This window comes from Carcharhinus amblyrhynchos, chromosome 17, assembly GCF_965287045.1.
Source record: "Carcharhinus amblyrhynchos chromosome 17, sCarAmb.v2.hapA, whole genome shotgun sequence".
Lineage (NCBI taxonomy): Eukaryota > Metazoa > Chordata > Chondrichthyes > Carcharhiniformes > Carcharhinidae > Carcharhinus > Carcharhinus amblyrhynchos.
In genome coordinates, this window is record NC_137340.1 from 36,446,119 (window position 1) to 36,518,207 (window position 72,089).

Here is a 72,089-nt window from a genome sequence, read left to right on the forward strand (position 1 = left end):
GACTTAAAAACTGGAATAAGTCTGGTCACAAATAGACTATCGTTATGGAGGGAGGAATGCAACTTTGGCTAACTGGTACCAGTGACTCGGTGATGATGATAAGGTGGTGAAGAGGAGGATCCAGTAGTTTCTCTGGAGGGGAGCAGGTGGGAGAAGAGTTTGTGGTAACTGGATAGTGTCGTCCAGACCTTACCTCCAGCAAGTTTCATCAGAGGCAGCAAATCAGGAAAAATGCCCCATGTGTATTTTTTCTGATATTCTCGACCATCCAAGCTTCCTCCACGTAGCTGATTTGATTGCGTGCTAAGTGCAGGTATTTTACATCTGGAAATTTGAGGTACTGAGTGGGATATGGATGATCTTTCCCTCAAAAATAATTTTTTCCAGCCGTGTTATAATTATTTGTGCCACTTGCGGTGAGGCCTTGCAGCGAGATTTTAAGATTAATAACAATGTGAGCCAGAGACCTGTGAGCAATCGAGATGGAATCAAGTGGTCTAAATGAAAACAGTAAAAGCAGGAAGCTGCTGATATTTGAAAATAATAAAGTTCAAATCAGGAGCAGATAACTTCTAACAGAGAAAAAATTTAATCTTCATTTATCTGTTTTGCAGATGCTGAGAGTTCTACCTGTATGTTTTTAATTGACAACAGGACACTAGGAAGTTCTGTGGAACAAAGGAACTTTGGCGTGTTTGTCCACAGATCTCTGAAAGTGAAAGGGCATGTTAGTAGGGTGGTGAGAAAGGCATATGGGATGTTTGCCTCTATCAATCAAGGCATATATTACAAAAGCAAGGAAGTCATGTTGGAATTGTATAGGACTTTGGTGAGGCCACACTTAGCATACTGTGTGCAGTTCTGATCACCACATAGTCGGAAGGATGTAATTGCACTGGAGGAGATGCAGAGGATTTTCACCAGAATGCTACCTGGAATGGGACACTTAAGTTATGAAGAGAGATTGGGTAGGTTTGGATTTTATCATTGGAGCAGAGAAGGTTGAGGGGGCGACCAGATTGAGGTGTACAAGATTGTGAGGGGTATGGAGAGGGTGGATAGGGAGCGGCTGTTCCCTTTATTTGATGGGTCAGTCACGAGGAGGCATAGGCTCAAAGTGAGGGGTAGGAGGTTTGGGGGGATTTGAGGAAAAATGATTTTAACCAGATGGTGGTGATGGTCTGGAAAGCAGTGCCTAATAGGGTGGTGGAGGCGGGTTGTCTCACATCCTTTAAAAAGTACCTGGGTGAGCACTCTACACATTATAACATTCAAGACTTTGGGGCAAGTGCTGGTAAATGGGATTAGGTATGTATGTCAGGTATTTCTCACATATTGGTGCAGACTTCGTGGGCCAAAGGGCCTCTTCTGCACTGTGAGATTCTATGATGTTATGATTCTAAGTGTAAGGTAGGCATTTTTCTTCATACTGAAACAAAAGTACCTTAATCATATCTTTCAGATTTTAGCATTGTTGTATATAACATTGATGTGGGCAGTGTGCAGGGCAGCACGGTAGCACAGTGGTTAGCAGTGCTGCTTCAGACAGCCAGGGACCCAGTTTTGATTCCTGGCTCGGGTCACTGTCTGTATGGAGTTTGCACATTCTCCCTATGTCTGTGTGGGTTTTCTCCAGGTGCTCCAGTTCCCTCCCACTCTACAAAAGACATGCTGGTTAGGTGGATTGGCCATGCTAAATTCTCCCTCAGTGTACCCGAACAGATGCTGGAGTGTGGCGACTAGGGGATTTTCACAGCAGCTTCATTGCAGTGTTGAATTTGATTTGATTTGTTATTATCACAGGTATTAACATACAGTGAAAAGTATTGTTTCTTGTGCGCAATACAGACAAAACATACCATTCATAGAGAAGGAAGAATGCAGAATGTAGTGTTAAAGTCATAGCTAGGGTGAAGAGAAAGATCAACTTAATGCAAGGTAAGTTCATTCAAAAGTCTGACAGCAACAGGAAGGAAGCTGTTCTTGAGTTGGTTGGTACGTGAAGTCAGACTTTTGTATCTTTTTCCTGAAGAAAGAAGGTGGAAGAGAGAATGCTCGAGGGACTAGATGGCCTACTCCTGCTCCTAATTCTTATGTTCTTATGGTGTGTGGGGTCCTTAATCATGCTGTCTGCTTTGCCAAGGCACTGGGAAGTGTAGACAGAGTCAATGGATGGGAGACTGGTTTGTGAGATGGATTGGGCTACATTCACCTTTTGTAGTTCCTTGTGGTTTTAGGCAGAACAGGAGCCATACTAAGCTGTGATACAATCAGAAAGAATGCTTTCTATGGTGCATCTGTAAAAAGTTGATGTCATAGCTGACATGCTAAGTTTCCTTAGAATCCTGTGAAAGTAGAGGCATTGGTGGGCTTTCTTAACTATAGCGTTGGCATGGGGAGACCAGGACAGTTTGTTGGTGATCTGGACATCTAAAAACTTGAAGCTCTTGACCCTTTCTACTTCGTCCCTGTTGATGTAGACGGGGTATGTTCTCCTTTACACTTCCTGAAGTCCATACCCCTCATAATCTTGTACACCTCGATCAGGTCACTCCTCAACCTTCTCTGCTCCAATGAAAAAATTCAAACCTACCCAATCTCTCTTCATAACTTAAGTGTTCCATCCCAGGTAGCCTCCTGGTGAAACTCCTCTGCACCCTCTCCAGTGCAATTACATCGTTCTGATAATGTGGTGATCAGAACTGCATACCGTATGCTAACTGTGGCCTCACCAAAATCATTTGTTTAGTTGACATTGAGGGAGAGGTTATTGTTGCTGCATCTGTTCAATAAATTCTCTATCTCATTCCTGATGTAAGACTATCTGCTGATGTAAGACTACTTGTGACACTAATAAATTCTGAAATTCTTAAATTCAAATTCTGAATTTTCCAATCGGGGGCATGGTTTTGGCTTGATGGCTGATTCTCAAATCAGGGCGTGATGCTGTCTCTGTGACTGAATTCTCCAATCAGGAGGCATGGCACTGCCTCTGTGACTGAATTCTCCAATCAGGAGGCGCGGTGCTGTCTCTATGACTGAATTCTCCAATCAGAGGGTGCAATGCTGCCTCTGTGACTGAATTCTCCAATCAGGGGGCATGGTGCTGTCTCTATGACTGAATTCTCCAATCAGGGGGCATGGTGCTGTCCCTGGGACTGAATTTACCCCAGTCCAACTCCGGCATCTCCACATCATGACTGAATTCTCCAATCAGGGAGCATGGTGCTGTCTCTAGACAGAATTCTCCAATCGGGGGCGTGGTGCTGTCCCTGTGACTGAATTCTCCAATCGGGGGCGTGGTACTGCTTCTGTGACTGATTTCTCCAATCAGGGGACATGGTGCTGTCTCTATGACTGAATTCTCCAATCAGAGGGCGTGGTGCTCTCACTGTGACTGAATTCTCCAATCAGCGGGCGCGGTGCTGTCTCCGGAAGGCGAACTACAAGTCCCAGGATGCAGGAGCGGAGCTGGTCACGTGGTGAGTTCTGAAGCGACATGGCGGCGAGTTCTTGCGCTCTGTCTTTGGCTGAGAAGCTGCAGAGTCTCAATGGGCTCTTTGCCATTCACAAAAAGAAGGGCCCCACTTCAGCAGATGTGCTGAACGTCCTGAAAACTAAGCTTTTGAAAGGTACGCGCGTCTTATAATGTTTGTCTGCACCATTGCGTTCAGCAGCATATTTCAGAGTTTTGAATGATTTTTGTCTCTTAAAGTGTGTTTAAAATCAAAGAACATTTCCTGGAAACCTAATCTATATTGCAGAACAAATGCTCAATCCTTCATTTTGTGAGTTGTTTCTCATCTCCTAATTAAAGTATTACCTGCTTCGATTTTTAAAAGTCTTAATTGTTTTACAAGGTTTTTTAATTCATTCGATTTTTGCATAAAGTCATAGACATATGGATAGAATGGAAACTGGCCCTATGGCCCAACTTGTCTCTGCAGATCAGGTTTTCTAAACTGGACATTTGCCTGCATTTGGCCCATATCCCTTTAACCTTTGCCATCTGCGTATCTGTCCAAATGTTGTAATTGTACCTGCCTCTACCACCACCTCTGGCAACTCATTCCATATATGCATCACCCTCTGAGTGGAAAAATTGGCCCTTGGGCCCATTTTAAATCCCATCCCATCCCCCCACCCCCCCCAAAGATCAAAGCTCAAAGATCCTGTTGTCTTGGTAATCTTCACTGTCCACTACACCACCAATTTTTGGTGTCATCTGCACACTTACTAACCATGCCTCCTATATTCTGATCCAATCTTTTATAGAAATGACAAACAACAGTGGATCTAGCACTGATCCTTGCAGCACGTCTGCCGGTCACAGGCCTACAGTCTGAAAAACAACCCTTTGTCTCCTACCGGCAAGCTAATTTTGCATCCAATTAGCTAGTTCTCCCTAAATCCCATGTGATCTGACCTTACTGACCAGTCTACCATGCAGTATCTTGTTCAAGTCCATGTAGACAACATCTTTCGCACTGGCCACACCTGTTCTTTTTGGTCACCCCTTCAAAAAACACTATCAAATTGGTAAGACATGATTTTCCATGCACAAAGTTGTGCTGACTACCCCTAATTAGTCATAGAGGTTTACAACATAGAAGCAGGCCCTTCAGCCCAACTTGTCCATGCTGCCCTTTTTTGTTTTAAAACCCCTAACCTAATCCCAGTTGCCCACATTTGGCCCAAATCTGTCTATCCCCATGTAACTATTCAAATGCTTTTTGAAAGATAAAATTGTACCTGCCTCTACTACTACCTCTGACAGTTTATTCCAGACACTCACCACCCTATGTGTGAAAAAATTGCCCCTCTGAACACTTCTGTATCTCTCCCCTCTCATTAAAACCTATGCCCTCTAGTTTTTGACTCCCCTATCTCATAGATTGTGATTAGTTGAGGCCAAGTGATCCCTGTAGCAACCCGCTAGTTATAGTTTGCCGAGTCGAAAATTACACTATTTTCCTGACATGAAAACAGAAAATGCTAGAAAATCTCAGCAGGTCTGACAGCATCTGTGGAGAGAGAATGGAGCCAAAGATTTGAGTCTGGATGACCCTTCATCAAGAGCTTTTATCCTGACTCTGATTTCTGTTAGTCGGTCAATCCTTAGAGCTCTTATTTTGCACCTTTTCGGTGGCATCTTATGGAATGGGGTTTTAAAACAAAAAAGGGCAGCATGGACAAGTTGGGCTGAAGGGCCTGCTTCTATGTTGTAAACCTCTATGACTAATTAGGGGTAGTCAGCACAACTTTGTGCATGGAAAATCATGTCTTACCAATTTGATAGTGTTTTTTGAAGGGGTGACCAAAAAGAACAGGTGTGGCCAGTGCGAAAGATGTTGTCTACATGGACTTGAACAAGATACTGCATGGTAGACTGGTCAGTAAGGTCAGATCACATGGGATTTAGGGAGAACTAGCTAATTGGATGCAAAATTAGCTTGCCGGTAGGAGACAAAGGGTTGTTTTTCAGACTGTAGGCCTGTGACCGGCAGACGTGCTGCAAGGATCAGTGCTAGATCCACTGTTGTTTGTCATTTCTATAAAAGATTGGATCAGAATATAGGAGGCATGGTTAGCAAGTGTGCAGATGACAATTCTGCTTGTCACATCATCAAAGAATTCTGACCAAATTTATAAAACATGATTTCCCTTCTATCACACAAGTGCCAGGCAATGACCATGCATAAGATGCACTGCAGCAACTTGCCATGACTCCTTTGACAACATGTTAACTCTGCCTGAGAGTATTATGATTTTCTAAATATCCTGCTCCTACCTCAATACCAGATTCCAGCATTTTCCCAAGTTTAGGGATAAGAAGGGATGAGGCCATGGGGACACTTGAACACAAAAATGGGAATTTTAAATTTCAGGGGGTTTATGCATTTTTTTGGTTAAGAGCTGACATTCTCCTTTCTTCAGAAAACAAAGAACTTGCATTTATAACTCTCTTCCTGACTGTGGGACAGCAAATGTTTCACAGTCACTTTTGCTTTACTTTTGCAGTGTAGTAATTGTAATATAGGAAAACATGGCAGCTAGTTTGCATGCAACACAATCTTGCAAACAGCAATGAAGATGCAGATTGAACACAATTGAGAGAAGAGATGGCGATTTCTTTTATTCTGGCTAGTTTTATCTTTCAACCATAATAACTCAAAGACAAATTATCTTTGCTCACTTCGAGACCTTGCTATACTACTTTATGCTGCTCAGTTTGTTGGCTGTAAAATGCTTTAGGACATTGTAAAAGGTGCTGCATAAATGTGTGTTTACAGCTTTAATGTACATGTAACATATATGCTGGAGGTTAGAAATACAAGAAAGCACAAATAAAATTGCTGCTTGCACTGGTTTTGGCATTTCAAGATGAGATAAACTGAGATTCAATGAATAATTTGTTTTGGGGATGGTGGGAACGTGGAAATTGAAGCCTCTTGTTGCTTGAAAGGATGTGATGAAGCGGGGACTGTAAGGAGTTTAAAATATTGTTTGGCATATGAAAATTCAATCTGGAGTAGTAGGAGTAAGTTAAATCACTAGAACAAGGGAGGTTTAACTGGTGAAAGAACCGTTTAGCAGAGATGCCAAGCAGGGCTCATTGACAGCTGAAATGTTAAGCCAGTGAAGATGAAACCCTTATTTTCATTCAATTTCCAGTTTGATGATGTGATAGGAGAGCTATTTGTTTCCTGTATTGATTGAACTATAAAGGATTGAAAGGCCTCCTATGTCTGTATTTTCTGGAAGTGCATTATGTGGATGTCAGCAAGACGAGATCAAACTTGGCTCTGATACACTCTCAATTGGCTTCTTTATACGAACATTGTTGCTGTTGTATCTAAAGGATTGAAATCCATAGTGAATGTGAAGCTATTGCTTGATCATAATTGCAAGAGCCTGCTCTGATTTCACAGCAAAATGGTCACATCTTGGTCTGGAAATGGAATGACTCTTCCCATTAAACACAGGCTATCCTTAACCGTTCAATATTGCAAAGTGTCATTCTACCTTATTCCGTATCTGACCTTCACTGGCACATCTAGTATGGATTTAAGTGATCGTGTGATTTCTTCAGACAATACAAATAGTATTAGGGCATGATTGAATTTTTTAAAAAGTTGTTTGTCTGTTAAAGGTCTCCAGTTTATGTTTGACCTTACTGTTTCTCGGGTAGATGTCATCAAAAGCATTTGCTAAGGACCTTGTAAACTATACAGCAGTAGCTGCATCTGAAGAAAAAGCAAATAGTGGTTAAGCACTGATAATCAGGATTAGCAGAATTGACAATCAACGTTCAGTCCTGGCAATCTCACATACAGCCTGAGGTATTTTCACCTTATAGTATTGGCCAGCCAACTTTGCTTTACAATGCTTATAAACACTTCGGCTACAGATGTTCAGTTCCCTGGCTGGATAATTGCAACTGACTTAACTTCACCGAAAGCAAATAAGCATGGCTGGAACGTTTGTAAAATGGGATTTTTTGAAGCCCATATTTAATTGTCAGTATTGCCCATATTCAATTAAGTTTATCTTCATTCAGTAATGGAATATGATAGTCTGATTCTGATTTTATTATTGTCACATGTATTATATAAGTGAAAAGTATTGTTTCTTGCGTGCTATATAGACAAAGCATAGAGAAGGAAATGAGTGTGCAGTATGTAGTGTTATAGTCACTGCTAGGGTGTAAGAAAGATCAACTTCATGCAAGGTAGGTTCATTCAAAAGTCTGGCAACAGGAACTGCTCTTGAGTCGATTGGTACATGACCGTTGTTTTTTCCGGTGGAAGAGAGTGCAGAGAGTCTGGGATACGTGAGGTCCTTAATTATGCTGGCTGCTTTGCCGAGGCAGCGGAAAGTGTAGACAGAGTCAATGGATAGGGGGTTAGTTTGCATGAGTAGGCTTTGTTCACGACCTTTTGTAGTTTCTTGTGGACTTGGGCAAAGCAGGGTCCATACTAAACTGTGATATAACCAGAAAGAATGCTTCTATGGTGCATCTGTAAAAGTTGATGAAAGTCATAGCTGACATGCCAAATTTCTTTAGTGTTCTGAGAAAGTAGAGGTGTTGGTGGGTTTTCTTAACTATAGTGTCGGCATGGGGAACCAGGACAGGTTGTTGATGATTTGGACACTTAAAATTTTGAAGCTTCCGACCATTTCTACTTCGTCCCCATTGATGTAGGCAGGGACATGTTATCCACTACGCTTAATCAAACCGATGACGATCTCCTTTGTTTCGTTGACATTGAGGGAGAGATTATTGTCATCGCACCAGTTCACCAAATTCTCTCTCTCGTTGGGAACAAATGGCATCTTTTAAAGTAGAAGACACTCCAAGAAACTTTACAGAGATGTAATCAGACTCAACTGGATGCAGCAGGTCAAAAAGAGAGATTTTGTTACTGAAATGTTTGTTCTGAATCGGTTTTAAGGAAGGTGGTAAGAAAGCTGATATTATCTGTGTACAAATAGACTCTAATCCTCTATCTTCAGATTGTGTCACCTAAGGAGTAGCTATTAACCAAGGACAAATTTTTGGGAGATTTTGGAGATCATGATATAGGAGCAGGAAGAGAAACCATTACTGGTGATGTTCTGACTATGATTGAATAGGTTGAAAGGAACCAAGTGCTGGAAGTTTGACTGAGTTAGACAACAGACACAGAATTGGAGGGAGATGGTGATGGATCGTTGACAGTCTAAGGATTCAGAGAGGATAAAAAGGTATTCCATACCTTCATACCTCCACACCTGTGAAGCCATACCTAGCACAAAGGTGTAGTGGTTGTTTGAGATCATCTCAGTCCCCCAACATTGCTGTAGGTGTTCCTCAGACTAGGGTCCTAGGCCCAACCATCTTCAGTTGTTTCATCAATGACCTTCCTTCCAACATCAGGTCCAAAGTGGGGGTGTTTACTGATGATTGTATAGCATGTAGTCCTCAAATAATGGAATAGTCCAAGCCTGCAAGCAACACAACATGGACAACATTCAGGCTTTTGCTGATAAATGGCAAGTAACATTCCACCACGCAAGTGCCAAGCAATGATTATGCACAAGATGACTGCAGCAACTTGCCATGGCTCCTTCGACAGCACTTTTCATAAGAACATAAGAAATAGGAGCAGGAGTAGGCCAACTAGCCCTTTGAGCCTGCCCCACCATTCAATAAGATCATGGCTGATCTGTCGTGGCTCAGTTCTACATTCCCGCCCTCTCCCCATAACCCTTAATCCCCTCTTATCGAAAACCCATCAACCCGCATCTTAAATATTTAGCGAGGTAGCCTCCACCACTCAACAGGCAGAGAATTCCAGAGATTCACCACCCTTTGAGTGAAGAAGTTCCTCCTCAACTCCATTCTAAAGGGGGGGCGGTTTATCTTGAGGCTGTGCCCCCTAGTCCTACTATCCTTTGAGCAGGAAGAGTCTCTCCACTTCTATCCTATCCATCCCATTCATCATCTTGTATGTCTCAATGAGATCTCCCCTCATTCTTCTAAACTCTAACGAGTACAAGCCTAATTTATTCAGCCTCTCCTCATTGCTCAACCCCTCAACTCCGGCATCATCCTAGTAAGCCTCCTCTGCACTCCCTCCAAGGCCAAAATATCCTTGTGTAAGTACGGCACCCAAAACTGCACACTACTCCAGCTGCAGCCTCACCAATGCCCTATACAGCCGCAGCAAGACCTCCCTACTTTTATATTCAATCCCCCTCGTTATGAAGGCCAGCATCCCATTTGCCTTCCTGACCACCTGCTGCACCTGCAAGCTGGGTTTTTGCGACTCATGCACAAGGACCCCAACACCCTACACTCGGTTCCCTCCTCCAGATCATCAATCCTGTGATCTCTGCCACCAAGAAGAACAAGGGCAGCAGCACAGCACGGGGACACCACCACCTACATTTCTTCTCAAGTCATATAACATCCTGACCTTGGAAATGTATCATTGTTCTTGCACTATCATAAGGTCAAAATTTTGGAATAGATTCCCTTCCTAAAATTCCTAAAATTGGTGGACCTAGACTATGTGGATCTCAACGGTTCGAGAAGGCAGCCATCAATTTCTGAATCAGGGATGGGCAATCTCAGGTGATGTCATTTGTAACTTTAGTCAAGCTCATTTCAACACCGTCTGGAAAACTGATTGGAGTGATTAAGTCATAATGTCGCAGGGAAGACAGGCACATAATTGAAAATTAAGAATATGTCCACTTTATTTGGGGAGGAAAAGGAGGTTGAAGATAGGGCATCTAGTGATGGTTTTGAAAGTGAAAGGGATGTTGTTATCTGTAGAGAGGAATCCATTTATAAAAAGTCAGCTCAGAAGAGCAGAGTGATCAGTATCATGCAAATGCAATTTTGCAGTGTTCTACAAATTAAGGGATAGATGGATTTTGAGGACATGAGGGGAGATAGCAGAGAAATCAGGAAAAAATCATTGATTTAGTGTCAGGTTAGGAGATCCTTGGAGGAGGCTTGGCTTGTGGTGAATAATCTGCTGAATAGGTTTACTCGCTCTTAGTGATAAAGAAACCTGTGAACTCCTTACATTTGGTGAGGATGAATGGGGACATGGGAAAGGGATTAATGAGATGCTTAGTCATGAAGAAAAGAAGCTGGATGTTACCTTTGCTGTGTGGTGGGCAAAAGAGGATGAGGCCCAATTGTTCTTGTTATGATCTAGACAGGTCTGGTGATGGATGGCTAACCAAATAAGTAGTTTGAGGAAACCTATATCCTATGCATGACCACAACCATTTTTTTCAATGCTCATTCTTGGAATGGTGGGTTGATGATGCAGTCAAGCATTTGTAGCACTATATAAGCTCAAACAAAACACTATTGTGGCACTTGAAAATTACAATAAATCTTAAAACACCACTGTATCATGTGTAGTCTGACTTTCTAATTGTACTGCTCAAACAGAAGCTGGCATCAAACAACATCCAATGAAGAGAAAGAGACAAGTTCTGAAGCTGGGACATGGAGGAACCCTTGATAGTGCAGCATCAGGAGTTCTAGGTAAGAGACAGGGAGAAAAGACACTTTATAGTAATGGATAAACGTCAGCTATTTATATTTGATTTCTCGGTGCTGTTTGTTGCCCGTCTCCACTTTTTTTTACCATGTCAGGAAGTAGCCATGCCCATTCCAGAAGATGCACGTTGCAAATTAAGGAATACCATCAATATGCTTGCTTTGCTTCTCAGCATTTTAATTTGGGTTTCAGTTATAAACAATGCTGGTGAGGACAGCAATGAGGCCAGCTCATTATACAGCCAGCTGATGACTCCTGTCACAAATAGATATTGGAAAAAGGAAAGCAGTTGAAGTTTAAAATATTTTGTTACTTCAACATTAGGATGGAAAAGTGACCGAGAGCACCTTTAGGAACATTAGGTTTAAATGAATGAAAGCATTGGGTTTAAGGGGACAGGCAGTTATTCATGTGCCATGAGGTATAACTGATTGAATCCACTGAATAGATAATAGGCTGGACCACTTCAGTAGATGGCAATGAATTAAAAGAAAATATTTATCCAGTCTCCATGTTGCTTGAAGGTAGTCATATTTGTACTCATTGTTTTCTATTTCTGTAAATCCAAATATTGGCCTACATTTATGTGAAGACCTGGTAAATGTCCCCTTTTTTGCCTTCATTTAAAAAAAAACAAGTTCAATTCGGAAATATTTTCATGTTGACAAGCCAATGATCCCCTCAGTTTGGTGCAGCCAACTTGTTGCATTGTGTAGGTCCTTTTAAGGTTAATGCACGCATGCACATTAAAGAGAATGTTGCTTGAACGTGGCCTGTTTGTTTCCTGTGTGGTGCATTCCCAATTATTACATAGCTTAAAGAGAATGGTGCTTTGAACCTTAAATTCTAGCGTTATCCTGGTCAAACTTAACTCAGTTCTGAAACGGCAACATTTTTTTTGAAGGTAAGTCCCAAAGTATAATGCTTACTTTACCTCAGAATTTAAATTTCAGATATCTGAATTTTCTGTTTCCTTTCAGTCTTGTTATGAGACTAGAGCAATTTTTTTGATTGTTCCCAGAGCTGCGCAGAGTAGCCCAGCTGAGGTGTGACAATGAGTTATGCAGCAACAACACAACCTCTTTTGATTGTGCTTTATCATTCTGTTAACAGCAGCTGAGCCCTGTGCTGATGGCCTCATGGTGCAGAGATAAATCTATCACCCTGAGACCTGTCTCTTGATCAGCGTGCTGCACGGCACTTCCGAAATTTTTTGTTTTTATTGCCGATTTGTTGCAATTCCTTTTTATCTCCACATTTAAAAATAATTACAGTTTTCCTTTGTTTGGTTTTCAGTGGTTGGTATTGGCAAAGGGACCAAAATGCTCAGCAGAATGTTGTCCTGCTCCAAGGTAAGCACAATTGTTTTATAAAGAAATGATTGCTAACGGCACATAATTACACTTCATGGACTGCAGCAGTTCACTAAGGTGGCTCACTACCATCTTTTCGAGGGCAATTAGAGATGGGCAACAAATTCTGGTCTTGCCAGTGATGCCCACATTCTATGAGAGAATAAAAAACATTACATTTTTGATATTTTGATTAAAACACTACTTGAAGATGGTAGAAATTAGAGTCACAGAAAAAACTGGATTTTTTTTCAAAGTATATTTTGAGGGATTTAATTCTTATCATTTTTATTCTTTCATTGGTATTCCTCAGTTCATTAAGATAGATTTGAATTGATTAATTCCTTGCTAGTTTCTTAGCAGTTTTCATTTATACCCACCTGAGACCGATTTGCTGCTGTTTGATTTCAATAAATCAGCCAAATAGGATTGCAAACCGTTATAACCTGACAGCAAGTGTGGGATAAATGAAGCATGTTTGCTGTATGAGATGTTCTATCTTTGGGAAGTATTCACTAGGATGATGAGTTGTGGGTGGGGGATGGATTGGAGATGGCTAGAATGCAACTCTTGGAATGGTTTTGGGGTGAGGGATTGCAAGATGATCTTTAAACCAAATCAGGCATGTGGCCAGATTGTCTTAGGCTGTTGCACTTTGACAGTTTCCCTCCCTGGAACTTTGAGTTCATTGTGTTTGGTGCCCCTCAACTCTTTCAATAATTCTGTTCCTTGTGTTCATCCATTCTCTCACCTGCTGCCCCCAACGTCCTTGAGTCTTTTGCCTTTGTCTGACAATTTGCCCTAGGTAACAGCCCATTGCTGTCAATTTTTCCTCATTCTTTCCCCCATTCTCTCCTTTGTTTATTTCTTCAATGTTTGTAATTCTAGACATCATGTGCACTTGAATAAAGCTTGATTGTCCCATCGCCCTCAGCCCCATCAAACCCTACCCTGGTCTGTGGTGTCCTTGCCTTCCTTTCCAGTCTCCGGCCTTTCCTACACACTTCTGACCACCACACACACACACACGCGCTCCTCCCATTACCCTACTATACCAAACAAAGTAGGTACAGGAGACGCAAAATCCAGCAGTGGCAAAGATATGGTAGCATAGTGGCTAAATTACTCGACTAGTAATCGAGACCCAAGTTAAAACCCCACCACAGCACTGGAGAAGTTGGATTTGGTTACTAATTAAATCTGGATTTATAATATCGATGTTAGTAATGATGACCGTGAAGCTACCAGAAGACATCCCCAACTCTTTCATCGTTCCTTACTGTGTCCAGCTGACAGAACAGATCCATAGGTGACATTATAATTCTTGGAGTCCTGGGCATTGACTTCAAATCCCATAAAATCCTGTGGCATCCTGAGCAAGAAAATCTCCTGATTACTGCCTCTTTCAGCTGATGAATCAGTGTTGTTCCATGTTGAATAGCACTTGGAAGAAGCACTGAGAATCCTAAGGTGATAAAATGTGTTCTGGGTAGGACCTTCATTGCATGTGGCTCAGTCGCACCACTACTCACCAAGCTGGCCTAATCCCAAAGGACACAGCTGTCAGGCTAGGCCTGCCAACATGTGTCAGGAATTGCCATGAGGGACAAACCACCCTGACTTCATCCTTGCCTATTTATCTATCGCAGAAACGTTTGTAGTAATGGTATTGGTAGGAATGACTATAGCACAGTCCTTGGGAATTCATCTTGTGTCATTACACCACAAATATCTGCCATTATGTTGTTTGGCGCTATTAGTTTGATTAATGGATATATTTGGAACAGATCTAAATGGTCAAAACTGGGCATCCATAAGGCTTTGTGGACTATCAACAGAAGTATTGTATTCCAGCGCAATCTGTAACCTCGTGCCCAGCAGGTTTGGCACTCGACCATTATCATCAAGCCAGGGGATCAAACTTGGTTCAGTAAGAGGTGTAGAAACAGCAGAGGATGGAGCAGTAGCTGCATGGGAACACCACAGAATTTAAAAAGAGAAAAGGATTGGGCTGGCAACTGGGAGGTATAAACGTGGGTAGACATGCTCAGGTCAGTAAACAGTAAGCTCTGGTAACAAAGTGTAAATAAACTGAGTGCCAAGTGGGGGTATATTTGAATTGTGCAACATTGCAGTGCTACAGGGGCACAGCACAACATTTTAGAATGCCAAGGGCTGTTGACCAGTTTCTGAATATCTCTTTAATGCAGTCATCACAACAAGTCAGAACTCTTAGCATTTTGATGTTGACAAAGTAGTGTCTGCTGTTGTATTTTATACAAAGCAGAACACGGCTTGCGTGCTGGTTAGCTGCCAAGGCCATTAGAATGGATACACTGTTAGCTAAGCATTAGTGCCAGTGCACCATGATAATCCCTGGAGTGCTGCCAGCAAAACAAATCGATTATGACAGTACCTGTTGTCTTGGGCCATCAGTGAATTGTCTCAAACCAGTAAAGTGCTTGACATCCGATGAAACGCAAATCATTTTAATAACATAAGTCAGTCCTTTTTTAATGGTGCATGAGGTCTCTGGTTTAGAGACAGGCTTTGCAACCAATCAAGTTAGAGAATTTATTGTCTTTCCACTATGGAATGAGGACATGATGGAACGATGGACAAGTTTAATGTTTAAGGGAGACAGTACATATGTTAAAATTGTGAAAATGGAAAAAGAACATAGTGACCAAGAGTTTAAATGTTGATTTTAGCACCAGATGTTTTAATAACCTTAGGATATTTTTGAGTGTCACAATGCATGAGCCAAATTATCCACAAGTCATTGAATTCTGTGGAGCTATTAATAGCTTTTTCCTTTTTCATGTCCTGCCAACCCTTACTGGTTAGGCAGCAGGCTGAAACTTCAAAACTCATTCATGCCCCTTATGTCCAATACGATTACTTGAAAGTGGAGATTTTCATCTCTTCAGCCTTGAATTAATTTAAATCCAACCTCCAGAGTATAACCTAGCCCACTACACTATCTCGTTCTGTGTTCTGTGCGTTCTTTTGTAAGTGGGCAGAATTGCCTTCAGTCTTTGTTGCCCTAAAATTATCTGTCAGAAAGCACTTCAATATTAATGGTGAGGCTGCACTGACATACTCTTCCCAAAGCATTGGATAGAATTCCATTGGGGTGCTGACCCAATCAAGTTGGTATCAATGTAAGTGGTGCTGCCACTCAGAGATCAACTTTAAATAATTTTGATTTTTATCAGCTACAGTTTGACCATAACCACTGAAAAGCTTATCCTTTTTCTATTTTAATTTTGAAACTGCATACTGTAAAAGTATACTTTTTCTCTGAACCACTTTAGAAACATTCTGCCTTTGACCAGTTCAACAGTCCTTGCTAGTACAGGCAGTTCATAAATTGAATGACTTGTTTTAGCATTGGGGGTTCTACCTTGCTACTCATCACCTCACCACCCCACACCCGAGCCTTAGCAGTTCAATAGGATTATTGTTAGTAAAATACAGGTAATTTTAAGGGATTTATAATTGTATTGGTAAACATTAGAAATGAGGTCTAGTTTTAGGTGGGTTTCATTTAATGTTTCTGCGCCTGGAAGAGTAAAGCCTATAGTTAAATTCGTGCTGGACATATGTATGTATGGGGGTTGGCTTTGACTCCAACCGTGATTTTCGTGGGCTTGGAAAGGTCTGTCCGTGAAGAGTAAATAAACCAGTAGTTGCCTAGCGCTGGGGTCTGGTAAGGTAGAGAAGCCTTTCAGTTTTAATTTGGCTAATTTGATTGCTTTGATGGTCAGAGAAAGTAGCTCTTTCAATTGCTGGAAGCAGTGGTTTTAAAAGGTTAAAGTGGGAACATCTCTCTCTTCCTTGCTGGAAGAAAAGCCACACTATGGAGAAATGGATAAGAAAGTAATGGAGGGAGGTGGGGTGGAGTTTGAGGTGAAATCCTCAGGCATTCATTTGGGTTCAGAAAGCCGTGTGTCTTACAGTTATCATGTGTGTTTAAAAGGTACTTTGTGTTAACGAGACCATTGTAACTTAAGATTAACATGAATTACAAAGTGCATTTTAAAATCTGTGTAAATATTAAGTCAAGGAGGAGTAAAGGAGTATTGTATAATAATCTACCTTTTCGTGTTTAATAAATATTTTCTTGTTAAAACTAATCAGTCGTCCTATGATTCTGTTCCTCCATGTTTTATTAAAAACAGTAAAACTTATGGTCATTTGAGTCAGATTTCCATTCTGTGATCTTCCCATCCAGTTATAACATCAGCTGGGATCATGACACCATACCTCCTGTGTGGACTTGGATACATGGCGCGGATAGTTCTGTTAATAAACAAAGCATGGAATTCCTGTATATGAGATAGAAAATTTCTGTCATGGATCATCGTTAGGGGTGATTGTCTTGTCTGTAGTTTCAAGTAGTAGATACTTTCCGTAGAAAATATTCTTCTAATAATCTTCCCCTTTTCAGCTGTACTTGCTTTGAGAGGGGAAAAAAGGGAGAAACGTCCCTGACGAATCATCTTTTCATCCTTGAGCCAGGGTGGTTATGATTCGTATATGCAATGATTGTCTCTTATTCACAATGCACTGAGTTAGTCAGCAAATGCAGCCTTTAAAACATTGCCTAATCTAATGCATTTCTTTTTGTTGTAATGCAAGCATAGTTGACAGAGAAGGAAAGACTACCTGGAGCATTCCTCCTTGTACAGAGTACTCATCCACTGGATTAATATATTTCATTTCGCCGCCTGCAGCAGTGGTCTCCCATTCCACTACCACTGCCTCCTGCCGCATGCCGCAGCATGGGAAATTCAATTTGCAATGCTGGAAGGAGTGTAGTGATTGATAGAGCAACTCCCTGAATGGGGGAAGGGGGAAAAGCTTTGAATCTCTGGTTAGGAGAAGCCCCTACCTTCAAACTTTTCAATGGTGAAAATAGTGGGAAAAAATAAATTGACATCACTATTCCAAAAGTGAAAGTGGGGTGGTGGTATGCAGGCAGTGTCTCTTGTATGGAAATATATACAGTACCTGTATCTGAAAATTTCAGCAAAATAAATCATTCTGATTATAGCATGCGTCAAGGTGGCATAATGTTAAGAAATGTGTGCATCTCCTAGGAATTGATCTTCAAAATATACAGTATAGCTGTTGGGGTTTTTTTGATCCATGACAGAAATTCTATACTTAGAGTTAATGTGTTTTGTAATTTTTGGATGTTTTTGAAAAAACTGCTACAGAGCTTTGCTGAAAGGTCAAAACTTGAGACATAAAGGCCAACATTTATTCCGCGGCCCTCAGGCTACTGTATCTTGGTTTTGTGCTGATATAATCAATGTCTTTCCATACTCCATTTCAAATTGAACCCTTGTCTGTAGAGGGGGTTAGAGGACAAATGTATCAAGCCATTATTAATCTTTGTTGTTGGCATTGCCTGTCCATAAATCTAACTGATAGTTGTCTCAGCATTAACCGCTGAACCATGATAAAAGACTGCAATTGAGGGAGTGTCCTGTTAAGGGAATGCAACATAAATGGGCTTCTCTGCCCTGAAGTAAATGCATTTAGTACAAATGGGATTTAATGCATCGTGTGTGCTGAGTTAGAAATAATGAAGCAGTATCAGATTGAGCCACTACAATGTGCCACAGTAACTTCAGAGTTTGGAGACATACAGAGGAAGATTTGCCTTTTAGGTGGCTTTTGAAAGCAAAATATAGCACTGACCACATCACCATCACCACTGTTAGAATTTTGATTTCTCTATACATTTTCTTTTCCAAAGTGCTAGGAGGTGGTACTGCAGCATATTGGGGGAGAAGAGAGACTTTAAATGTAGCTCCCTTTATGATGTAAGTTGACCAAAAGAAAATAGAAATATTGTCATTGGATCAGGCACAAAATCCATAACTATGACCCAGAAAATTTTCTTCTTACAAATTTAGTATTTTAGTGCTAGACTAGCCATAAATACTGTGGTTACCAGATCAGGTCAGAAGATGGCATTTTCTCTGACAAGTTACTCAGCACCTCCTCATCCTCCAAAGCCTATCCACTGTCTACATGATACAGGGCAAGAGTGTCATGGAATACTTTGCACTTGCTTGGATGAGTGCAACTCCATAATCATGAAACTTGAATGGCCTTTTCGTAAGTCCTATGTCCCTTTCTGCATATATTTTATATAGATTAAATATTTTTTCTATTAAATGGTTGTGAATATACTGCGAGATTCTACATTGGTCTTTCAAAATTGTTTGATGCCAGCCTTTTTGTTAGGCTGCTTTACATCAAATAAAAGATGAATGATTTTTTTAAATTAATGACTTGTCTGGAAACTATTCATAGTTACCTGATGGTTGAAATTCCAGCTTCTGTTAAATACAGTTCAAAATAGAAATCAAGAGAAGCTGAAATGGGGAAAAAATACAATATCAAAGCAGTATCCTTGGGTAGCTGCCATTTTTAATACATTTGAATCTGTTTATGTTCACCATCAGTAATTTTCAAATAGATTTAGTAATTAACCTATGAAAGTTAGCATTTGAGTTTTATTCAGGTCATTGAGCCTTGCACTTGAATCTTATGATGTAGTCTCACCATTTTCCTAGTTGGTACATCTCAGTGCTTCATGTTTAAATTTGCATTCCTTCAGAGTCTATTTCCTTGGATGGATGTAGCTGTTACCTGGGGACATAACTATAAGATTCATGGTGAGAGATAAAGGAGGGATGACCGAGGTAGATTGTGTACGCAGCGTGTGATTGGGATGTGGAATGCACTGCCTGCTGTGATAGTGGAGTCGGACACTTTAGGAACTTTCAAGCAGTTATTGGATAGGCACATGGAGAACACCAGAATGATAGGGAGTGGGATAGCTTGTTCATGGGTTTGGACATAGCTCAGCACAACATTGAGGGCCGAAGGGCCTGTACTGTTCTATGTTCTATTTGTATATTTTGGAATTTTTTTCACTGAAAAATTTTATCATTAGTGCTCAGTCTGGATACTCAACGGTACCAGATTTGCTGCAGTTAAATGGAGCAAAGTTATTTCAAGCCTAGTAAATTCATATTAGCACCAGTCTTAGAAGATGATCCCACATCATCTTCAGTTGTATACAGTTTTCGTACAGAGTTTCTTTCGAATCTTTCTGGGAAAATTAATAGCAAATTGTTCCTGGTATCTCTAAATAATTGCTTTATACAACTGGAGTCAGTTCAGCTGGCTGGTTTATTATTGCGCAATTCTTAAATGATGGGAACCTGCAGTACTGTAAAACACATGCTGACGATAAACAATGTGATGCTAGTCAAGACATCAATGATATGCTGCTGTGTTATTAAATGGTATGTGACCAAGCAATGATAGTTTAAAAATTGATGGATATTGAAATCAGATTTTTAAAATCCAATTATTTTAACTCATGCCAACAGTCCCTGCATGGTATGTCTCATAGCTTGCACATGGGTGGGCTTGTCCCTGAGCTCCCTGCCGCCTTTGAATCAAGCACAAATGTTCAAACAGGACTTATAATTCGCTGATTCCCAAATCTTGTGTTGCAAATCGGCTGTTATGTTTCCTTGCATGGTAAATGCCGACAACTTCAAAAACAATTAATTGGCTGAAGTACGTATGTACTTGAGATTCATGGGGTTTATCATGTAAAAACATATATTTGGATGCAGTTGTTCTCAAGATGGCCTGCACTTTGTGGATTGCAGATGGACTGCTTTTGTTGTATTGCACAATGGCCATTGTATTCCATTGTGAAAATCAACGGAGGAGTTGCTACTGTGTGCTGAGAAGGTGGCACGTGAGGGGTGAAAGTGGCATCATCTGACTTTGATTTCTCCATTTTGACTTTTCATAATTTGAGTTCTAATATTTTAGATTTCTGATCGGTACGTTTTAGGGAATAATTTTAGATGAAGGCGATCTACTTAGTTAAAAACCCTCTGGGTCCTATACAGCAACCAATTCAATTATTATTCGTTAGTTCATCTTGGCCACTAAGTTGAATTCCAAAACCAAAGTTCAGTTGTTCGGCTTGCTGCTGACTGATTCCCCGGTTGCACTTGCTCTGTGCAATTCTGGTCCGTGCATTGTTCGGTCCTTTAAGAGATGAATCCTCATTTTAGTCAATTGTAACTTAGAGTATATTTTGAGTTTTAATCCATTTCACAACTTGACTAGTTACTGTTAATATAACGCAAAATATCGTGGATGTTGGTAATCTGAAATAACACAATGCTGGAAAAATTCAGGTCTGGCAACACATATGCGGAGAGAAATAAAAGTTAACATTTTGAGTCTGTGTGACTCTTCTCGGAAACTTTCATTCACTGATGCCATTGTGTGGATCATGTGCTCTGCAGCGGTTCCCAGCAGGTGTGCTTTTCCATGGAATGAAATTTCAGTGGCATTACTGCTGGGCCCTTGCTCAACATTCCCTATTCCCAAATGACTTGATGGATTTTCTGGAGAATTGCAAATTGGAAGTGCTTCACGGATGATTGACTTGTTATTAAAACTAGGCTTAGCTTAGATCAATGATCGTTAGGTGTTTTCTCTGTTTGAAGTACTGGGTTTTGTTACGAGTGTAATTTGGCCATCCATTCAGGCAATACACTTTTATTTGGATGCATCATCGACCTTTGTGTTTTGTAACCTCTTCTGTAGCTGGTAAGTATTTAGTAGGGAGCAAAGAATATTTACCACTTCCTCAGTAAAATTTTAAACCTTCTAGTTTGACTCCCTTCACTGATGTTCTTGATAATGATTCCGGTATTTCCCTTGAATGTACTTGTTAACTGAACATATCCCACAACTCTGTCTAAATCGTTGAATGCTAGGTGGCATTTTTGTAATTTCCTTTAGATTAAGAAGAGTAATCAAAGATTTATAGATGATTTCAATTTTAATCCCATGACAAATCAGAAAACTTCTCTCAGGCCTATGTGGCTGCTGATGCATCTTCTCAATGCTTGCATACCTTTTCTCTGTATCCATGAGAATCCTTGAGGTAGAATAAATGGGTCAACTGATTATCTTTGCCTATCTTTTTGAACTTGAAACAACACTGCGCCCAAACCTGTAGATGATGTGTCCACTGATATAGTTGTTGGTAATTCTGAATCACAATGCAGTGCTATTTCTGGTGCAATTGCAAGATTTTTGATCTTGTCAAAAACATTTGGCTGGTCCAAATTCTGACACCACGATTGCCTCAGCAGCTGTTATAACAGCTTACTCATTTCCATCAGCTTTGATAGAAACCTATTTGATTGATCAATCCTGAGAAACCTTTGTAATTCTGTGATGTTTTTAGATTATGGGAGCTCTCTGATAATCTTGTTGTCACGCCGCTTGGCCACAGTTCCTGAAGTTTGCACAATGTGGCCCAAGAATTTTATTATCAGCTTTGCAAATGTACTTTTGTCGTTTTAATGTCAAGCGTGCTTCCTTAGAAATTTGAAAATTGCTCCCACTTGACAGTCATGGTCTTCCCTCGATGAGCTGTGCGTGAGAATGTGGTCCGTATGTCCCTTCCAGGATCAGAAACATTGTTGTTTGGAATATATGTGGTGCAGAAATAATTCTGATTGGTAACCTGTTAAAACAATGAAAACCAAATAGTATGATAAAAGTAGTTAGTGTGGATTCTTTGTCCAAAAGCAGCTCTTTAACATCTAATTTTGTGAAAGAAGGTGCTTTTTGCTAATTTAGGGATACCTTTCATCCATTGATGCCAATGGATGGATCCTGTGCTCTATTGCAGTGATTCCCTATTGGTATGCCACAGCATGCTGGTGTGCCATGAAGGTCACCTAAGTGTGTTGGGAAATATGTGATAATTATTTAGAAACTTGTATATTTTCATAAGACCTAACTAATCTTTGTCTTCAATTCCAAGTCGCAGTGAATCCTCACCTCCTGCATATGCGCTGGCTAAAAACAGATTCTTCGATGCTCATAGAATCAGAATCCCTACAGTGCAGAAGGAGGCCATTCGGCCCATCATGTCTGCCACCACCCATTTAGCCCACTGTCCCACCCAGGCCCTATTCCCTCAACCCCTCATATTTAACCTACTAATCCCTGACACTAGAGTTAGTTTTAGCATGGCCAATCAAACTAAACCGCAGATCTTTGGACTGTGGGAGGAAACCAGAGCACCCAGAGGAAACCCACACAGACGTGGGGAGAACATGCAAACTCCTCACAGACAATGACCTGAGGCTGGAATCAAACCCGGGTCCCTGGCGTAGAGGCTTCATTGTTAACCACTGTGCCACCGTGCTGCCCCAGAAGAAGTCTGCATAGATACTGCCTGACCTGCTGAGCTTTTGTTTTTATTTTAGTTACTGCTATTTTTGGACTGCCTGAAATGCAGAATCCATTAATAACACTTAAATCTTAATGGTCTGCATCCTAGCAGGGGTTGAGCATAAAATACACCTTTGATTTTGTAACTGTTGGGTTACTAGAATATTGCTGCTGCAGGTTTTATTTTGTCTAGACGGCTACATATGTATCTATAAATGGAAAATTGCATTCATTAACTACTAAGGACTACCTTTGCTCCAATTCTCCCACTGCATCCAACATAGTTGATTTGTTTTGGCCAAGAGCGAATATTGTCGCAATCATGTGTTCCTGTATTAATTCTTCCAAGGAAATTGCACCATGATTTCTGCCCTGGGTGAGGAAAGAATCAGTGACCTGTGGAAATGAGATATGCTGATCTGACTGAGCAGTAAAAGCTCTTTTCAGCTTTGACATACCAACTGTTATCTTTTTATGTTAAGTAAATAAAAATTACATCATTTCCACTTTTTTGTTCATTAACTTCTTCCTTCAAGCCACCTCTAAGTAATAAAAAGTGAATTTTTGTTCAGATTTTCCCATCAAAATCTAATATTTGCTGGCTATACTTGCTGAGAATGGGCTTGCTGACTTCAAGGCTCGTAACGGGTAATTTCTGTGGAGCAGCATTGAGGCGAGGTGTTCAAACAGTCGCATTCTGTTTTGAGAGAGCTCAGTTAGAAAATTTCCGATGAGGTAGACGGCTTGGCGTTGTCTTTTCCTCTGTGGGACTGTAATGACAGTAAAAAGTCTGACAACACCAGGTTTTAGTCCAACCGATTTATTTGATAATACTCACAAGCTTTCGAGGGGACTGCCTCTTCGTCAGGTGAATGGAGAGTTCTGGCCTCAGACAGAGCATATAAAGCACAGACAGTTTAGAGATTACTGATTAAAATGCGAATCCTTACACCTAACCTGCTGTTCAAGACCTGAAGTGGCTGACAATGTGAGTGGAAGGAGCACTGATCACAGGTTACAGAGATGTGTATTGTCTCCAGACAGTACAGTAAGTGAGGTTTTGCAAACCCAGGCAAGTCACGGGGGTTACAGATAGTGCGACATGAACCCAAGATCCCTGTTGAGACTGTCCTCGTGTGCGGAACTTGGCTATCAGTCTCTGTTCAGCGACTCTGCGCTGTCGTGTGTCGTGAAGGCCGCCTTGGAGAATGCTTACCCGAAGGTCAGAGGCTGAATGCCCGTGACCACTGAAGTGTTCACCAACAGGAAGGGAACAGTCTTGCCTGGTGATTGTCGAGCGATGTTCATTCATCCGTTGTCGTAGCGTCTGCATGGTCTCCCCAATGTACCATGCTTCGGGACATCCTTTCTTGCAACGTATCAGGTAGACAATGTTGGCCGAGTTGCAAGAGTATTTACCATGTACCTGGTGGATGGTATTCTCACGTGTGATGATGGTATCCATGTTGATGATCCGGCATGTCTTGCAGAGGTTGCTGTGGCAGGGTTGTGTGGAATTGTGGTCACTGTTCTCCTGAAGACTGGGTAGTTTGCTGCAAACAATGGTCTGTTTGAGGTTGTGTGGTTGTCTGAAGGCAAGAAGTGGGGGTGTGGGGATAGCCCTGGCGAGATGTTCGTCTTCGTCAATGATATGTTGAAGACTCCGGAGAAGATGTCGTAAAAACCGCACCCATCTCCTTAGAAGGCAAACACGGGACACAGTGGACAGAGTACCCTTTGTCGTCCAGTACTTCCCCGGAGCAGAGAAGCTACGACATCTTCTCCGGAGTCTTCAACATATCATTGATGAAGACGAACATCTCGCCAGGGCTATCCCCACACCCCCACTTCTTGCCTTCAGACAACCACACAACCTCAAACAGACCATTGTTTGCAGCAAACTACCCAGTCTTCAGGAGAACAGTGACCACAATTCCACACAACCCTGCCACAGCAACCTCTGCAAGACATGCCGGATCATCGACATGGATACCATCATCACACGTGAGAATACCATCCACCAGGTACATGGTAAATACTCTTGCAACTCGGCCAACATTGTCTACCTGATACGTTGCAAGAAAGGATGTCCCGAAGCATGGTACATTGGGGAGACCATGCAGACGCTATGACAACGGATGAATGAACATCGCTCGACAATCACCAGGCAAGACTGTTCCCTTCCTGTTGGCGAACACTTCAGTGGTCACGGGCATTCAGCCTCTGACCTTCGGGTAAGCATTCTCCAAGGCAGCCTTCACATAAGAACATAAGAAATAGGAGCAGGAGTAGGCCATCTAGCCCTTCGAGCCTGCCCCGCCATTCAATAAGATCATGGCTGATCTGTCGTGGCTCAGTTCCACTTTCCCGCCCTCTCCCCATAACCCTTAATCCCCTCTCATCAAAAACCCATCAACCCGCATCTTAAAAATATTTAGCGAGGCAGCCTCCACCACTTCAACGGGCAGAGAATTCCAGAGATTCACCACCCTTTGAGTGAAGAAGTTCCTCCTCAACTCTGTTCTAAACCACCCCCCCTTTATCTTGAGGCTGTGCCCCCTAGTCCTACTGTCTTTTTTGAGCGGGAAGAGTCTCTCCACCTCTATCCTATCCATCCCATTCATCATCTTATACGTCTCAATGAGATCTCCCCTCATTCTTCTAAACTCTAACGAGTACAAGCCTAATTTAGTCAGCCTCTCCTCATAGCTCAACCCCCTCAACTCTGGTATCAGCCTAGTAAACCTCCTCTGCACTCCCTCCAAGGCCAAAATATCTTTGCGCAGGTGCGGCGCCCAAAACTGCACACAGTAGTCCAGCTGCGGCCTCACCAATGCCCTATACAGCTGCAGCAAGACCTCCCTACTTTTATATTCAATCCCCCTCGCTATGAAGGCCAGCATCCCATTCGCCTTCCTGACCACCTGCTGCACCTGCAAGCTGGGTTTTTGCGCCTCATGCACAAGGACCCCTAGGTCCCTCCGCACCGTCGCCTGCTGCAGTTTTTCGCCACGTAAGTAATAATCCTTCCTACCATTCTTCCTACCAAAGTGGACCACCTCACACTTGCCAACATTAAATTCCATTTGCCATTTCCTGGCCCATTCGCCCAGCCTATCTAGATCCTTCTGCAGACTCTCCACACCCTCCGCACAATTTGCCGTTCCCCCAATCTTGGTGTCATCACGACACACGACAGCGCAGAGTCGCTGAACAGAGACTGATAGCCAAGTTCCGCACACATGAGGACGGTCTCAACAGGGATCTTGGGTTCATGTCGCACTATCTGTAACCCCCGTGACTTGCCTGGGTTTGCAAAACCTCACTTACTGTACTGTCTGGAGACAATACACATCTCTGTAACCTGTGATCAGTGCTCCTTCCACTCACATTGTCAGCCACTTCAGGTCTTGAACAGCAGGTTAGGTGTGAGGATTCGCATTTTAATCAGTAATCTCTAAACTGTCTGTGCTTTATATGCTCTGTCTGAGGCCAGAACTCTCCATTCACCTGACGAAGAGGCAGTCCCCTCGAAAGCTTGTGAGTATTATCAAATAAATCGGTTGGACTAAAACCTGGTGTTGTCAGACTTTTTACTGTGTTTACGCCAGTCCAACGCTGGCATTCCCACATCAGGACTGTAATGACTCAGGAAGCCCGACTGGAAAGGAGCATTGTTTATTCTAGAATGCAAAGTAAAACGCACTGGTCGCAGTTTGGGACTACAGTTCAAGAGGCCCAATCTTGAGGAAAAACTTTTTATCTAGAGGGTGGTGATGGTCTGGAATGCACTGCCTGGGAGAGCAATGGAACCTTTAGAAAGTATCTGGATGAGCACTTGACACATCACAACACTCAGGACTATGAGGCAAGTGCGGGCAGATGGGATTCAGGTGTTTGTAATGTGTTGGTGCAAACTCGATGGGCTGAAGGGCCTCTTCTGCCTTGAATGATTCTGCAGTATGGGGGTTGTCATCTATTTTCTCCGGAAACTCCTGGGCCTCTTTTTCTGAGTTTTTGCAGGAGAGGACTAATTCTATGGTTTTCTTGAAGTCTGGAGTTGGTTTGGTCAGTAGCTTCTTTTGGGTTCCAATATTATTTATTAATAGTAAACGATCCCTTAACATTTGCAGAAGTGCTGACCTATAGCCAGCGTTCCACCAATTTCTGCATTCTCATCAAGAATTCAGTTCCCCAGGAAGTAAGTCTCTTTGCCATGTTAAATCTGTAGCGTGGCAATACGGTGTCGATAGTAGTCATGATGTGGATGTGCCGGCGTTGGACTGGGGTAAACACAGTAAAAAGTCTGACAACACCAGGTTTTAGTCCAACTGATTTATTTGATAGTAAACTCACAAGCTTTCGAGGGGACTGCCTCTTCGTCAGGTGAATGGAGAGTTCTGGCCTCGAACAGAGCATATAAAGCACAGACAGTAATCTCTAAACTGTCTGTGCTTTATATGTTCTGTCCGAGGCCAGAACTCTCCATTCACCTGACGAAGAGGCAGTCCTCTCGAAAGCTTGTGAGTTTATGATCAAATAAATCGGTTGGACTAAAACCTGGTGTTGTCAGACTTTTTACTGTGCGTAGCAATACAACAGATGGTTTAGGGTCCAGTTGGTCTGCAAGCATATTTACCAATTTGTCAAAATATTTTGAATCCAGGGCTGCCAGGTCGGTTAAACATTTTATGATGCTGAAAATCAGGGCCCCACAAGCATTCAGGAGGATGATGTTTTGACAGTTGACCTCCTCTATGCCGTTTGCTCGGAAAAAAAATCTCATTCTTTTGTCATACTGGGGCCAATCCTCCACACCCGAATCATAAGTTTCCAGTTTCTCAAGCAGCAGCATTTTAAATATCTTCCCATCACTGTCTTACCAGCTTCATTGAAAGGCAAGACTGTCCAGGAAGCCTGACTGGAAAGAAACATAGTTTATTACAGAATACAAAGTAAAACCACTATGTAGTGTACACACACATTAGTCTCTGTCTGGGACTAAAGTTCAGTCGACCCAGTCCTGGGCCTGTATATGAAAGTAATGGTTTCCAGCTGGGCGGATTGCTGTCTATTAACAGGAAACTTATACTGAACGAGTCCCACAGGGAGATCAGTCAGTTCCCCATAGGCCTTGTGGGGGTTAACACAGAGACCTAGGTTCAAATCTAGCATCATATTTGTGTTGCCCGTATGATGTTAAACCTCGGCCATTGCACTTTATTTCTCTTTGAAGTCAGACCCTGTAGTTTTTTAATGTTGGAAATATTGTAATTGAGGTTAATTAATAAGTCAAGAGATGACCAAAATGTTTGTCAAAAGATTTTGACTGGTTTTATGCCAGGAACTTCAAATAGGGAGGAAACATAATTTTGAAACTTATGAAATGTGTACGGTTGGACAGCATTTCAGTTCCTGTGTTTATAAGTAAAGCGATCTGTTCTTTCTCTTACCCCTGTTGTCTGCATACGACTGAACATCAATTAAGAAAATTAGGATATTGCACAATATATCTATTAAACTGGGAAATATAGTTCATAAATATTCAAAGGTAGTGCAACATTTATGTGCCTTCTAATTAAATTTGCAAGTTTGTGCTTTGTGCCTATTCTCTCTTCCTTAACCGTTCTCCTCCCAATACACTCACCCACCATCTGTTCTCGGCTTGGATTATGACCCATGACTAGGAGGACTGCACATTCTGTTGACTTTTATTTTCCCACCTTGGGGGATTATTGCAATAATGTAGATTAAAACCTTTTGTGGTATTTTATATCTTTTTTGGCAACATGGTCAGATTTCTTATTAGTGCTGAGGTGGATTTTCTGTCTGCCAGTCTCACGTCCCGACCCTTCCCAAATCTTTCCTCACTATATCTTGGCACCCATTGTTGTAGTGAAAAGGGCTACAGAACATGTTTCAAATAGCAATTTTTTAAGAATTGCAACTTTCCTAGTGACAATCAGTTACTGTTAGGAAAGTGGCATTCTCTGCATGCGGGGTTCCATTTCTGTCGTGATTGTTCCCTAATGCACAAAACTGACATAATTAGTGCAAGGGCCGTTGGAGGCCGGATTGGTGAGATCCCTACCTGTGACAGTATATGAGCAGAGATTAAACGGTTTGAGTTGGCTAAGATCAAGTATCGACGTTCTGTGCTTAGTTGAAGTCAGGTTACATTTTAGTTTCGTTTGAAGCAATTTTTAAAAGTGGCATCTTGGCCTTTTGGCTAAGATGCAAATCAGATCAAGCCTTGGAGGAGGAGTTATGCCTATCTCAATTGGCTTGGATCATGTAGATCAAGCCCAAGACAGGAGGTGTGTTGCCTCGTATGATGTTAAACCTCGGTCTTGTCAGCTTGGATCGGGAATGTCTCAACTTGTTGAGACTCTGAATTGGACTTGGTTGGATTGAATTGGAATAAACACAAAACAAAACTCTATACTCCCTAGAGTTTAGAAGGACAAGAGGGAATCTGAGCAAGGTATATAAAATTTTAAAAGGGATTGATAAAGTAAATGTAGACCAAATGTTTCCACATACGGAACAACCTAAGAGAAGAAGCCACAGATATAGGTTGAGAGGTTGATTTAAAACTGAAATGAGAAGGAACTATTTGTAGATGGTGGTGAATTTATGGAACTTGCTGCCCCACAGCGCAGTGGAGTCTGAATCATTGGTCTCAAGGAGGAGATAGATATATTTCTAATAAAGAGATATGGGAACAGAGTGGGGAGATGGATTTGAGATTAGGGAGAGATCAGCCATGACCTAGTTGAACAGCGGAGCAGGTTTGAAGGGCTCAATTTGCCTCCTCCTGCTCCAAATTCCTATGTTGTGGAGTGCAGTTGTTGCAGAAAACACCCATGCACATGTTAGGTAGGGTTTGCCAATTTGCTATTTAATAAAGGAGAACAAACACCCTGCATATCCAGTCCCAAATAATTTGCTTGTGTTTCCTGGGTGATGACTCAAAATCCCTGTAAATATTGCTGTTTGTCTTGCTTTTCCAGAATGAATCAGATTGGCAAAATCTGCCGCAGCATTGCAAATACATTAATTCATAAATTGGATCGCTGACATGACAGGTGACAGCTTTGCACTTTTTTTAGCCTTTTGGGGATTCCAGCAACCACTAAGATTTTGTGAGATCCCTGTTCTTCTTATCTTTTTTACTAGCTCAGATTTCCTGTGCATCTAATATTCAAAAGTGAATTGTAATGGTTATTTAATGCAGAACAACTTGGGAATTGATACAAAATTTACTTACTGTATTAGCCCAATAATGTATCCAAAAATCATCCATCTAAGTGAAACACATTAAGGCTCTGTTATTCATGCATATAAGCTTTGAAAGCTGATCAGTATGCAGCTAAATTGAATAGGAAATGTAAAACTGCCTAATGAGCTTCATTTTATATTGATGATACCGTACATGCAATTAGATTTACAGATTGCCTGGGAGAAGCTTAGAAAGACTCAAATCCAGCATCTTGCATTTAATAATTTGTGTAATTTAAATTTATTAAACTGAGAGAATTTCTGAGCTACTGACTTGGGTTTGAACAGATTTGATCGATATATTCTATCTGACCTTATTGTTGGATGAAAGAAACTATGCTTGACTGGTCCATTGCAGTAGTCTACACTGGATTACATGTGTTCCTAGATGTCCATTATTGTTAGCAGATTTGTCCTGTTTGTGAAAGTGCTTGTTTGGTAAGTACATTTAGCCACCTCTCCAGAAAATTCACTCAGTTTCTGATCATAGCTTTTAAAAGATCTTTTGTACATATTTTATTCAAATTTAATGATTAATCAGTATGAATATTCAGTATATATTTTTGCAATTAGAAGTATGGATAATATAAATGTAAGCAAATTATTTAACCTGGATTTTGATTTAGAACTAAAAAGCACCAGTTGAAGAAGTACATTTAACTTTGGCTTTAACATTATAAGAATTGGCTAAATTAACAGGTAATTAGAGTTGCATAGTAAATATTTACCTTGCCAGTGACGCCCAAATCCCATGAATTTACTAAACAAAAACTGCAACTATAATTAGGAAGGTTTATAATGAAAGTGTATGCTCCGCAAAATACAATTGTCTGGATTTTCAGATTTCCACCTGGGCATAAAACTGGCATTGTGGGTCAGTCAGCCTTTATAGGTACCAGCTGACTTTCTGTCCCAAGAGCACTCGTGCAGTTGACAAGATGGGTGAATCTTGATTGAGATGTGACAAGTCAGAGCGGAATAGTGTGGTTTGTTAAATGGATTTTATAAAAGAGAGGAAGTTACGCTTCACTTGAAATGAGCTTTGGCCAGATCCCATCTGGAGCATGGCATTCACTTCTGGCACTGTATGTCAAGGAGAATATACTGGCCGTGTAGGGGATGCTGTGCAGATTTTCCGGGTTTAAAGAACTAAATTACGAGGGTGGATTGCATAAATGTACATTCTGTTGTGTGTTGAAGATTGAGGGATAATCTGATCAAAGGTCTAAAATATTAAAAGGTTACAATAGGATAAATGCAAAGAAGCTTTTTCCTTGGTGGGCCGGGAAGAGGGAAGAGAAATCGACATAAAGCAGACACAATCTTAAAGTTAGAAGGAAAAATGAGAGAAAAATCATTTAGAAGAAAAATCCAGGACCACTTTTTCACAATATAAGTCATCTAGAATTCTGTGCACAAAAAAGCTGCGGATGTTAGAGTCGGATTGGCAAATTCTGTTGGGCAAGGATATCAAGGCAAATGGAGAAAGGGAGGGCAAATAGATTTGAGATCTGAAGCCTTGATCTAATTGAATGGTAGAGCAGGCTCGAGGAACTAAACAGCCTACTCCTGTTTCCAGGTTAACTTTTTCTGCACTCCAAATAGTCTAGCTCTCCCTCTTCCTCCCTTGACATGAGAATATATCAACTAAATAGTTTATCTTGTGTGGTGTAAAGTTTTGCGAATGTTATTATGATACTTCTCTTGCAGGTGAATGATGAGCTTTACACCATGTCCTTGTCTTGAACGAAGATGGTAGAGAGGCATTGGTGAGTCTGGAAGTGAGTCACTCATCACAGAACACCTAGCCTCTTCCTTTATACTAGAACCAAATGAATTTTGCTGAATGTTCCTGATGAACAGGTTATTGATAAGTAGATATCACTTGGTGGTTTGATTGAAGACTCATCATTTTCTCATGATTGGGCAGTAATTGCTGGTTCAAGTTTTCCTCACTTTTACACGATAGACAAAACCCTGGTCAATTTTCTACATTTTTGGGTCGGTATCAGTATTGTAGCTATATTGGCGCAACTAGATTAGTGGAGCAGGAGTAGACCTAATTCTTTCAAGCCTGCTTTGCCATTCAGTAAAGATCTAGCTGATGTGGCCAAAAATTGTCTGATACAGTCATGGGAACACATTCAATGACAAAGCCTCCTCTGCTCTCTCGGGTAGAGACTCCGAAAAATTAACAACCGTGTGAGTGAAGAAATTCCGTTCATCTCCATCTTAAATGGGAGACTCCTTATTGAAACTGTGTCCCTGGCTCTAGATTTTCACATGAGGGAAAATGTCCCCTCAACATCTACCTTGTCAAGTCCCCTCAGAATCTTATGTTTCAGTAAAATCACTTATTCTTCTAAAGTCCGCTTAGGCACAATCTGCAGAAACTGTAGTTCTGATGCATTGATCTTCAACATATCTTGGATGTTGTTAGAGCCCTGTAGCCTTCACTGAATCAAATGCGCTCCACAGCCTAATGTCGTGAAAAGTGATCAAATTGGTTTTAATTGGTACCTGTGACCGTGGATAAGTTGGAGGCTAAGTCAGCTCATCCACTTGACAATTCTGGCTGAAGAAACTTGCAGTCATATACTGGGTTGTATACAGGGTTCCACCATTGGTTGAAGTTGTTCATGGACTCTATTGGTTTTTTAGTTGCTCCCCATCAACCTTAACTGCATGTGAAAGGGCAACATTTGTTTGGTAGCCAGGGAGAGTCTTCATTCTGTAGCCTGTTGTTTTTGGTATTTATTGTGTTGATAGCCCTACGTTGTAGATTCTATAATTTCAACACATACCTGGTGTACGTCCTTCTGTGTTCTCTATTAAACTAGTGTTGGCCTCCTATCTTGATGAAGTAGAGAGAGATATGTTGGTCCATGTGATTATATGTTATGGTATTTACTTCTACTGATGCCAGTAGTTCCTCATGGACGCCCAGATTTTGACTCTGATCAGTCTTTACTATGTCCTAAATAGCACTGATTGATTGTGCCAGAGTACACAATAGATATTGTCCCCACTCTGGAGATGAATCTTTGTCTTCATAATAACTTGTGGTGGTACCGCCTACCAACATTATTGTTGGGAGGCATGTTTGTGTTGGGTAGTTTGATCAGGGAAAGGTTAAGTAGGCTATTTTCTTGCTTTGTTTGCCCAATAGTTAAAAGTTTGTCACATGTTTTTGGTGACCAGCTAATGTACTATATGAACAATGTGACATGATTAAGAACATAAATAGAAACAGGAGTAGGTCATACAATGCCTCAAGCTTGCTTAATTATAGAATCATAATATGACTGCAGCACAGAAGGAAACCTTTCTGCCCTTTGTGGCTATGCTGATTGTTAGGAAATAGAGTTTCAAGTAATCTGTACTTGTATCTATGAATGTTAGATCTAAGATAGAGCTTTAAGTTTAATTTATATTTTTTATTCCTGGGTTTAGTTTAATTTTAGTGGAGACAGCATATTTGAAGCGGTTTATGATTTTTTAATAAGATTTTGCCACTCTTGAAGGGAAGGTAAAGCAAACACGGGCCAAAAAAGAACTAGGCTTTTGCCTAATAACAGGGAGGCCACTGGAGAACAGAAAGCAATCCAAGGTTCATTCAGTGGTTATGCACTAAAGTGAAGGAAGCAGCCTAAATCTAACTGAACATACCAGCAGATTGCCATAGAACCACATAACCCCTACAGTGCAGAAGGCGGCTATTTGACCCACCGACTCTGCTCACCAGAAGAGCATCTGAGAAATTGCTCTAACGTTAAAGTAACAGTGAATGTTGAGTGAGTCCTGGATCTCCCAAGTTGGGGGGAATGTGGTTCCAAGGCAGTCTGCTGGTATGTGCACTTAAAGATTTAAGCTGCTCCCTTCAGTTTAATGCATAATCACCAACTGAATCTTGAATTGCTTTCTATTCTTCAGTGGCCTCCCTGTTACTAGGCAACAGCCTAGTTCTTTTTCGGCCCGTGTTTGCTTTAACTTCCCTTCAAGAGTGGTAAAATCTCATTAAAAATGCAAGTATGTAAACAGCTTCAAATATGCTGTCTCCACTAAAATTAAACTAGACTAGGTTTCACCATTTTTAAATCCACAAATAAAAAATATAAATTAAACTTGCAGCTGTATCTTAATCTAACATTCAGGGATACAAATTCAGCTTACTTGAAACTCAATTTTCTAACAACCAGCATAGTTACAAAGGGCAGAAAGTCTTCCTTCTGTGCTGCAGTCACATTATGATGGAGCAAGGATTGGGGAAAGGTTTGAAGAAGATTTAGTCAAACGAAAAAAACCAGAATCTGGAAAAGGTCCTGTTAAGTGAAATAGAGAGTGAGGGAGAGTGGAAGGCTTCCAAGTTTAAAGAGAGAGGCTGCAAGAAGCAGATTTAAAAGCATTAGACTTATGAGAAGCCTGAAGATCAAAGGGGACAGCTGAAGGTCCGTAACACTTTACTATGGCCCAGAGAGACAGTGGCATTCTTGGTACAGTTGAGTAGCTGAGTGTGGAAGGCGAAGCTAGGATGCACATAGCGATCTCAGAGAAACATCAGAAGAAGATATTAAAAACCTGAACGTGGCTCTTTGTTGAAGATGTCCAAGTAAAAGCATAGTTTGGAAGGAAATTGCAAGGTGACTGGAAATTGGAAATCCACATTAAAACACAGAGCTTCTGTGAGTCCAGTTGGTTCTTGATGTGACAAGCACCTGGAGGAAGTTGATGGAGATCCATAGAAATTGCTTTGGATGGCATCAATGACTTGGTTTCAGAGTGTGGTGTGTTGGACCACAGTTCACCTATTGTTTTACATGGACTGCTTACTTTGAAAAGAGCATAAGAGAGAGCTTGTGTTATCCTTACAAATCTGTAATAGAAGATTTATAATAGAAGTTGGGATGAAGCAGTGTAGTGTAGTTCATTTTTTCTTGTTTAATGTTTTATTCTTAGAAGTTCATCAACAGACTCACGTGTCTCTGTTCATTAGCCACCCTCCATATTTCTGAACAAAAAATAAAAGTTGCAATCTATCAAGCTGGGCTCCACCCTGGCATCCAACTTGTCTGGCAGTAATATCAATTGACATCATAACACAGTTTCCTACAAGAGCGTCTCAGCAAGTCCCACTCCCCTATCCTTTCCCCATTATACTGCAATTCATTTTTTTTAGATAATTATCCAATTCCCTGAAAGCTGTGATTGAATTTTCTTCCATCACACTCGAGCAGTGCATTCCAGATCTAAATCCCTCGAAAGAAATAGTTTTTCCATTAAGTTGCCTTTGTTCTGTTGCCATTCACTTTAAATCGGTGTCTTGTGTTTCTCCACCCTTCCATCAATGTAGCTTTTCTCAATCTACTCTGTCCAGACCCCACATGATTTTTGAATATCTCTAACCTCTCAACCTTTGCCTAGGAGAAAAGCCTCAGCTTCTCCAATCTATCCATGCAACTGATGTGTCTCATCCCTGGAACCATTCTCAAAACTTTTCTGCGCCCTGTCCAATGCCTTCACATCCTTCCTCAAGCACTCAGAATGTGGACATACTACTGCAGTTGAGTGGACCAGTGTTTTATCAGGGTCCCCCATGACATTCTTGTGTTTGTACTCCACACAGACAGTGACCCAAACTGGGAATCAACCCAAGTTTGATTCTTGGCTTGGGTCACTGTCTGTGTGGAGCTTGCACATTCTCCCTGGTTGGCGTGGGTTTTTTTCCCCACAGTCCAAAGATATGCAGTTAGGTGGATTGGCCACGCTAAATTGCCCCTTAGTGTCAGGGGGGACTAACTGGGGTCAATGCATTGGGTTATGGAATTGGGCCTGGGTGGGATTGTGGTTGGTGCAGACTCGATGGGTCAAATGGCCTTTCTCTGCATGGTTAGATTCTATGAACTGCCAGTCATAGTATTGCACTTTTAAACCTCAATATGACATTCTTTAGCTGTTGATGACTTCCATGTCAGCCTTTTTGTAAATTGTGTAATTTTCTGGCTATCTACCATTAGCAGTGAAGTTACTGAAAGAGGTTCTGGACTTTAGAAATGTGCTTGGTTCTAATCCCACATCTTAATTTCTACAATTACCATTCTGTTCTGTTATTGTAATATTGCACTTGAATTATGCTGCATGACAAGATTGGTAGGGTGAGAATTGGCTATAACTGCACTGTAATATGAATATTCTCAGTTCATTTTTGGAAGGTTGTGATTTGAAAATTTAATTTGACTTCTTATGATTTATTTCACTTTGCGGACTGATTATTCCGTGTTTGAACTCCAAAGCTTTACCTTGTGTGTCAAGATACTCATTACAGAAGTGTATGATTATGGTTCACCATTGGTTATGTAGGCAGAGGTACCTCAACAAATTATAATCTAGGAAAGGAAGATGTGTGTAAATTGGCCATTTTGTAACAATGTAATAGCATTCTGTTTCTCACCTTCATTAGATCTTTGATTTATTAATACCGTATAATGAACAATTTTGCTATATTGATTTAATCTTCCGTGGGTAATCCCTGGTAGAGTGTTAGTATGCTGCGTGACTGCTGGGGCAGTGGTTTGACTAGCTTTCACTAACATATGGCCTTGCAGGTGGCTTGCTGCTAGTTGCTTGCGTCAGGCACAGCATCTTTCAGGGAGGCAGGAGCCAGGCTAATAGCTCAGAAAATTGACATGGATTCACCTTGAACCACATTGCAAGTCTTACTAGCTTTGCTGAGAATGAGGAAAATGTTCATGGATGTCCATTCACCCTCAGTCAAGTCCAAGATAAAGTGAGCAGGAGGCTGAGAGAAAACAATGAATAAATTGCATGTTATTGCTGAAAAAAGACATGCTGTCAAAGCTTTTTGTCTCACATTCAATAGCAATCAGGACAAAAGTCACTTAAATTAATGAATTGCATGTTTTCAAATGTGTTTTTTTGCCTTGAGCATTCGTAATATTATTATTCAAAACATCATAGCAATTTCTTTTCATTTTATTATACTGCACAGTAATGATTCTATATGTTAAGACCAGTGATTGAAGTCAACTGATATGTAATTCACTGAACCAATTTTATTCTGTTTTCATTTTTGTGTAATTGACCACAAGCTTTGTTTTTTTTTAACTTGTTTGACAAATCAGCTGATAGTTTCGGCAGAAGAGGGTTCGATAATCTGTGTCAAATTCAAGCAAGCCAGGCTCAATATCTAATTCTGCTAATGTTTTCATTTGCTATCTCCCTGCTTGTTGAGCCAGACTGCATATCAGCAAACGGTTATTATTAAAAACACGCACTGTAAAGGAGAATGGATGATGAAAATGTTTGGAGCAATATCTACCTAAACCATAATTACGCAAACGATAAAAGTGGTTTTCCTTGAACGTGCCCTATGGCTTATATCTGACGATGCAATCTTATTAGAATTTAATTGTTCCAATTTATTTTCAGAAATACACAACAGTTGGGGAACTTGGAAAGGCCACAGACACATTTGATGCTCTAGGTATAGTGACAGAAGAACAGTCGTATGGTAAGAAAGCTTCAGCAATCTAAATTGTAATTCTCAGATAAATTTGCTACAGAATATGATTTCCTCTTTTTAAACTTTATAATGTCATAGGTTTGATGCATTAACTATTCAGAAGTGCACTGGCTGCAATGTTTAAAATATTAGATCTTGGCTCAGGGTTAGTGTACTCGCCTCTAAGGTAGAGGCTGTGGGTTCAAGATTCATTCCAGTTGAACTGAGTAAATAACCTAGGCTGACACTTCAGTGCTACAGAGTGAGTGCTGTGTTGCCTGATCAGCAAAACATTAAACTGAAGCCATGTTTGCTTGTTCAAGTCTACATAAAAGCTCTTATAAAGGCAAGCTGGAATCTGAAATGCACAGAAAATGCTGTAGAAATTCAGGTCTGACAGCATCTGTAGAGTGAGAATAGAGGCTATGTTTCGAGTCTAGATGACCCTTTGTCAGGGCTGGGCGCAGCCCTAACGAAGGATCATCTAGACTTGAAACGTTGGCTCTATTCTCTCTCCATAAAAGCTGTTTCATAGAATTTCTACAGTGCAGAAGGAGGCCATTAGCCAATTGAGTCTGTATCGACCACAATCCCATCCAGGCCTAATTCCTGTAACCCCACAAATTTACCCTGCTAATCCCCCTGACACCAGAGTCAATTTAGCATGGCTAATCCACACATCTTTGAATTGTGGGAGGAAACCAGAGTGCTCGGAGGAAACCCGTGAGGAGAAAGTGCAAACTCCACACAGACATCCGTGTTTTCAAAGAAGCAGAAATTTTCCGCGATCAACATTGCCAAAATTTATTGATCATTCATTTCATTGCTGTTTGTGGAACTTTGTTCACTTGTCTACACAAAAAGTGATGACTGTGAAGTGAGGCATCCTCTTGTTTGGTTTCCAGCTACTGGTGACAAAATATTTGTTAAACCTTTAACCTCCACAATTGTTTCATGGGTAAGTGCTTCCAATCCATGCCTATTTCGGAGCAAAGGCAAACATGAATTGACAACTGCAAGTAGGATTGCTAGGCTGATTCTGTTAGAATAGTACTATTCAGCAATTCCCAGTATTTAAGTCAATCTTCTATGCCACCCTCTTCCTGAAGGCATGTTTCTGTCTGTCAGCTCAGATTTGCAGAGAAAGAAGCTGCAACCTTTAGAGATTTTTTATCCCCCCTGGGAAGGTACAGAGAATGTATGAACAGAGGACATAATGGAATTTTGCACCTGAAATCACGAAATTGCAAGGATACTTAAATTGGCTTGAATACCATTTTTAATGTCATCAACTGTAAGAATCATACATGACTAGTCCTGTACCAGTGTTATTATTTCTCCTCTGAAAGTAGTAGATTGTATGGTGTTGGGTACCCTTAGCTTTTCATGTGCAAGTTTAAATCAAATGAGTACTGACAGGTTATTTTAATTTGAAGCCTCACTATGCCCTCACTTGACTTCATTGTATATTGAGGATTGACCTTAGTTGATTGCCATTGATCTGTGCCAACTGGCTGTTGGCACTTCAGCCATTGGAAGCAGTTCCTCTATTCGCTCTGTCAATTCTTCATGATTTTAAGCAACTCTTATTAAATCCGCTCTTCTCCTTCTCTGCTCAAAGGAGAACAACCACAGCTTTGCAGTTTATCCACACAAGTGCCCATCCTAGGGCTGAACTTATTTTGTATACTTTAGCTTCATTTTCTTTGCTTTTCATTGCAAAGTCCAGGATCCCAACTGCTTTGATAGCCTGTGCTGCCATCTTCAAAGCTGTGTGCACAAGCATTCTCAGGCCTGCCTTTTTGCACCCCTTTTAAAATGTTCCATTTATCATTGTCTCTGTTCTTTTTGATAAAATGTGTCACTTCATTCTTTGTTGCATTAGATTTCATCTGTCTCATGTCAGCCCATTCAAACAGCTTGTCTGTGTCTTCGTGAAATCGATGAAAGGATTTCTCAGTACTTAGTGTGGCTTAACCAAAATCTTCCTAGTTGAATTTTTGCAAGCCTCAGACTAGTCTCACTTTGCTCTTTCAAAGCGAAATTTAAGGTATTGTGCCAAGTAGAAACAGACCCTTCTCCACCCAGATTCATTTCAACTAAAAAAAAACAAAATCAAGATAGAGGATTCTAATCACATCAAGAAGGCTAGATTCCAACCCAGAGATGAAAGCCCAGCATGCTATCTACTAAATATTTGACATTAGGGAAGAGGTAGGAGGAAAGAAGAAGGGTTTTGTGTATGTTGGAACATGGCAAGCAAGGATCATTGTATCATCCAAAACATTTTGCAACAGTGATACTGCTTTGACTATTTTGAACAAAAATAGTCTTTGAAATAATACTTTTTCTCTTTCCTTTTGGCATGAAGGCAAGAACTTGAGTGTTTTATTTTGCCATTAATTAGATCACATAACAAAGGATGATCTTGAAAATACTCTGAAGAAATTTGCAGGAAACATTATGCAGACTCCTCCATTGTAAGTTAATACTTATGCATTTTTGGCAATGTGAAACTGATGGGGATAATTGCTGTGGATATTTTGCATTGCTAAATCTGCAGACCTACTTCCGACTTCGATAAATTAAAGAAACGTTTTTGTCTTTAATTGTTCAGCATATTAAGAATTCCCCAAACAGTTAGAATCATAGATCTGCATTTTGCCTTTTCCTGGTGGTGGGAACAGAGGTGGGTGGGCGTGGAATAGAAGGGACTCTGTCAAGTTGCCTCTCTGACAGTCTCATCACCAAAGAGGTTTCCCATAGGTGGGTGTGCATGTGGATTGGCTACATGCCTCGTGGAGGTAGCCGCCAATTCACATCATTAAAGCATATTTGAGACTATTAAGAAGGGCCACCAGCATTTGTTAATGACTGAGTGGCTTTTTGCTGCTTGGAAGGCCACCAGCTTCATAGAGATGGCCTTCCCGCAGCAGTCAGGAGGGCTCGAGAGGATGTGGGGATGGGTGGATTTCAGGACCAGAGATCCAGAACCCAAAAAGAGGACCATGAGCAGGAAAGACTGCCCCTCATGGCACCAATATCCCCCAGGAGGGATTCAAGATTCAAACCCCCCCCCCCCCCTCTGCCATTCTAAATGTATTGCTTCTGTTTGCCTGTCTGAGAGCACTTCCATTTTGTGGCTCTCTGGACTAACAGCACCATAAGCCTGCTGCCATCCTTAATTGGTTACTGAGCTTGGATGGGGCCAGCTATTAGACCGTGTCTCTCCAAATCACCAAGCTGGTTCAGCTTCTGGAATTTGAGGCTCATGATCCTCATTTGGCTTTGTGTTGGGGTCCCAAATCATAGGTCCTTCTGTGCTATGATCATTTTGCTAATCATGGTCTTGCCCACCCTCTGTGAGGGCAGATCAGCTAGCTCCATTCCCTGCCCCTGGCTGTGCAAATATTTTCACTCTGGTGCTTATCCAATCCTCTTCTGAAAGCCACATTTCTATTTGCACTGCGCTGCCATCTCATTTCCAGATCCTAACCAATCACAAAAGCATAACGAAAGATCGCCAAGCAATCCAATGGATTATTCAGAACAAATTTCCTTACCAAAGAACGGCAAGAATGTGGAGGTCATTACCAGAGGGAGTGGTTGAAGTGAATATTAGAGATGCATTTTACAGAAATCTAGACAATATGAGGCAGTAGGGAATAGAGGGTTACAATGATGGTTTTAGATGAGAAAAGATCAGAGGAAGCTTGAGTGGAGCATTAACACCAGCATTGGCTGGTTGGGTTGAATGGCTTCTTTGTGTCATATTTCTTATGTAGATTTTATAAGAGATTTTTAACATGCAAACTGTTTTCTTGCCGATCGCCTTAAGTTGGTAACACCTGGTTTTGCAACACTTCAAGGGGGAATAGTTTATCGACCTACACTAAACCCATTACAATTTTGAACATTAATATCAATTCTCCTCTCAATCTATTAGGTTAAAAAAAATGGATTCTGCAATCTGTCCATGTAAGTCTTTCATTCTTGGAACACTTTTTTTGCATTTCCTCTCTAGTCTTCACGTTCTTTCTAAATTGTGGCACTCAGAATTGCTCGTGGCCTTCTTTTAGGCTTCTGGATCTCTGATCCTGAAATCCACCTTCCCTGCATCCTCCCATTCCCTCCAGACTGCTGCAGGGATCTCTGTGACGCCATTGGCCTTCCAAGCAGCCATTGAAGCTAAACCACTGTTTTACAAAGGTTCATCATTACTTCCTTATTTTCATATTTTATGCCTCTGTTTATAAAACTCTAGAACATAGAACACTACAGCACAAACAGGCCCTTCAGCCCACGAGTTGCGCCGATCACATCAACACCTACCAATCCATAGACCTATCTATAACCCCCAATCCCATTAAATCCCATATACTCATCCAGAAGTCTTTTAAAAGACCCCAGCGAGTTCGTCTCCACCACCACTGACGGCAGCCGATTCCATTCACTCACCACCCTCTGAGTGAAAAACTTACCCCTAACATCACTTCTGTACTTGCCTCCCCGCACCTTAAATCTGTGTCCTCTCGTAGCGACCATTTCAACCCGGGGAAATAGCCTCTGAGAATCCACCCTATCTATTCCTCTCAACATTTTATAAACTTCTATCAGGTCGCCTCTCAACCGTCGTCTCTCCAGGGAAAAGAGTCCCAGCTCACTCAACCTAACTTCATAAGGCATGCCTCCCAGTCCAGGCAACATCCTTGTAAATCTCCTCTGTACCCTTTCAATAGCTTCTACGTCCTTCCTATAGTGAGGCGACCAGAACTGCGCACAGTACTCCAAGTGAGGCCTGATCCTTTATTCTATTTTAATCATTCTCTCATCTGCTCTGCTATTTTCAATGATTTGTATGAGGATCAACCCAAAGTGCATGAAATTGCATTCGCCATCAAACTCGTCGCCCAACTCTCGAACCTCCCTTTCAACTTTGAACCCCCATGGCCCCCTGTCTACAATTTGCCAAGAACCAGCAGGCAATGGTCACATGTGCCTATACCCCAACTCTTAATGCCAATGATGAGCCCAAAGAAAGCTTCTACTCCACCCTATACTCCAAACTGTCCAACATTCCTAAGAAAAGTGAGATCATGCCCCTTGGAGACTTCAGTGCCAGGACTGGAAAGGACTCCCAACTCTGGAAAAAAAGCAATGGGGTTCACCTACTCACCAAATCCATAGGACATCAGCTTGTCATCACAATCACTTTGTTCCACCAAAAAGATGAGCTCAAGACTTCCTGGAGTTATCCGTGATCAAAGCACTAACATATGGTCGACTTCATCATTGTCCAATCCCATGACCAAAAGGGGCCCTCATCACTAAAGCAGTGACCAGTGTAGATGGCTGCTAGACAGACTATCGGCTCATCCGCTCCTCTGTCCATCAAACTTCACCAGAAGCAGCAGAGGATGAAGAAACAGCTCAGAAAAAGGATTAACATAAGAACATAAGAAATAGGAGCAGGAGTAGGCCATCTAGCCCTTCGAGCCTGCCCCGCCATTCAATAAGATCATGGCTGATCTGTCGTGGCTCAGTTCCACATTCTCGCCCTCTCCCCATAACCCTTAATCCCCTCTCTTATCAAAAACCCATCAACCCGCGTTTTAAAAATATTTAGCGAGGTAGCCTCCACCACTTCAACGGGCAGAGAATTCCAGAGATTCACCACCCTTTGAGTGAAGAAGTTCCTCCTCAACTCCGTTCTAAACCGCCCCCCCTTTATCTTGAGGCTGTGCCCCCTAGTCCTACTATCCTTTCTGAGCGGGAAGAGTCTCTCCACCTCTATCCTATCCATCCCATTCATCATCTTATACGTCTCAATGAGATCTCCCCTCATTCTTCTAAACTCTAACGAGTACAAGCCTAATTTATTCAGCCTCTCCTCATAGCTCAACCCCCTCAACTCCGGCATCAGCCTAGTAAACCTCCTCTGCACTCTCTCCAAGGCCAAAATATCCTTGCGTAAGTACGGCGCCCAAAACTGCACACAGTACTCCAGCTGCGTCCTCACCAATGCCCTATACAGCCGCAGCAAGACCTCCCTACTTTTATATTCAATCCCCCTCGCTATGAAGGCCAGCATCCCATTTGCCTTCCTGACCACCTGCTGCACCTGCAAGCTGGGTTTTTGTGATTCATGCACAAGGACCCTGAGGTCCCTCTGCACCATCGCCTGCTGCAGTTTGTCGCCACGTAAGTAATAATCCTTCCTACCATTATTCCTACCAAAGTGGACCACCTCGCACTTGCCAACATTAAATTCCATTTGCCATTTCCTGGCCCATTCGCCCAGCCTATCTAGATCCTTCTGCAGACTCTCCACACCCTCCGCACAATTTGCCGTTCCACCAATCTTGGTGTCATCAGCAAATTTCGACACCCTACACTCGGTTCCCTCCTCCAGATCATCTATATAAATGATAAATAGCTGAGGCCCCAGCACCGACCCCTGAGGCACTCCACTAGTCACCATCCACCAATCTGAATAGCACCCATTGACCCCCACTCTCTGCGTCCTATTTGACAACCAATCCTCTATCCACGCTAACACCCTACCCCCAACTCCATGTCCCCTGACCTTCTGCAATAACCTCTTGTGAGGTACCTTGTCAAACGCCTTGAAAATCAAGAAAGACCACATCCACCGACTCTCCTCTATCCACCGCCCTAGACACATCCTCATAGAACTCCAGTAAATTTGTCAGACACGACTTCCCTTTAACGAAACTGTGCTGCATCTGCTCTATCAAGCAATTCCTCTCAAGATGCCTCGCTATTTCCTCCTTGATGACGGATTCTAACATTTTACCTACAACAGACGTTAAACTAACCGGCCTATAATTCCCTGCCTTTTGCCTGGCACCCTTCTTAAACAACGGCGTAACATTAGCCGTTTTCCAATCTTCCGGCACTTCCCCGGAATCCAGCGACGTCTGGAAAGTAACCACCAAGGCATCCACTATCACCTTCGCCATTTCTTTCAGAACCCTCGGATGCATTCCATCCGGTCCTGGCGACTTGTCCACAATCAGCCCCTCCAGTCTGTCGAGCACCGCCTCTCTAGTAACAGTAATGTCATTAAGACCCTCCAGTCCTACCACCTTTCCATCGCTAACACCCGGCAAATTATTCACATCCTCCTCCATGAAGACAGAAACAAAAAAGTTATTCAAGACCTCAGCCATATCCCCATCCCCTACCACTAAGTCCCCCTTCTCATCCTCTAAGGGACCAACGTTTACCCTAGCCAGCCTCTTCCTTTTTATATATTTATAAAAACTCTTGATATCCTTTTTTATATTAAGCGCTAGCCCAGCCTCATAGTTTCTCCTACCCTTCTTTATCAACTTCTTTGTCAATCTTTGTTGACATTTAAACCTCTCCCAATCCTCTTCTCGCCCACTACTCTTAGCTACTCTAAACGCCTCCGCTTTTAATTTAACACACTTCCTAACGTTGAGTGATTTCAAGAGTCAGACATGTAGTGAACTTCCAACTATGTCTTCTCCAAAATCTTCAAAGTGTCCATTCTAATGGAGTGGAGGAAAACTGGAAAGAGTTGAAGGCAGCCTTCATCTCAAGCAGTGAAGAACCCATTGGCTACAAGACCAGGGAACACTAAGACTGCACCATCCAAGATCTCATCGACAAGAGGAAACCTTTCCTTGCCTGGCAAAATAACATCAGCAGCAAAACAGAGGAAATCACTGGTGGAGGAAGAACTAAGGAAATCAAGACCAATGATGAGCTGAGAAAGCTAAGAAGCTGCAACTCCTCGGTGACGAGCATGACACCCAGGGCTTAAGAACAAAGAACAAAAAAATTACAGCACAGGAACAGGCCCTTGGGCCCTCCAAGCCTGCACCGACCATGCTGCCCAACTGAACTAATGTCCCCTACCCTTCCAGGGACCGTATCCCTCTATTCTCATCCTATTCATGTATTTGTCAGGACGCCCCTTAAAAGTCATTATCATATCTGCTTCCACTATCTCCCCTGGCAATGAGTTTCAGGCACTCACCATCCTCTGTGTAAAAAAAAAACTTGCTTTTAATGCCACCAAAGCAATATATGAATCCAATAGCCTGGACTGCAATCAAATTACTGTGAAAATCCCCTACTTGCCACGCTCCATCACCTGTTTGGGTACACTGAGGGAGAATTTAACATGGCCAATGCACCTAACCAGCACATCACAGAGATTTGTGGGAGCAAAGTGCACCACCCAGAGGAAACCCACACAGACACAAGGAGAACATGCAGATTCCACACAGGCAATGACTCAAGCCAGGAATCGAATCCGGTCTCTGGTGCTGTGTGGCAGCAGTGCTAACCACTGTGATGCCCTGGCCCTACTCTCGTATCATTCTCTGGTGTAGTATGACATTCACGTACTCTTTTTCTTTAATGATCTGGCAACAATTGGCCTCATCATTAATCTGTACTCCTACCTTTTCACACTTTTTAATTTTCCATACAACTGAACACCTCTCCTCTTCTCCTGCGTCACCAACACCCCCCAATCAAACTATTTAGCTTAAAGCCCTATCTACAGCCTTTGTTATTCAATTTGCCAGGGCACAGCTCCTAGCATGATTTAAAGTAGATCCCATCCCAATTGAACAGTTCCCTCTTTCCCCAGTACTGGTGCCAAAGCCCCATGAACTCAAATTCATTTCTCCCACACCAATCTTTGAGCCACACAATTACCTCTTCAATTTTATTAGCCTTACCAATTAGCTTGTGGCTTGTAGTAATCCAGAGATTATTACCTTTGTGGTTCTGCATTTTACGTTGGCACCAAGCTGCTTGTATTCCCTCCGCAGAACCTATTCCCTCATACTACCTATATCATTGGCACATACATAGGCATTGACATCTGGATCTTTCCCACTCTCACTCCCAAGTTCCTGTTCAGCGCAGATTTGAGCTCCTTAATTCTTGATACAATACTTACGAGTTTGATGTAACCCGCAAGTTCTAAAATGATGTCCTGTGTACCCAATCCTTGGTCCTGAAGAAAAGCAGTGTACCTAGTACTGACTCTGGGGTCAGTTTACTACTCCAGTCTGAAAAGCAACTAATTTCTATCACTCAACCAATTTTATAGCCATGCAGACACTGTCTCTTTCATTCACGGACTTCAGTTTACCCTCTTGAGTGACACTTTATCAAACACATTTTGGAAGCCCACGTACACCATGCCATCCACTCTAGTCTCATGAACTCTTTTTGTTACCTCTGTTAGCACTACTGTCCCACAGTGCTAGGGACCTGAGTTGAATTTCAGCCTCGGATTACGATCTGTGTGGTGTTTGCATGTTCTCCCCATGTCTGCGTGGGTTTCCTCTGGGTGCTCCAGTTTCCACCCACAGTCTAAAGATGTGCATGTTAGGTGGATTGGCCATGCTAAACTGTCTGTTAGTGTTAGGGAATTAGCAGGGTAAATAAGTGGAGTTATGGGAATAGGGCCTGCGTGGGATTGTTGTCGGTGCAGACTTGATGGGCCAAATGGCAACCTTCTGCACTGTAGGGATTCAATGCATAAACATGCTTGTGTTTTAATTTTCCCTACAATTTTCATTTGCACTGTTGGGATGATTTTGGAATGCTCAATTATTAATTGTCACATCACAAACTTTTAGATCATGTTAATTTTCAACCTGGACATCACGCTTCAACAGCATGGATCATACTAACTGATGTTTGACATCAGTTCCATGGCTGATATCAAAATATGGTCAAAACATAATATTGCGTACTGCCACAACATAATCTTCCTTTTGAAAAGCTGGTGCTTAAAGTCATTACAAGGCAGTTTTCATCTCTTTGATTATCAACTGTTTTGAACTTCTGTCTTTTGTCATCATTGCTGACTTGTAATTATCCTGGATGACCATTGTTTTATTCATTATTCAACATATTTCATGATAGCTACCAAGTTCTGTAATTTATTTAAAATAAAGTTTTTTTTTATTTTCCCCCTCAAGTCAAGTAACCTGGTGTCATTGACTTTTTTTGTGCATTTCCGAGTCATAAAGCCAAAAGGGATAATTTAATCTCTGGATTTTGTAATTGTTCATTAAAATTATTTAACTGGATTACAATTTGTGCAACTCTGTTTGCTGCAGAGATACTGATATTCAACAAGCAATTACTGTTTAACTGGCTTTGTCTTGCACCAATTATATTTAGTCTGAGTGTTTTCTTCAAAAGAAAACCTCCTATGTTTAATTATCCAATAATGAAAACGCTTATGAAGGTAAATGTTTCATCACCTTTTTCAAATACTTGCTAAGTACTTCAGGAAGCTTGCACTTAATGATCTTTCGAAATCTGCAGTTAGAGCCCTACTTAGATAGTGTTTCAAAGCTGTACTATAGACTTTGATTGTCTGGCTGCATGTCAATTTTGTTTTGGCCACAGAAGCAAGGAAGCCATGGATGAAAGTTGTAGATTTTAATGTTTCTTTTTAACACCTGGTTGTTACTGGATGTTTTTATAACCTGTTTGAATCACGTGGGTATCTTTACATTTGTCATAATTATTTTAACATTCTTGCTTTCAGATATTCTGCTTTAAAGCAAAATGGGCAACGACTTTCCAATTTGGTGAAGAAAGGAAAACCTGTGGAAGCTAAACCTGCCAGGCCTGTTGTGGTTTTTGGCCTCTCTGTACAGGATTACAACCCTCCTCTCTTTACTCTAAGTAAGCAAAGTCACTTGTTCTGTCACTTTTTAAGGAGATGCATGCAAACTCAATACTTTATGAAGAAAAGAGTTTCACTTAACCTGTTTGGGGATAGAGAGAATAGGTGCATTCAATTAAATGTAGAAACAGCAACGCTGTTTTACTCACTCAAGATTTAGAAGGCAAAAGTTTATGCCTTTATTACAGTTTTTGTTCAAAGCATACCAAGTGAAATGACAGATCGGAATTTTCAGATTATTAGTATGAACATAAATGTGTAAATTAGTAAACACCAACTCTTTTTTTGTTTAACAGTTTGCTCCATTTTCATGTTACATGTCTTCTGCAAATTTTGAAATTGACATCCCAAGTACTTGGGTACTTCCAAGCCCAAGTTATTAATCCAAATCAGACTGCAGCGGTCCTAGCACTGAACATTGGGTGTAGCTACGTACTTCCTGCCAGTCTTGGAAAAAAAACAACCATTCACCAGAAATTTCCGTTTTCCATCCCTTTGTCACTTTTGAATCCATGTTGCTTCTACCGCTGTATCCCATAGAATGATAGTCCGATATGTTACTTTTATCAAATGCCTTTTGGAAGTCTGCATATACATCAGCTGCACGCTCTCACCCACCTTCTGTTACCTTACTAAAAAATTCAAAGTTAGCCAAACATGATTTGTCCATCATAAATCCACACTGACTCTCCTTTTATTAGTTCACATTTGTCCAAGTTGCTGTTTTACCAGATTGTGTCTGTTTTCAACCAACGAAAAGGAAATGCAGTTGCTATGTTTATCCTCCTCTTTCTTTGAACAAGAGGCTAAAATTTTCAATCATCAATCCTTTGGTACCTGTCTGTAAGGAAGATTGGAAGATCATGACCAGTATCTCTGCTATTTTATATTCTTGATTCCCGTAACAACTCAGAGGATGCATCCCATCTGGACAAGGTGACTTGTCTTTTTTAAGCACTCCCAGCCTTTCTACTATCGCCTTTTGCATTCTTTGATCTCATTCCATATTCCACAAACCTTGTAAACAAAATATTTACTTAGATCTTCATCACCAATAATTGTCCAGTAACTGGCCTCTCAAATTGTCTAGCAAACATTAGTGTTAATATGTTCACAGATATCTTGAATTTCCTATGTGTTAACTGAAAATCTATTTGTGTACCTGTACATCACATTTGTTACACCCTTTTTTGCTTAATCCCAGTCTCCAACCAACTCCTTAGTTTCTAGCGAGTCTAGGCTTTGGTTGCTGCTCATTTTCCCTTTGTAACATCTATCTGAACCGTTTCCTCTTTAAAGGCCATCCATTGTTCCTTTACATTTCTGTCTGCCAGTCTTTGACTCTAATTTACTTGGCCAGATTCCCCCTCAATCTCCTGAAATTAATCCTTCTCCAGTTAAATATTTTTGTCTTATTTTATTGCTCCCTGTCCTTCTTCATAGCTAATCTAAACCATACAATATTCTGATCATTTGTCCAAAGATGCTGTTCAACTGTGACATTCTTCACTTATCCCGTTTCATTCCCCAGAATTGGATGCATCAGTGTCTCCTTCCTCATTGGTCTGGAAGCATGCTAATCAAGGACATTACTTCTGAACACTTCAGAAATTGCTCTGTTTCTCCTCCTTAAATTAATTGCTGTCCCATTCAATATTAGTCATGATGTGGGTATGCCGGCGTTGGACTGGCGTAAACACAGTAAAAAGTCTGACAACACCAGGTTTTAGTCCAACCTATTTATTTGATAATATACTCGCAAGCTTTCGAGGGGTTACCCTCTTCGTCAGGTGAATGGAGAGTTCTGGCCTCAGACAGAGCATATAAAGCACAGACAGTTTAGAGACAGGTCTTGAACAGCAGGTTAGGTGTAAGGATTCGCATTTTAATCAGTAATCTCTAAACTGTCTGTGCTTTATATGCTCTGTCTGAGGCCAGAACTCTCCATTCACCTGACGAAGAGGGTAACCCCTCGAAAGCTTGCGAGTATATTATCAAATAAATAGGTTGGACTAAAACCTGGTGTTGTCAGACTTTTTACTCCATTCAATATTAGGACAGGTTAAAGTCTGGTCCTCCAACTCTTCACTGCTCTCTGGCTAATAAAACACACCCAGAAGTGTAAAAACTCCATTTATTGTTTCAAAATTCCAACTGAGTAGGTACTGTCCTTGATGTCCTCATGTGTTCTGTCTTCGGTTATGTAATATCTTTCCTAATTGGAATTGCTGCCCCTCTTTTTCTGTTCCCTATGTTTCCTGATTACTTTGTACATGAAAATTAAGCGTTTGATGCTCCCCTTTTTTTTTTGAGCCGTGTCTCAGTCGTTGATATTATATCCTGTTTGACTAAAAGACACATCCTATTGCACCTGCAGCTCATCAACTTTATTAACCACACTTTGCATATTTGCATACATGTGCTCCTCACGCAACAGATCTTTTTGTATGATTGCACTAAATTCTGCGTTCTGACGCTGTCTATTCCAGTATACTTTGTTTCAGATTGAATATTGAGTTGCAACTATCCCTACAGAACTGGTCCCAATGTCCTAGTGCACCATGTCTCTAGCCATGCATTAGCCTCCTTGTTTTTACTCTTACTAGCTCGCAGCACTCGGAATCCAGAGTTTACTGCATTTTTAGATTCTGCTGCAGGACCTCAACCCGTTTGCATTCTGGTTTGTTCTAATATGACCACAACCATTTCTCTTACCCTTCATGATGTCCCTTATCCTTGTGGCACAGAGGCAATATATTATAATGGGTGTTGTGTTAATGGTGGCAGAATTACCTAACTGACTATTGAAGCCCCAGTTCCTCAATATTTGGCTTTATTCCCTGTGGAGTTGGTTTGTCCCTGGTGCAAGGCATGGGAAAGTCAGTTGGTGAAAGTTGTAGCCAATCTTGACATGATTTTATAAGTGCTTATTTACACCTCCTAATTCAGCAATGATAGTTTCAGTCACTGTTTGTTTATAGTGGCACAAATAAATGCCCAGTTAATGCCACCACTTGCACAATTAAAACACAGGACATGCCCGTGATATGTTGGTGTCCCGCCAATCATTATTCAGTGCTAAATAGTAAGTGCCACAATCGCCAAGGATTCCTGCACTGCCTGCTTTTTCATACCCTGCTCCATGGCTACCCACTTGTCATTATGAATTCTGTCTAATTGTAGGATGATTCCCCCTCCTGGAATCGATGACACGGGAAACACTTGGCTCCCATAAGCCCATGTGGTGAATTTGGCTGCCTCTCAAGCTCAGAAGCCCTCCACATGAGTTTAACTCACTGAAAGCACTTCCTGTGCAAATAGCCTCCTGAGGCACAGGAAGCATCAAGTTTCCCCGTAACGCATAATACAAGCTATAGCTTGTGGGTTTGTCTCCATTCTGGTTAAAACTTTAAACAAAATACAAGATTTAAATAATTACCAGTAGCTAGATTTAACTACACTTTCTTTTCTAGTCAGTCTTCAAAGCAAAATATCCAGTGACTAAATTATTTGCTCTAGCTTATTAAAAATCACCAAGATGCTAGGCATTTACAAGCTTTTGATACTAGATCGGCAACCTTCATAGTTACCTCAGCATTCTTTGGCTCTGTAGCTTCATTTCATTTGAGTTGCATATGAGAAACCACCTGCTTCCTTGTCACTAAATTCTCAGCGCCACTAATTTGTGATGAACTTGGCTTTGTCAACAAACTCCATGCCAAGAAGATTGAGTTATGAGGGAAAAACTCAAATAGGGGCTTTTCAGCCCTGTAAGCCAATAACTGAAAGATGATATTATAGATAGAAAATGGCAGAAAAGCAGATGCACTCATTCAATCTAAACCTCGCTGGAGCAAATTCAAGATACTTGAGGACTGATGGGAAATTGTTCTCTGCACATGTGGCTTTCATATTGTTGTAGCATACGTTGTGACAAGAGAATTTGAGCTTTGGTATTTCTGAGATGCAGGTAAAATGGCTTTGCTCACTTTACCCATTTGTGATGAATTTTAGGAATAATCTGCTAGACTGCTAAAGTGGATCCAGAACAGGTAATCCTGAATGATGGGCAGCTCTGTTTTCTGTATTGAATATTTTTTCCATATAGATGTTATGTCTTTATTCTCTGTACTTGGTGCACTAACAAAATAAAATTTTGTTTTGCCATCCAAAATGTAGAAGTTCTGGTTGTAAAATGGTGGTAAAAGAAGGAAAAGGACTGCTTACCTTTTGTGCTCCAAATTAGCTGATTAAAGCGCTGTGTGTTTATTGCAGATGTTGAATGTGGAGGTGGTTTTTACGTCCGCAGTTTGGTCAATGACCTTGGCAAAGGTAGGACCAAATAAGCAACCCTTTCTTGCAGAAAAAGCAAAATGCTGAAAATTTGCAAAGATTAATAGCATTGTTATTTTTCCTGTTGGGGCAGTTCCAATGAAATGTCATTTCAGATACTAATACAAATATTTTATTTTTGTTCAGAGCTTTCTTCATGTGCCCACGTGAAGGAGTTGATCAGAACCAAGCAGGGCCCTTTCACACTGGATGAACATGCACTTCAAGAGGAGAAATGGACAATAGATGAAATAGTAAAAGCTGTAGAGTCCTGCACAGCGCTGGTTTCACCTGAAGTGGCATGCAAGAAATTGAAGACAGACTCTCAGGAAAACTCTGAACAAGTGAAAGAAGCTGATTGATGTTCAGATGCATTTCTTGATGAAAGAACAAAATAGAATGCAACGCAATCTAAATTATTCTGCTGTACTAGCATTCTGAAAGTTGAACAGCTCTGAATAACAGCGTTTCGAAAGCCCACTTTGAAAATGTTTAACCAGTTGAGCACAATTGATTTGTAACCAACTTCATAGTTTCAAAGCTGTTCTCTTCAGATCGACTTTGTTAACAAGGAAGATTCAATCAACATGAGACTTACTGAAATATTAATACTGTATTATATAATTCTCCCTTTAAGCAAGATATGAAGAATTCTTTGAATAATTAGGTAGTAATTGATGAATAGGGTGGGGCACAGTGGTTAGCACTGCTGCCTCTTAATTCCTGGCTTGGGTCATTTTCTGGAGGTGGGGGGGGTGTTTGCACATTCTCCCCTTGTCTCTGTGGGTTTCCTCCCACACTCCAAAGATGTGCAAGTTGTTAATGGACCATGCTAAATTGCCTGTTAGTGGGATTAGCAGGGTAAATACATGGGATTACGGGGATAGGACCTGGGTGGGATTGTTGTTGATGCAGGCTCAATGGGCTGAATGGCCTCCTGCACTGTAGGGATTCTATGTTCATCTATGAATAGAAACTTCTATTACTGTTATTGAATCTGTAGAATTGATTCATATTTTTTTCATTCCTGAGGATTGGTCATTTATAACTCTGAATGTGAATATTTTGGTATTGGAACCTATAAAGGATATTTTCCTTGGGCATACATTGTATCTTGTAATACCCTTCTCCTCTTTAACAATGATAACCTAGTTCATTACAAATGACCACTCCATTCCCTCAGACAATTCATTCCTCTACTATATATATTTTGTGCAAAATGTCTTTCACATCCAGCTAATCAAATTGTTACAAATACAAAACACTTTTAAAAAGGTCACTGTCCTCACTTCTGAAAAGTACAGCCATCGCAGTTATCCTGTGACAAAGGTTCAAATAACCGCATTTCAAGAGCTTTATTTGATTTGATTTATTATTGTCACATATATTAACATGTTTCTTGTGCGCTCTACAGACAAAGCATACTGTTCATAGAGAAGGAAACCGGAGAGTGCAGAATGTAGTATTATAGTCATATATATGACTGAAACTTGATATTCTGCACTGCTTTCATTCTCTATGAATGGTATGCTTTGTATAGTGCATATGAAACAATACTTTTCACAGTATACTAATACATGTGACAATAAATCAAATCAAATTGGGGCTTAGCAAAATAGCTCCACAAAGTCTGAATTATGTTTAACTTTAAGTGAAATACAACATTTTGGAACATTTTCAAAATTGTCTCACTTTTGGACAGCTGGATTTTAGACAGCACAAGTATGTAAATCAATTATTGAAGCTGTACAGTTTATCTACTTAGTAATCATTTTATTTCACCACCAAGATGCATGTTACAAGCAGTCGCATTTCCATAGTTATTTTTAGGTCACTGAGACGCATCTGTTAATAAAGTGGAATAGGAATTAGTCCAACAGCAATTTGTTATCAGCTCGAAAGGTTGGCATGTTAGACAATTGCAAATTACCTGTCTTTTTTTTGAAAATAATTGATATAAAATATTTAGCAGGAAATATTCTGGTAACTTTTTATAAAACTGCTCCTCATTAAGGGGTCGACTCTTTGCTACTGGACACTTCTTTGGTTGCTAACTACCCTGCAATATTTTTCCCAAATAGCCAATGATTAGGGTTGGTGAGCTATTTAACCATGGGGCATCGTAGATCATTTTAATCCTGTTTTCCTTTGATAGCCAGAAATGCCCATTTCTGCAGCTGCAAAATGAGAACCTGGCTGATCTAATCTTCCAAAGCCCAATGAACTTTGGCAGTGAGGTCAATTGTAGCATGATCACTGCTGCTGTGGATGGAATCAACTAACTTTGCACAGATGGAATTATTGAAGCAAGGAGCTTTCACTCTATCTGTTTTCAGGTGCCTGCTGAGATATCAGATGTTTTTCTTTTGTGGGTTAATTATATATTTTCAGTCATGGGCTCCTTCTTTCAATTCAGCATTGTCAGGTGTGATGTAAAGCTGGCTGTGTGAGATGCAAGGCTCCAGCAGTGTTGCCACAATTTCATAAAAGGACTAATGACTTCTTTTGCATTGTGTTTAAGCTATGCATCTTCACTATTTTGGCACAGTGGTTAGCACAGTGCCAAGGGCTTGGGTCACTGTCTGGAGTTTGCACATTCTCCCAGTGTCTGTGAGGGTTTCTTCTGAGTGCTCCAGTTGCCTCCCACAGTCGTAAAGACATGCTGGTTAGATGCATTGGCCATGCTACGTTCTCCCTCGGTGTACCCAAACAGGCACCGGAATGTGGTGACGAGGGGGATTTCACAATAACTTTGTTGCAGTGTTAATGTAAGTCTATCTTAAGTATACAATTAAATTTTTAACTATTTGGTGCTAAGTGGGGCAATTTATTCTTTAAACTTAGTTTACAATATGAACTTGTTCCCTCGTTATTTCCGGTGATCAAAGGCAGGACTGAATGCAACCCAGTTCAGATGATAAACTATTGAAGGGGCATTATGACAATGCACTACTATGTCATAAAGAGGAATCATGAGGCTAGTTCCTTGTAGTATTTCTCTTGTAAACTTTGAAATATGGAAGTATCTTTTTGAAAAAGAAAGGAGGTCGCAACTAACATTTCACACTGTACATCTAATCAAAACTCTGTTAGGTCATTTAGCAGGCCAAATGACCTTACTTCTCAGAGAGACAAATTTGCATTTAAACCAGTATTAAGCACCTTTCTCGAGTCAGGATCATGCCAAAACACTTCACAGCTTATTAAATATTGATGCCCTGTTCACATTTTGTCACTCGAAACAGTTCTGTCATATCATTTGCAGCTGTTAAGCATTCATCAATTCGTCGTGCAGTGTGGATTTTTCAGTATTAGTAGTTAGGGACAACTGCACATTCTCAAAATTTCACTTGCAGCTATAGTAAATTATGGCTACTGGCATGTATTTCTGGCACTCATATTCTCACCAATTATTGAGAGATTGTTTCTGTTTGCTAACAATGCTGATGAAGTTATGGAGGTTATTTGGAGATTTTTTTCCCTGAGTACTAACTCTATTTGAAATTGAAGATTTTTCAGTGGTTCTATTTGTATATCCAAATATGAGATATGATGTTGCAAGTGCAATGCAAGAACTTAGCCTATAGTACATTTGAAAATGATTGAACTGTGGTGTTTATATTACATTGAGTTTAGGAAAGAATTTGGGAATTTTTTTTGCAGCAAACAGGAAGAGGTGATTTTCACTGACATCTTTACTATTTTCAGCAAATACACCCTGTTTTCCTGCAATTCCACAATATCCCTCAGTCATTTTTATTTTCCAGAAATATATCCAATTGCATCTGATTTAGTTGTGCTGTTTCGGTGACCTTATCTGCCGACTTATGCCATGTTTCTGCTACCCTCTAATTGACTGTCAGCATCCTACTGACTCCCTAATTAGTTATTTTAAACTCATTGTTTGAATAATTAAGGTACAAGGAGATGGTTTGGAAGAAAGTTGATGGATGACGTATCCACCAACATGACGTTGGTAGATACTGATTTCATCTTCTCTCTGCCTAATTGTTTGCAACCATCAATGAGCTGCTGACCGCATCTGTGTCATCACTAAGATTGCCTGTTTCCATCTCTGCGTCACTTGAACTTGTCCTTCCTCAACTTGTTTCCTAAAACCTTCAACCATGTGAGATTAATCCAAAGCTCTGCTACCTGTGTCCTTACTTGACACAAAATCCCATCACCCATACTTGCTGACCTGCACTAGCTTCCAGTTAAGCAATTTTAAAATTCTCATTCTGAAGGCAAAAACGAAGGGTCAGCCAGATTCGAAACGTTGGCTCTATTCTCTCCCCACAGATGTTGTCAGACTTGCTGAGATTTTCTAGCATTTTCTGTTTGTTAAAATTCTCATTATTGTTTTCAAATCCTTCCATCCCCCCCGCCCCAGACCCTGCATCTCTGTAAACCTTTCCAGCGCGACAGCTCTTTAAGATATATGCGTTCCTCTAATTCTGGCCTTTAAGCCTCACTGTTTAGAATTGCTTCCTCCATTGGCTCTAAGCTCTGCATTTCCCTCCTTCCCCACCTCACTGCCTGTCTACTTTGCCTTCTTTCTTCAATGTGGAGATGCCAGCATTGGACTGGGATGGGCACAATAATAAGTCGGTCAATATCAGGTTACAGTCCAACAGCTTTATTTGGAATCATGAGCTTTCAGAGAGCTGCTTCTCCATCAGGTGAGTGGACCACTTGCCTGCTGAAGAAGCAGTGCTCCGAAAGCACGTGATTTCAAGTAAACCTATTGGACTTTAACCTGGTGTTGTGAGACTTATTGTTTTTTTTAAGATGTTTCTTACTTCTGAGAAGTATTTTGGTTGCACCAATTGCCTCGTGGTTTGACGTGAACATTTGTTTTAATGTGTTTTGACATGTTTTTAAAAAATACTTGTCATCATTGTGTTGGTTGTTGCCAGAGAGAGTGTTTTGTCCAATGAATTACTTTGTTCATAATTGTGAAAGGATATTATATAAACGCATGGCTCCAATTTTTTGATCTCTTCATTAACTTTGTTTCCTTTCAACTTGGAATATTGTTTTGGCTTCCCTTCCTTTGGTGAAAAAGCTATTTAAGTGCCTGGAAAAAAATCTATTCCTAGTTCATGATTCATCAGTATGATTCACATTATCCAGCAGTTCAGATTGCCTGACAATATGCAAAGAGGCACATCTATTAATATTGTTATTAATATTGTGATATTGTAAAATCACCATTTATAAATATAATTTACTTCCTTTGTTCTGAAAAACATTAACACGGTCTTGTCTAACACATGGCCTACAGCCCACCAGGCTTGTCTATCTAAGCCCATAGAACCATGTTCAAAATGGCAGTAAGTGAAGTCAAATATTCGGCATGGAGCTCCTCCTCCAGTCATAGGCTGATTCTCTCTCAAGTTTGCTCTTGATAGACTGATGCAGCAAATGGGGAAGAGAACCACCATCAGCACTGGTGAGTGCACTGCAGAGGGGGTGGGGGGGAAAGGAATAACTGCTGAAAGGGCACAGTGGCTGCCAGGCAGGGGCAGGCAAGAGAACGTGGCCCCCAGGTGGGAGGGGGAAGCGTGGCTATGGGTTAGGATGGAGGGGGAGACAGTGCAACAGCCAAACGTGGAAGGGAAGAGCATGGCTGGGCGATGGAAAGTATGTGCCTCACTCCTGATCTCAAGGTTCGCCCTCGCCCTCATCCCCACACACCAGCACACTCGCATCAACTTCCACAGTGAGTAAGCATCCCGCGCCAGACAAATAAAATCTGACCATCTCACACTCTAGTAATCTTTATAAATTACTCATTTTAAAAATTTATCAATGTATTATTTTGACATTGCTTGATTTATGTCTGCAAGCTGTTTCCTTAATACCTCAATATTTTGAAATTTGTGTTGTTACATTAAACCTTATCTTTCTAAAATTTGCTCATCGTCCCCTTGAGTGAAAAAAATTGAAATGTTGATCCTCGTCCAAATAGATTGAACAAGTCTGCACTAACATATATCAATTGACAATTGTTGTGAAAATTACTAAAAAAAGTTGTTACTTCAAAATTGTGCATCCTGATGAGACAATGTATTAACTTGAGTGTTTCATAGCCCGTTTGAGACCAGACCGGTTGGAAGTATTATTCAATCTTGTAATGATGTGGAATGGTTCCCAATAAAATCACACCATGGGAAAGAGGCCTTTAGTGTGAATAATATTTCAGCTCGTCTGATAATATTGCACCTCTTCAAAAGACCCATGAGTTTCTCTAGCCTGGATCAAGAGTCCTGAAGTCTATGTTGCCTACTTGGTGCCAGGGTCAAGGATATCTCAGCTGGGCCGCAGAGGAATTTGGAGAGGGGAAATTTCCAGTTGTCATGGTCCATGTAGCTATCAACAATATAGATAGAATGAGGAAAAAAGTCCTGCAAAGGAAATACAAGTAGCTAGGTGCTAAATTATAAAGCAGAACTGCAAAGATAATCTCTGGATTGGTATCTGAACTACAACATCATTTGTATAAAATTAAATAAATATGTGACTCAAAGTTTGGTTTGGAATAAAATTAATGAGTTCACAGCGCAAATAGAGACAAAGGAATATGATTTGGTGGGAATGACATGTTTACAAGGAGACTGGTCTGAGAGTTGAATATCTAAGGGTTTGCAGTGTTTCAGAAGGGTACACAGAAAGGGAAAAGAGATTATGTAGTTTTCTTAAAGGAAGGGATCCGTGTTACAGTGAGAAATGATATTAACACTGGAGGTCAAGACGTGGAATCAGTCTGGATAGAAATAAGAAATAGCATGTGAAAGAAATCCCTGGTGTGAGTTGTATGTAAGTCCCCTAACAGTAGGGCACAGTATAAACCAGGAAATACTGGGGCTTTAACAAAAGTTAAGCCAATAATTTTAATATGCACATAGACTGGATTAATCAAATTTTCAAGGTAGCCTCAAGGGAGAGTTCATAGAGTGTATTAGAGATTGTTTCTTGGAACGTTGTTTCTTGGAATATTGTATTGTTGAATCAACCAAAGAGCAGGCTATATTGGATTTAATAATATGTAATGTGATGGGATTAATTAACAATCTGTGGTAAAGGATCATTTGGGGAAGAGTGATCATTGCATGCTTGAATTTCAAATTCAGTTTGAGAGCAATAAATTGAATCACACACTAATGTTCTGCTGTTGAAACCAAAATAATTACACAGACATGAGGACAGATTTGGCCTGAGTAGACTGGGCAGAAAGATTAAAAGGTAAGACAGTTGATGATCAGTGGCAGACATTTAAGAATGCTTTAAATTCCTCCCAACTGAAATATATTCCAGAGGATGAAAGATTGTAAGAGGACTAAAATGCACCTTTGGCAGGGCAAGGAGGTAAAGATAACATCAAAGGCAAACAACAAGGCATATATTGCAAAGGTTCATGGCAGGCTAGTGGATTGGGAACTTTTAACGACCAACTAAGATTTGCTAAAAATATAAGACAAGGAGCAATGGTATGTCATTGAAGAAATTTAATGCAAAATATAAAAACTGCAAAGGATTCTCTAAGTAAATAAGGGTAGCTAAAGTCAACACTGGTCCCTCAGAGATCCAGACTGAGGAGTTAATAATAGGGAACGCAGAAATGACACTAAATCGATATTTTGCCTCAGTTTTCATGGTGGAGGACACGAGAATGATCCAACAGTAACAGGTAATGCAGAGATTGTTAAAAAAGATGGAACTCAAAACAATTGCCAGCAACAGGGCAAAAGTACTAAGCAAAGTATTGTAAATAAAGGCAGACAAGTCCTGAGAGCCTAATAGCCTACATCTTAATCTTAAATGAAGTGGCAGCAGAGGTAGAGGAGGCATAGATTATAATATCCCAAAGTTCCTTGGATTCTAGAAAGGTTCCAGTGGATTGGAAAAAGGCTAATAAAATGTCTCTGTTCAAAAAGGGAGAAAGATAGAAGGTAGGGGACTATAGACCAGTTAATTTAACATCTAACACTGGGAAATTGTAGGAACCCATTATAATGGAAGTAATAACAGGACATTTGGAAATGAAAAACACAGTCCTTCAGAGTCAGTATGCTTTTCAGGAGAGGAAGTCTGACTTGATTAATTTGCTGGAGTTATTTTAAGAAGTAACAAGCAGTGTGAATAATGAGGGTCCTTTCTGTAGTGCATCTGGACTTCCAAAAGGCATTTGATAAAGTGTTGCATGAAAAGTAAATATACAAGGTAAGATCCCACGGGGTTGGGGGCAATATATTAGCTTGGATCGAGGATTGGCTAGCAATCAGAAAATAGAGTGTGGGGATAAATAAATATTTTTCTGATTGACGAACTGTAAATAGTGATGTGGCTCAGGGTTTGGTCCTCAGGCCCTAACTATGGACAATTTATCTTAATGACTTGGATGCAGAGATAGAATGTACAAGTTTGCATATGCCACTAAAATCGGTGGGAAAGCAAGTTGCAATGAGGAAATGAGAAATTTAAAAATGGATATGTTTAGGTTAGGTTGGGTCAAAACTTGGCAGATGGAATTTAATGTGGATCAGTGCAATGTTATCCATTTTGGTTAGAGGAATAAAAAAAATAAATTAGTATCTAAATGGAGGGTAATTTCTAAATTTGAGTGTCCTTGAGCATGAATCACAGGAGGTTAGTATGTAGGTGTAGCAGGTAATAAGAGGCAAATGGATTTTGGCATTCATTGCAAATGGACTGGAGTATAACAGTAGGGAAGTACTTTTGCAACTGGGCAATGCTGAAACTGCATATAGAATACTGTGTACAGTTTTTGTTCCCTTACTTGCGGAAGGAAGTAAATACATTGGGGGCTGCTCATAGAAGAGTCATTAGGTTGATTCCAGGGATGAAGGATGTCTTATGAAAAGAGATTGTGTAGTTAGGGCCTTTAGTCATAGGAGTTTAGAAAAATTAAAGGAGATCTAATTGAGTTTTCCAGTATCCTAAAGGGGATTGAAAGGGTAGATGTAGAGTGGCTGTTTCCCTTGTTGGACAGTATAGAATGAGTCCATTATTTTAGATTAAGGGATGATACATTTGAAACAGAAATGAGGAGGAATTACTTCACTCAAAGGATCATGAATCTGTGGAATACTCGAGTGTAATGGATGCCAGAATACTAAACAAATTTGAGGAGATAGTTAGGCTTTTAATTAGTAGTGCAATGAAGGGTTATGAAGGGCAGGAAAGTGGAGATGAGTCCAAGACGAGACCAGCCATGATCGTATTGAATGATAGGGCAATCTCTGAATTGCTATTCCCGCTTCCAGTTCTTGTGTTTTTTTAATCACTCTTCAGAAAATGCTGGCTGATTGAAAAAGTGGACTCAAAACTTTCTATTTTGCTCACGTCAATAACTCTTTCAGCAGCACACTCATATTCATAGTCACAGTAAATCCAGATGTTTCCTTCATGCAGAATGATGCCAGGAACCCATGAGTGACTCACAAACCAGTTGTTACTGAGAATTATTCAAATCATGTTTTGTTAAGCGACTTCCTTTTTGAGGTGCTTAACAGTTGATGCTGATAAAATAATTTCTTCTAATATTTTTGAAAAGCTTATCTTCCCAGTTAAGTAATGCATGCCACCTCACATGTTATGGCACCTTCATGATAAGATATGTTAAAACAAACTGTTTTCTTGGGATTCAAATGTTTTTCTCCATGTACCTAAAAACTCAATGAGTTTCATTTTTTATGATAGAAATATTTTGTCATTTAATCTCTCCCATCCTCTGTCCTGACTTTCCCTTTTGTTGTTCCTCCCCTCCCATCTTGCAACTGCATGTAACCCACTTCACCTTCCTTCAGTTCTGAAGGAGTCATTTTCAACTCAATATTGAGTGTTTCTTTCTCCATAGATGCTGCCAGACCCGCTGAGTACTTGTAAAACTGGTTTTATTACCATCACACACTGCACTCTGCATTTAAAATGTGTTAAACTCAGAATGGGTACAGCACATGAGAATATTCAGCCTTTTTATATCCATGCCTGCACTCAACAACCTAGATATTCTATTCTCCTGCACTTTCCCTGTAGTCTTATAAATGCTCTCTTCACTTTATCTCATCCAATTTATTTTTGAAAACCACAATTGAATCTGCCTCCACAACACTATCTGGCAGTACGTTCCAGACCCTAATTGTGTGTTTTTAAAAAATAAAACTTTTCCTCATGTTGCCAGTAGCTCTTTTGCCGATCACCTTACATTGTATTCCTCCAGTTCTTGGCTTTTATACCAGTAGGAGCTGTTTCTCTCTACCTGTTTGCATTCTTTGTGAATTTGAACACTTCTAATCAAATCTTCTCTCAACTGTTTTTAAAAACATCTCAAATCTGTCGACACAACTGAAGTCCCTAATTCTTAGAACTATTTTCATAATTATTATTTGCACCCTCTTCTAAGTCTTCACATCTTTCCTAAAGTGCAGTGACCAGCAATGGACATAATACTTCTATTGACGGCAAACCAGTGTTTTAGCAATATTTAATGCAAGCAATTTGCTTTTGTACTTTAAAGCCCAGGATCCTGTAAGCTTTTTGAGGCACTTTCTCAACCTGCCTTGCCATCTTCAATGATTTATGCACCTGGCCTCCAGTTCTCTCAGTTCTTGCACTATTTCTAGCACTGTACCTTCTTCCAAGTCTGAAAACAACCATTCACCACCGCCCTCCTTGCCAGTCAGGCAATTTTGCACCCATTCTGGCACTTTTCCTTCTCCTCCATGGGCTTTACCTTTGCTGATAAGTTTACACTGTGACATTTTAAGAAATGCCCTTTGGAAGTCCATGTGTGCTACATCAACTTTTATCTTGATCAGTTAAATGAAATTTGCCTTCAAAACATTTGTGTTGCCTTTCCTTAATTTAAGGAAAGTGATAATTTTGTTCCATATATTGTTTCTAAAGGCTTTCCCACCACCAAGGTTAAACTGGCTGGCCTGGGTTTATCCAAGTAGTCATTTGTTCTGAAAAAGAATACAATTCCCCAGGCTCATTGACAGCAGCACCAGCACCCCTCCCCATTGTTGTATTGACCTGAAATCTTAACTCTGTTTCTCTCTCCACAAATATTGGCTGATCTGCTGAATTTTTCCGGCATTTTGTTTTTATTCCCCTTACTTTTATCTGCTTTAATTTGCACAACTCACCATCTTTCTCAAAAACTCAACACAGTTTATATCAAATTCAAACAGCTTAATTTGCCAATGGAAATTGAACACTGCATTGCTAATTTTACCTACTGATTTACGTAGCTTCTCTTTGTTGTCACATATCTTGTAGTTTGACCTGAAATATATAAGACATCGTGGTGTTTTTTTCCCCATATTTAAGCAGATCAGCACTGTGATCAGCTACTTGTGGTTATAACCTGATGATAAAGAGAGAAGGTAGTTCTCGTGCAGTATTGCCACTATAATACACAAGGTTAAGCTTTGGATGAACAGATTCTACCCACTCAGCTACTCAGTTCCCAGAAAATTCTCTACGTCCCTCTATGTTTTGAACATTGTGTACTTTGAAAAGCCTTTCTCACTCTAGGTACATAAAAATATTTTCGTTAGTTGCAAATTACAGGTGTCATTTTTAGCCCACATTCACCGTCAGAGAGAACAGCGATGCAAGATGAAAACCTGGAGAGAATTGGGAAATGTTATTTCCCTCCAGAGAGATTGCATTATGCCTTTTTTTGTCCCCATCCCTTGCCAATGCCTTCATGAGGTTCATATCCACCAACAGCGAGAACCTCACTTTAATGCATTTGAATAAATTTTAATATTATTAGGCACACCACCATCTTTTCAAACCTCATTGCCATGCAATTTCCCAGGCTCACTGTCAGCACAGACGTGAAAACCCATCATGGGGATTCCTCCAGGGACGCAAAGGTGAGTTTAACCCCCAGGCGAGAGGTACAGGCCTTGGCACTGCCAGGTTGGACCCTAGTGGGGATCTCATTTGGGTAGGTGGTCATGTATGTGTAGTATGGGGGAAGAGAGAGCATACAGTGAAGAGAAGCAATGCTGGTGATGATCAGGAATTGGGTTGGTGGAGGGAAGAGTGGTTGGGAGAGAGGGAGATGGTGGTAATGACTGTTTGGGGTTGGGGGGGAGGATGGGTTTTTTTGTGCCCTGATCTCTGTGGAGTTGGCTTTGCCAGCTACTCAAAATGATGGCATGAGATATGTCCCCCTCCCCCTGCTTTTGTTTGACAAAGTGCCATAGGATCTGAAGTGAAAACCTGCCTGTTGCTCTTGAAACAATCCCATTTTCAGTCAGATAGTGACACTTCGCCATTTTTTTGGTAAGATTCCACCCTGTATTCCTTAAATGGGAAAGTGTCTAAATGTAAACTTTTAACCCTGGCTTGGAATAATTAAAGGGTTATAATTTTTCAGAATAATCTGTATTACTTTTGAAGTCCTGTACAGCACTTTAGTTTAAAATGATGCTGATGCTTACACTAGTTCAAGTCAGTTCTTCAATATAATTCAACATGTTATTTTGCAATTACTATAGATCTTGCCATAGAACACTCGATGCCTGAGACAACAAGAAACAAAATGCAACTGAGAGGCAAGTGAAAGGGAAATGAAGAGGGATTGGCGGGGTAAATGTATGGGGAGATGGGGATAGGATCTGGGTGGGATTGTTGTCAGTGCAGACTCAGTGGGCTGAATGGCCTCCTCCTGCACTGTAGGGTTTCTATGATTCTATTAAAAAGCTCAACACAAAAGAGATGGTGTCAGAAAAAGGCTTCTACTTGTTGAAACATGGGCAAAGCAGAAGCTATTTTAGAAAGACGGACTACAGGAAAGGAACCAATGAACAGGCGGATGGATAAATAAAAATAAGCAGCAAGAACATAAGAACATAAGAAATAGGAGCAGGAGTAGGCCAACTAGCCCCTCGAGCCTGCCCCGCCATTCAATAAGATCATGGCTGATCTGTCTTGGCTCAGTTCCACATTCCCGCCCTCTTCCTATAACCCTTAATCCCCTCTCTTATCAAAAACCCATCAACCCGCGTCTTAAAAATATTTAGCGAGGTAGCCTCCACCACTTCAATGGGCAGAGAATTCCAGAGATTCACCACCCTTTGAGTGAAGAAGTTCCTCCTCAACTCCGTTCTAAACCACCCCCCCTTTATCTTGAGGCTGTGCCCCCTAGTCCTACTGTCCTTTCTGAGCGGGAAGAGTCTCTCCACCTCTATACTACCCATCCCATTCACCATCTTATACGTCTCAATGAGATCTCCCCTCATTCTTCTAAACTCTAACGAGTACAAGCCTAATTTAGTCAGCCTCTCCTCATAGCTCAACCCCCTCAACTCCGGCATCAGCCTAGTAAACCTCCTCTGCACTCCCTCCAAGGCCAAAATACCCTTGCGTAAGTACGGCGCCCAAAACTGCACACAGTACTCCAGCTGCGTCCTCACCAATGCCCTATACAGCCGCAGCAAGACCTCCCTACTTTTATATTCAATCCCCCTCGCTATGAAGGCCAGCATCCCATTCGCCTTCCTGACCACCTGCTGCACCTGCAAGCTGGGTTTTTGCGACTCATGCACAAGGACCCTGAGGTCCCTCTGCACCGTCGCCTGCTGCAGTTTTTCTCCACGTAAGTAATAATCCTTCCTATCATTATTCCTACCAAAGTGGACCACCTCGCACTTGCCAACATTAAATTCCATCTGCCATTTCCTGGCCCATTCGCCCAGCCTATCTAGATCCTTTTGTAGACTCTCACCACCCTCCACACAATTTGCCTTTCCACCAATTTTGGTGTCATCAGCAAATTTCGACACCATACACTCGGTTCCCTCCTCCAGATCATCTATATAAATGGTAAATAGCTGAGGCCCCAGCACCGACCCCTGGGGCACTCCACTAGTCACTATCCGCCAATCCGAATAGCACCCACTGACCCCCACTCTCTGCCTCCTATTTGACAACCAATCCTCTATCCACGCTAACACCCTACCCACAACTCCATGCCCCCTTACCTTCTGCAATAACCTCTTGTGAGGTACCTTGTCAAACGCCTTCTGAAAATCTAGAAAGACCACATCCACCGGCTCTCCTCTATCCACTGCCCTAGACACATCCTCATAGAACTCCAGTAAATTTGTCAGACACGACTTCCCTTTAACAAAACCGTGCTGCATCTGCTCTATCAAGCAATTCCTCTCAAGATGCCTCGCTATTTCCTCCTTGATGACGGATTCTAACATTTTACCTACAACAGACGTTAAACTAACCAGCCTATAATTCCCTGCCTTTTGCCTGGCACCCTTCTTAAACAACGGCGTAACATTAGCCGTTTTCCAATCTTCCGGCACTTCCCCGGAATCCAGCGACGTCTGGAAAATAACCACCAAGGCATCCACTATCACCTCCGCCATTTCTTTCAGGACCCTCGGATGCATTCCATCCGGTCCTGGGGACTTGTCCACAATCAGCCCCTCCAGTCTGCCGAGCACCGCCTCTCTAGTAACAGTAATGTCATTAAGGCCCTCCAGTCCTACCACCTTTCCATCTCTAACATCCGGCAAATTATTCACGTCCTCCTCCGTGAGGACAGAAACAAAAAAGTTATTCAAGACCTCAGCCATATCCCCATCCCCTACCACTAAGTCCCCCTTCTCATCCTCTAAGGGTCCAATGTTCACCCTAGCCAGCCTCTTCCTCTTTATATATTTATAAAAACTCTTGCTATCCCTTTTTATATTAAGCGCTAGCCCAGTTCATAGTTTCTCCTACCCTTCTTTATCAACTTCTTTGTCAATCTTTGTTGACATTTAAACCTCTCCCAATCCTCTTCTCGCCCACTACTCTTAGCTACTCTAAATGCCTCCGCTTTTAATTTAACACTTTCCTTCACCTCCTTCGTTATCCACGGCTTATTACCTCTCCTCCTACGGTCCTTTTTGACCATCGGAATAAATTTCTGCTGAGCACCAAGAAAGATCTCCTTAAAGATCCTCCACTGCTCCTCAGCAGACCTACCTTCCAACGCGCTCCCCCAGTCCACATTCGCCAATTCTTCTCTCATCCTACCGTACTCCCCTCTGTTCAAACAAAGGACGCGTGTCTGGGAACCCACTTTCTCCTCCTCCATCTGCACCAGAAACTCCACCATACAATGATCACTCTCCCCAAGAGGATCCTTCACCGCAAGTTCCCTAATTCTACCCGCCTCATTACATAGCACCAGATCCAAGATAGCTCTCTCCCTCGTCGGCTCCAACACGCACTGTTCCAGGAAACTATCCCGGCAGCATTCCAAGAACTCCTCCTCCAGCCCACCGCGTCCAACATGGGTCGACCAATCAATGTGCAGATTGAAATCCCCCATAACTACGGCTGTCCCATTCCTGCACGCCGCACTTATTTGTGCATTAACAGCCCGCCCCACCTCCAGGTCATTATTCGGGGGCCTATAGAAAGTCAAAGAGTAGATAAGGTGAGTTAGATGAGCTAAAACAATTAAAGCATTCGGCAGACTCACATTCAGATGGAGCATGGCCTCAAAATAAGGGGGGCGGGGTGATGTGGTGACAGTTTAGATCGGAGTTGAAGAGGAATTTCTTCACTCAAAGGGTGGTGAGTCTCTGGAATTCTCTGCCCATTGAAGTGGTGGAGGCTACCTCGCTAAATATATTTAAGTCACAGGTGGATAGGTTTCTGACAGACAGGGAAATTAAGGGTTATGGGGAGAAAGCGGGAAAGTGGAACTGATCCACTTCAGATCAGCCATGATCTTATTGAATGGCGAGGCAGGCTCGAAGGGCTAGATGGCCTACTCCTGCTCCTATTTCTTATGTTCTTATGTTCAAAGGGAATGGAAGGTGAAAATATAAAGCGGGAAAAGGATGGCAAAGGAACAAAGTTTATTTATTCACTTTCACAAATGGAAGAAGTAGCTTTAAATAAAAAGAATAAAGTCCTGGTTGCAATGCTCAGTGTGTGTGTGCAAAATAACTGAGGTGAAATAAAACCAATTATGTTATAGAAAAATACAAATTTAATATCAGAAACTTGGTTGTAAACTGGCTAGAGATGGAAAATGATCAGACCTCCTGCTCCTCTTCAAGTTGCCTGAAGGCATTTCTTATTTCTAGATAAAGCAATATTGGGCACAATATCACCAGCTCGCTGCACCTTTCAATCAACGTGCTGAGCTGGGAGAGTAGTATAAGAGATTAAAAATCTGATTTGTGTGGCTATGTTCTACTGACAAGAATGGCTTCAGGCCGACAAAGTTTGCGGCGCTCATTACCATAAGATCCCCGTATCATTACAGAGTCTGGCATGCTTACTTCCACCCTCCAGAGTGTTTCCTTCCCTCACAGAAATTGCGGCAGAAACATGCCTCCATGGTCATACCAGAGGATCGGAATCGATTTGAAGCCCCCAAATGGCCAGACAGTGCCCAGTTGGGAACTAAATGTGCTTGGGGCAGTGCCAAAGAGGTGGGGCCTGAGTGGGGGTGGGGATATGATGGGGGGGATATGATGGGGTTGGGAGGCTATGTGGAAGGGGTTGGGAGGCTATGTGGAAGGGTTTGTGCGGGGTGGGGAGGGGGGTGTTGCAGAGACAATCATGATGGGGGGGGGAGACACATCAAGGGCCCACCAGGGGACCCATTGGGAGGGCCCTGATGCCCCAATGCTGTCAGTGTGGGGGGGGGGGGGTGACTTTGCTGTTAATGGAGTGGGTCAGATGCCCATGGGGAGGTGAGGTGGGGGGGTGAGAAAATGGCTTCCAGTTCAGCAGCAGATTGGGACGTCCTGCAAAATGGCACCTGAGTACTTTGACGCCGACTTCATCAGTGTGTGTGCTCCCCACCCCCACCCCCGACCTGCGCAAATCTCCCAGCTGTCCAAAAGATGGACAGAGTGCCAGAGGATTGCAGTGCTGGCTTATTTTAAAATACCAGCGTTTTCTTGCCGTGAAGACGCTGGGCGCGATATTACCTGGTGTTCATGACATGCACCTGCTGCAGCAAGGTTGGAGAATTTGGGGGGCAGCAGAATCTCCATCCACTGCAGCCGGATGGGAAAATTCTGCTGCCACAAACAGCAATAAGATTCCAGCCGCAGAGATTTTTTTGGAGCAGAAAGGCACTGTCTCATCTAGGTTATCTGCTCAAGCTTTTAAAATTTGGCTTCACCTCACATCTTCCTGATTGAGTGAATAACCACTGAACCAAGACTGATAGACAGGGAGAAAGCACTGAGGCCTAATGCACTGAATATAGCAGTCACACCAAACTCTATCAGATAGAAACCTGGCGCATTTATATAAAAATAAATAGGGAAAACGCTGGAAACAGTTAGCAGATAATGGAAACATTCAGAAATGAACCTCAACGGTTAAACCCAGCTAGCTCAGTTATTATTGATGATAAAAGTGAAACTAGGGCCTGTTTGTATAATTTGGTATTTTTGATGTTACCAGGAATATAGGAGATTAGATTGCATGTCATATCAGTTCTGCTTATTTTGATATTTTAAGTGAAATAAAACCAGCTTCTTGGTTCCCAGCTGGCTTCTTCTCACTCCTATCTCCTGATAAATATTCTAGTAACGGATGTGTGAGATTATAGAATGTATCATGGGTTTCGTTATGATGATCCCAAAGACGTGTTGTCTAACTGGCTAATTAGTAAAATTTGCCTCCTGATTATAAGGGATGTCGGCTGCCTTATTCGAGAAACCAGTGACACTTCCTGAAGATGATACCTAGTGCAGACCCCAAATTTATCATCACTTTTCACATCCTCATCACGTTCTCAAGTGCTGCATAGTTAGAGTCACCCTTGTTGTGATATAATTCACTTGAGTTTTATCAGGTGTTGCGAGAATCCCTTTCAGAGTTTCATTTAGTTTCGAAGTTGTACCCTGGGCTTAAAGGAATGAGCGACTAAGACAAGCAATGAGTTGAAACCAAATCTTATTGAGATGTGAATAATTAAATGACAATTGTAAATGATAAACATATTTAAGTAGAAAGGAAGAAAGATTAAAATTAAAAGGAGAAAGCATTCTGTATCTAGCTAAAGAAAAGAAGACAGACAGATGTTGGAATCACAGAATCCCAAGAGTGCAGAATAAGGCCATTCAGCCCATCAAGTATGTACTGACTCTCCATCTTACCCAGGCTCCTTCACCCCCACCCAGACAGATGTTTGTTTAAACACAAGCAATAACTCCAATTTGGTCTGTCCCATTGTTGCCCAGATTGGTTGGTACATTACTGTCTCCCCATTACCATGTCACTGAGTAACATCACGGATGGTTGCTGCAGTTAGTCTCTCTATTCCTGGTCCCGCCTCTTGTCTTCAGTCATGACTATTCCACTGCTATTAGTCTGCTACTATTTCACTAGTCACCAAAACAACATCCCTTTTATGTCAAATTATTAGCTTAATTCCAGCCTTCAAAGTCTGAAACAGTCTTATCAATGCTTTTCACAGAGACTGCAATACCATGTAGAGTTTGTAATATCCAAGTTGTTTACACAGCCCTTGATGGTGTCTTCACATCTACGATCAGTCAGGCATTATGGCCATTAATCAAACTTAATTTCCTGATGACCACACCAGATACTCAGTGACTTGGGTCCAAGGTTCACAGAATGCCATGGAACAGTACTTCTGAATGTATATTTACAAAAAACTATTTTAGTATTTTAGCTTGAAAAATGGGATAATAAATAGTCCAAACAGTTGGGATTTCAGCTGAAAAATAAGGGCCGGATAAACAGATCATGACTGATTATTATTGATTAATTAATCAAAGCACATGATGCATTAAGATCAAGTAAGAAAATACAAAACAACTTTGTAAACTTAAGCAAACCAGAAATAAAATACCAAATATGGAATTACAAAGATCAGTGGCTGGAGACCTCAGGCCTTCAGTTTGTAGGAAAACACAACAGTGAATTTAAATCAGCAAAGTTCCACAAGTGGTGGTGAAATAAATCATGGGTTACTTTAGCAGGGGTTGATATGGGAAGTTGCTCAGGATAATTAGATTTTACAACAGTCCAACTGATCTGCCTAATCTTCACCCTCAGATTTTTCTGTTGTCTTCTTCCAGGCTATTTTCTTATTTTCTGTGCAAAAAACTATGTTTCCTGCTGTGTCTGCCAATCTGAAATGTTTGCTGGACAACACTGTAAAAAAAAAATCCAAGCAATGGAATGGTCGTTTCAGACTACTGAAGGTCTGTTTCCATTCTGTGGATCATACCCCACCTCTCCTAAGCATTTATACCCTGACTGCCACACAAGTGCTGTCAGAAGCAGCTGAGTGCATTTTGATCTTGTTGCTTACTGTAACCATGATTGCCGCGGAACAGAAGTTGTGTTGAATTCAGAGATGACTTTCTTAGGAAATCAAGCTTGTCGCTAACAGATTTCTCCAGACCGTTACCGTTAAGAGAGAGAGCCCTGTAGACACATATCAATGTGAT

The 72,089-nt window shown here is 41.2% G+C and overlaps 1 protein-coding gene across 1 annotated transcript; it reads left to right on the top strand.

Annotated features, from left to right (window-relative positions):
* The first annotated feature begins 3,488 nt into the window (after positions 1 to 3,488).
* On the top strand, positions 3,489 to 58,746 carry trub1 (TruB pseudouridine (psi) synthase family member 1). The gene is made up of 8 exons (XM_080205829.1): positions 3,489 to 3,632; positions 10,958 to 11,053; positions 12,366 to 12,421; positions 37,463 to 37,544; positions 39,943 to 40,015; positions 48,112 to 48,251; positions 52,528 to 52,584; positions 52,732 to 58,746. Exons 1-8 carry the CDS (start codon positions 3,500 to 3,502, stop codon positions 52,944 to 52,946), a joined length of 852 nt encoding a protein of 283 aa, XP_080061955.1. The 5' UTR covers positions 3,489 to 3,499; the 3' UTR covers positions 52,947 to 58,746.
* The last annotated feature ends 13,343 nt before the right edge of the window (positions 58,747 to 72,089 follow it).

Excerpts from the sequence above, each read along its gene's own strand:
- trub1 (XM_080205829.1), top strand. The coding sequence starts at position 3,500 with ATGGCGGCGAGTTCTTGCGCTCTGTCTTTGGCTGAGAAGCTGCAGAGT. Across the intron at positions 3,633-10,957 it reads GAAAACTAAGCTTTTGAAAG|AAGCTGGCATCAAACAACAT; the intron begins GTACGCGCGTCT and ends CTGCTCAAACAG. Across the intron at positions 12,422-37,462 it reads GAATGTTGTCCTGCTCCAAG|AAATACACAACAGTTGGGGA; the intron begins GTAAGCACAATT and ends ATTTATTTTCAG.